The 72089-nt window shown below is 35.3% G+C and overlaps 4 protein-coding genes across 4 annotated transcripts; all 4 read right to left on the bottom strand.

Annotated features, from left to right (window-relative positions):
- Window positions 1-27340: 27340 nt before the first annotated feature.
- Window positions 27341-28174, bottom strand: LOC141717188 (UDP-rhamnose/UDP-galactose transporter 2-like). Its single transcript, XM_074519289.1, has 2 exons — window positions 27932-28174; window positions 27341-27821 (listed from the first exon to the last, which is right to left on the bottom strand). The coding sequence occupies exons 1-2, from the start codon at window positions 28097-28099 to the stop codon at window positions 27465-27467; spliced, it is 525 nt and encodes a 174-aa protein (XP_074375390.1). The 5' UTR covers window positions 28100-28174; the 3' UTR covers window positions 27341-27464.
- A 363-nt stretch (window positions 28175-28537) lies between these two features.
- Window positions 28538-29985, bottom strand: LOC141719745 (UDP-rhamnose/UDP-galactose transporter 3-like). The gene is made up of 3 exons (XM_074522120.1): window positions 29856-29985; window positions 29056-29240; window positions 28538-28777 (listed from the first exon to the last, which is right to left on the bottom strand). The coding sequence occupies exons 1-3, from the start codon at window positions 29983-29985 to the stop codon at window positions 28538-28540; spliced, it is 555 nt and encodes a 184-aa protein (XP_074378221.1).
- Window positions 29986-31177: 1192 nt separating this feature from the next.
- LOC141721100 (chaperone protein dnaJ 10-like) lies at window positions 31178-40465 on the bottom strand. Its single transcript, XM_074523846.1, has 10 exons — window positions 40238-40465; window positions 35763-35822; window positions 35467-35549; window positions 35159-35318; window positions 34902-35031; window positions 34020-34178; window positions 33124-33302; window positions 32945-33025; window positions 32696-32854; window positions 31178-31605 (listed from the first exon to the last, which is right to left on the bottom strand). Exons 1-10 carry the CDS (start codon window positions 40322-40324, stop codon window positions 31510-31512), a joined length of 1194 nt encoding a protein of 397 aa, XP_074379947.1. The 5' UTR covers window positions 40325-40465; the 3' UTR covers window positions 31178-31509.
- Window positions 40466-58894: 18429 nt separating this feature from the next.
- LOC141721099 (protein ACTIVITY OF BC1 COMPLEX KINASE 3, chloroplastic-like) lies at window positions 58895-62560 on the bottom strand. Its single transcript, XM_074523845.1, has 6 exons — window positions 61931-62560; window positions 61002-61337; window positions 60310-60865; window positions 59811-59997; window positions 59360-59726; window positions 58895-59178 (listed from the first exon to the last, which is right to left on the bottom strand). Exons 1-6 carry the CDS (start codon window positions 62504-62506, stop codon window positions 59047-59049), a joined length of 2154 nt encoding a protein of 717 aa, XP_074379946.1. The 5' UTR covers window positions 62507-62560; the 3' UTR covers window positions 58895-59046.
- Between the last annotated feature and the right edge of the window lie 9529 nt (window positions 62561-72089).

Genomic DNA, 72089 nt, shown 5'->3' with positions numbered 1-72089 from the left:
TGGGTAGACGATAGGATTTTGACGCGCAATTCGCCGAGTAATTATCGTTTAGACGATTAAAGCTATATCTTTTAATTATAGATACGGATCGTTCAAGTGATCAGGACAGGGTGTTGGATAAAGAATGAGATGGAATGGCATTGGATATCTGGCTTCCAGCAATCGCAGGAGCAGCATATCGGTGAAGTGTTGAAAAGAATAGATGCGTCTTTGCGAGTGTGACTAACTACTAAATCTCAAAGGCAAGTACTCCTGACTTCACTTATCATTCAAGTGATGTTTATTTCGAATTAATTATGCAAGTATTCCTATCATCACTTATTATTCAAGTGATATTTATTTTGAATCTTATCATGCAAGTATTGTTTTCCCTATTAAGTTCATAATAGATAAATGTTTTACATATCGCTGAATTAAATAATTCTGTTTATGCAAGTACTTATATGCTATTCTAGGTTCAGAATAGTCAAGTGTTTTACTTATCCCATTTATCGGATTTATAAATACTTTGGATTTTGAGAAAAGTAATTTGGTTGCGAATATTCCTACCCAAGAATTGGGGGAAATGAAATTATTTCGGGTGTCGATTATTATGACCCCATTTGCATAAAAGGTTTTAAGACTGGATCATAATTGCGTAAGTGATCGGGACGGACGGTCCAGCGGAGGGCTATTTCTAAGTGCCATATGGAATATTATGACACAATTTTTGCCTCAGGCAGGTATATTGCCTTTTGTTTGAGTACTCGTGTTTTTGGGGTCACGTTTCTATGAATCATGACCTTGTGCTATCACATGGGCTGATCAGCATGTGATAGTACATCCGTCGGAGGATGATCCCAATCTAAATTATCATATCGTTTTTGATATTCATAGAATAAATGATTTATCAACTGTTTGTGTTTTGGAATAATGGTAAAATGCGGTTTTGATTCAGATCTTGTTTTATGCTGATACTTACGTTATTGTTAAATATCAAAGGTGGTGTTAGTATAGATAATTGATGTTGACTTCCCTATTTTAGCGCGGGTAGGTTGTGAGCATCAAAGTTCATATTGATATCTAATTTGATATGACAGCAAAATAAGTATTAATTTGAAAAGTTCGGTTTTGAGTAAAGTTTATGATTCATCCCATAATCATTGCTTCTTGTTAGTATTATTTACGATATTTCCGTAAACACTGTTTTACGAGTTTTATTCTCGTCAAGATTCAAAGTATTGCTGAAGCACTTCGCTCAAAAATATCAAAATGGTTTTGAATACGATTAAGGAATCAATTATGGGGTTCCTCAACTAAAATTTTATGTTTCAGCAATTATGTTTTTTTTAAATGTTCTGCTCTAATGCAGATGTTGGTTTTATATCAAAACGACCCTATATTCACTTTAATAATCTTGCTGAGCATATCTTTCGCTCATACTTGCCTATTTTTAAATTTAACCTCCAGTGAGGACTAGCTTGCGCTACTTAGCTGCAAAATTTGAGGAAGTTAAGAAAAAGCTCTTGGAAGGTGGTTGGTCCAGGGTTTGCGGGCTAGTGTAAGTTTTATTGTGTAAAGTTGTTTGTTAGGTCACACACACTCTAGAGAGGGGTGAATACAGTGTATAGCACAATTAAATCGAACTCTAATAACTCACGTAACAGAAAACAAACTTTATTCAAAACAATAAACTCTGTTACAGTATGGAACTGTCCTCTCTAAGTGATGAACAAATATCACGAGAGCTGCTAGGGGTACAATGAATAATTATCTCGATAATGATAACATTTATAGTGTAAACCCTATGTCTATGTTTATATACTACACAATTACAAGATAATCGCTAATTAATATGGAATATAATTCTGCTTCCTAAAATATATCAATCAGATATCTTTTCTTCCAAGTACTCTATTCTTCATAGAATTCCTTCTTCATGCATATCTCTTCTTACGTTTGTCTTGATCGTCTTTTCCTTTCAATCAACCGCCTTCCTTATCTGAACGTTTCCTTTAAGTCCTGATATTATCTTCTGATAAATATCTCCTGAACCTTAAGTACTGATGACTTAAGTTCTGACTTCAGTATAAGTGTTGATTTCAGTTAAGTACTGATTTGTCCTGTTTAAGTAAGATCTGAAAACTAAACATAAATCACATTAGACATGACATTATCAAATATATCTAACAATCTCCCCCAACTTATAAATTAGCATAATATACAAGTTTAACAGATATTTGATGATGTCAAAAACATTAAGTACAAATGCATGAGAATTTGACTAGATAACTACAACTTACAGTCCTTAAAGCTTTACCAACTTTAACTTCTGATAACAACTTCAGTCTGTATTCATATCAGAATTTGAGCAGTTGTAGATCTTGATTTGGCTTCACTTTCTGATCTCTCTGATGTCAGGAGTTGTTCTGAGATAATTCTTTAACAAACATCTCTCAGCATATCTGAGTTCATCAATCATCCTCCTTTTAGCATCTTTAAGTTCTGCAGAATCTTCACCAGTTTGAAAGATTGCAGCCCTGAGATCATTAATTTTAGCTTTCCTTATGTCCTGATCCAGTCTGATCAAATACGCCTTGTCAGACTCAAGATTGAATTCCACAGCCTTGTAACCCAGAAAGGTAGTTATAATCTTAGCAGAGTTAGGCTTCATCTCAACAATATCACCCTTGTGATCTATGTACTTTGGAAGATATGTGATGTCAGACTTTACAGAATAAAACCTTTTTTGTCTCTGAATTTGACTCTTCAAATAGTTTGTAGCACTTTCTGTTATTTTGTCATTCACTTGAAGTAAGAATAATACATGTTCCCATTCTTCAAAATACTTTATTGGAATGGCATTTTCCCTTATATGATAAACCCTACCATCTGTCATGAAGTACAACAAGATGTGTTCTTTCAAGTAGGTATGGTAAACCATCTGTACAGATTCTAGTTGATTCAATCTTTCAGGAGTTGCTCCAATACCTGGTTCACTTAAGGAAGTTGGATCATTGGTTGTGTTCTGTATTCTTCTTTCATCAGCACTACCCAATCCAGATTTATCTCTTGCTTCTTTTCCAGTAACCATTCTTGCTTCAAAACCACTTATAGCAGTCTTCAAAGGTTGAGTCTGTTTGGCTTTGGTGAATCCTGGTAGGAGTAACTTTGAAGGTTTAACATGAGCAATGTCAGAGGTTTCCTTTGATTTATCTTCTGATATCAAGTTAACTTGAGTTATGTCAGAGGTTACTTGCTTCTTTGAGATATCAGAATTAACTATATCTTGACTCTGAACAACTTGAGCCATGTCAGAGGTTGTCTTAGAAATTTTTCTTGAAGTCAGAGCAAGATCAGCATCTTCAACAGTAATTTCTTCATCCATAGGAGGCACATAAACCTTGATAGGTTCACCAACTTTCTCTTTGCCCTTGGACCTTGGATCTATCTGCAATTGTGATTTAGCCTTGGTTGTTTCAGGATTTGTTCTTTCTTTTATCATAAAGCCTTTGGCCTTTGGAAGTTTCTTTTTACCAACAGAAGCTTCAGATTTAGATTTGACTTTTTCTGACTTAAGTCTAGCTTCTTCTTCCATCAGACTCTCAAAGTCCATTCCTGCATTTTCTTTCAGAAATAGCTGTCTTGATATTTCTTCATCAAGATCCAAAAGTTCATCAGAACTTATCCTTTTACCAGTAGCAGAAGTAATTCTTTTTCCAGCATCAGAACTTGTCCTGTGACTTGTAATTTCAGCTCTTCTTGATGAGAAACTTCTACCTTGACTATGACCTCCACCCATTCCAGAGTTTCCCTGGTCATCTTTTTCATCATCCTTCCCCTTCAGTGTCCAATCAGTTTTGTATTTTGACTTAATTACTTTCTCCCCCTTTTTGGCATCAGCAGGTAAGAGAAGAAAGACAAGCAATTCCACTGAGGATTGGATTTCATCGAGTTAAGATTGCTGAGAAGCTTGATTTTTCAAAATATCATCAATCTGAGACTGTTGCTTCTCTTGGGTCTTCTCAACGTAAGCAACTCTGTCAAAGGTAGGTTGGAAGAATTTTTTCTTATCAATTTTCTGAGTCGTTTCTTGCTTGAGCAATTCTTCCTGAATTTTATGTAACTCTACATGAGTTATTGAATGGAGACCTTGAAGATCTCTAGTACTCAATGCAGTGACTCGAAGCTGTGTCTTGAAATCATCATTAATTAACATTTCATCAGCTTTTGCCAAGTGCTCAGCAAGAATCTTTTCAGATGGAACAAAGGTAACTAAGTTCCATTCCTTATTCCACTCCTGTCCTCTAGGAGTTTCACTCCAAGGTACTGGTGCTTCTCTTCGAACAAACTTCTTGACTAACTCACTTTTGTGAATAGTTTATTGAGGTGAATGTCCTGATGGACCAGCTGCAATAGCATCTTCATTTATAGCAGCATCACCAGTAGTATCGGCATTTGAAGTATCAAAACTGACAGAATCAGCATCTTTTGATTAAACAATAGTATGAGAAGCAATTAAGGCTTTAGCATCATCCTCTAAGTACTGATATGTTTCCAAGTTCTGATCAACAGCCATATCTTGATGCTCACCTATATTCTGATCATCAACATCTAGATGCAGAGAAGGTGTTGTAGACAATTCTGGAGTTTCATTAGCATCAGTAAGTGGTGTTGTTGATGGATTAATTGCTGTTGGAGCTTTTAAGTAGAGAACCTTTGGCACAACCAGGTTGTGAATATCAATTTCAGCACTTATGCCTGGGTCTACAGGAGATACAGTTTCATGTACAGGAGACACAGATGGTGTGTTTGCCTTATCGGTAGCAGCTTCCTGAGTTGGGGACAATGGAGAGGGAGATGCAGTAGCTTCAGCAAATTCTGGTTCTTTTGAGATCAGAGATTCCTGATCTCCTTCCTTAGATACTGCTTCCTCATCATCTGCAACTGGCCTTTTAGCTCTCTGTTTCTTGTATCTCTTTGAAGGTGGGGATTCCTTGGGAGGTTCAGCATAAGTCATTCTTCTAAGCCTTTTGAGAAGCTTAGATCCCCCAATTACAGAATCCTTCTGAGAAGGGACCTTCTCAGCTTCTTTAACAACAGGTTCTGATGCAGAAACATGTTCCTCACTATCAGACTCATCTCTCAGAACAATCCTCCTTCTCTTCTGTGGTGTCTGAGGGACAGTCTTTGTCCTCTTGGGCTTGGAAAATGAAGGCTTCACAGTATGTGATGATGATGAAGGTTGAGCTATCTGTGAAGGTTTGAGATGTGTTCTGATAGAGGATTGAGGTATAGATGTATGAGTGGTATGTTCTGATGGTTGTTGTGGTGTTTGGGCTATGGTGGTAGGTTGAACATCAGGATAAACAGATCTATAGGTTTGAGGATCAGCATTTACCAGGATATGTTTTACAGACTGAGGAATCTGTAAAGGTTTAACCACCGTTTTCTTAAGGTCAACATTTACCAAGTCATTAAAAGCCCGTTTTACAAGTTTAAAGGGTGGAAATAAGTCAGCAGTAGGTTGGGGTTCATCAGCACAACAGAAATTATATATAAGCTAACAGAATCTAGCAAAGTAGACAACATTCCTATCCTCTGTCATCCTATACCCTATAAAACCTAGCACAGCACTTGCAAAATCAAAATGAGTTTGGTTAATAATAGCATACCCGATGTGCTGACTCATTATTGGAATGGCATCAAAGTTGAAACACTTATTCCCGAAGGCTTTAGTGATGCAGTCGAAGAAAAAGCTCCATTCCTTTCTGATATGTGCTCGTTTCAACTGTCCAAGCTTAGCCAAACTCTTCTCATACCACAAATTGGCCATGAGCTGCTGTAGAACTGGTTCCTCCGGTGTTGAGAAAATGCAGCCTTCTGGTAAACGTAGAGCCTTGCGAACTGTTCCAGGAGTTACCACATGTTCAAAATCATCCACTTCAAAAATAATGTTGGGAGTACCAGTAGCACCACCATTATCAAAATGCCCAGTCTGCCAAAATGTCAGAACTTGTTGGCTTGAAAAGACTGGTGGCTGGGTCAATGCATACCCAATTTCACTGTGTGCAAGAAGATCTTACACAAAGTGCAACTCAGATGGAGCTTCATCATGATTTAAGATTGCAGCACAGTTGTTGGGAACGAACTTGGCTCCATCTATAATCAAATCCTTAGGTGCCATGAGAAAAAAAAACATTGAGAATTAAGGTAGCCTGTAAGGTATTTGATAAAATATTTGTATGAAAACCGATGTCAGGAGATGAGAGAGAGTAAAAGTAAAGAAAGAGAGATAAAGTGTAAAAGTAAATAAAAGATTGTATAATCTTCTCTCTCTATTACTTATACAAGGTTAAAAAAATAACTGTTGGACACCTGTCAGACATGCAACAATAATGAATAGTTAATGGGCACGGGAAAACAGTAATCATTACTTATCACATGCTGTTTTTCAAGGAAAAACCGTTCCACTTACCAAGTAATCCCATTAATTGAGGTAAGTCAGTTTTAATTCAAAATTTAAACTGTTCCCACTTATTTAATCATTTTCACTGCAAAACCAATATTCTGTAAAAATATTCAAGTGTGAGAATGACCAAAAAAAATAAATCAAATAAACAAGTACTGATATTTTAAAATCAGAACTTAATTTATATCAGTAATTAAAATGGTCATCGGAATATGGATATATCAGGATTTAAAAATGCAGCAGAATTTAAAACATCTCAGAGATAAAATCTTGCAAAAATATAAAATTCCATTAATATAATAAGAGAATACATTCATGAAATTGAAATTTACATCAAAACATTACAAAACTGTCCTAAGCTACAAACTCCAACATCAACAGCTTTTGTCCTTGGCTAAGAAGCCGGACAAAGCTGACGATAAAGAAAAACAGGAAGAAGAAAACAAATTATTTCTTCTTCCGACTCTCTATAAAAAGAATAGCGAGTCGAATGATTCACTCTTGTTGGCGGAGAGCTTCCATCCTTTCTTCTTCCAATCGCTCCAGATGGCGATGGTAGTCCATGTAAAAGAACAGGAGGTGTGTTAGAACCTCCTGGGGAACCGAGTCCCAAATCTCATCAGGAATGACAGTTACGTGCCATTCCTGCTGCCAGTCCTCACAGCTCAACTCCATGTTGAAGGTCTCATAGTTTAAAAACATAGTGTAGTTGACCATGATTGTGTTGGTATGAAGGAAAAGAGAGTGAGTATGTGAGAAAAGAAATGATGTGTAGGCTGATTTGAGGTGTTGGTTTATATAGGCAATAGAATGCTAGGAGACGCAAGGAAATTTAATGCTGACAGGTAGAAATAATTCTACCTCGTCTCCCTAGACTGGGAAGAAGAAAAACAGTCATTGGAAGTGTAAAACAGGGTTTAATGCGCACAAGAAACAAGTAAATATTACTGTGCATGTACGTGTTCCACTAACCCTAATTGTATTGACTGTTAATATCTCACCCGTACATATTTTGATTTAAAATAAGACTGTTTCAGATTTTAACCACAAATAAGTCATATAGAGGATCAGAATTTAATATCAGCACTTAGACTTATATCAGAACTTAACAGTCATCAAAACATGATTTCTTAACTTGAAAAATGAATGCCTATCTCTGTGATTCTTCACACAAATTCTAATTTCGGTTCTTCAGAACTTATTTATCAGAACTTCCATCAGAACTTGTCCTCAGAATTTATGCAATCTGACACATAAATTGTTCATCTAAAACAACTTTGAACGCCACAGTAATTTTCATCATTCATATGGAGTGTAAGTGTGTGCATTAAGCAAAATATCGGACAAAGAGTAAAGTCTGATTCACTTCAGTACATCTTAGAAATAAGGCATAACTAAGAACTTTACTAAAAATCTGTCATTATTATGAAGTTTAATTTTGAATGAGTTCATGCACGAGTCCACCTCAACTGTTTTGCGCTTATTTTATGCATCTTTTGAAATTCCATTTTACAGTGGCTTCTCAGTGTAAGTGAGTCACGACTGCTTATCAGAATTTATGCTATTATCAGAGTATTTCTCCAGTAATCATAGAGTGTGAAAAATCACCAAGAAAAATAATTATTTGCTTTTCTGATGCATATTACTTAATACCAGCAATGCACTTGGGTCGTCCCTTCCACATTTTTACTCTAGATCTCAAAGGAGTACCTGATTTTTATTCCCTTTTCTTTTACTTTTTCTTTTGATGAGTGAGGTTTATCAGCACTTAGTACATCCATCAGATTTACTAACATCAGAACTTAATAGATGAGAAGCATTATTCTAGTTTTTGACTTAGTAATAAGATAGACAAAGTAAACGTGACTAAGCTCAATATCAGAATTTGCTTGTGTCAATAGATTTCCACATAAATAATTACTTCTAACATGGGATCTCTAGTATGTTAAAGACTACTAGGTCAGCATCTAGCACAGTTATCCTCATAGGATTGAATAGCCACAGAAACAGTCAGTTCACTATCAGAGTTTAGAAATTCACATCAAACAACAATCAATACTTAAGCAATTTTCAATTAAGCACAGAATACACAAAGAGAGTAATTTCTGTAAATACTGATCCTAAAGTCTGATACATCAGAACAAAACTAAGCAGATTTAGAGAAAGAACCTGAAACCATTCCAAGTTCATTTACCAATCTTGTAAAAGTAGCTTCACACAGTGGTTTTGTGAAGATATCTGCTAGTTGTTGATCTGTTGGAACAAAGTGCAATTCCACTGTACCTTCATCCACATGTTCCCTTATGAAGTGGTACTTAATGCTGATATGCTTTGTCATTGAGTGTTGAACTGGATTACCTGTCATAGCAATAGCACTTTGATTATCATAGTAAATAGGGATTTTAAAATATGTTAACCCATAATCCAGTAATTGATTCTTCATCCAAAGAATCTGTGCACAACAGCTTCCTGCAGCAATGTATTCTGCTTCTGCAGTTGATGTGGAAATTGACTTTTGTTTCTTGCTAAACCTAGAAACCAATCTGCCTCCAAGAAATTGGCAGCTTCCACTTGTGTTTTTCCTGTCAATTTTGCAACCTGCAAAATCTGCATCTGAGTAACCTATTAGTTTAAAATCTGATTATCTGGGATACCACAATCCCAGATCAGCTGTTCCTTTAAGATACTTGAAAATTCTTTTCACAGCTGTTAAGTGAGGTTCTCTTGGATCTGCCTGAAATCTTGCACAAAGACAGGTAGCATACATGATATCAGGTCTACTAGCAGTTAGATAGAGTAACGAGCCAATCATACCTCTGTAATCAGTAATATCTACTGATTTACCAGTATCCTTATCCAGTTTTGTTGCAGTGGCCATGGGAGTGGATGCACTTGAACAATCTTGCATTCCAAATTTCTTCAGCACATTTCTGGTGTACTTGGTTTGATAAATAAAAGTGCCTTCTTCATTCTGCTTGACTTGAAGGCCCAGAAAATAGCTAAGCTCCCCCATCATACTCATTTGATATCTTGACTGCATCAGTTTGGCAAACTTCTTGCAAAGTATGTCATTTGTAGAACCAAAGATGAAATCATCAACATATATCTGAACCAGAAGTAAGTCCTTTCCATGGTTGAGGTAGAACAGTGTTTTGTCTATAGTTCCTCTGTTAAATCCACTTTCCAGAAGAAACTGGGCTAAAGTCTCATACCATGCTCTTGGAGCTTGCTTAAGGCCATAAAGTGCTTTATCAAGCCTGTAGACATGATTAGGATATTTGGGATCTAAAAAGCCTGGAGGTTGTTCAACATATACTTCCTCCTCCAATTCTCCATTGAGAAAAGCACTTTTCACATCCATTTGAAAGACAGTAAACTTTTTATGAGCAGCATAAGCCAAAAATATCCTTATGGCTTCCAATCTAGCAACTGGTGCAAATGTTTCATCATAATCAATTCCCTCATGTTGAGAATATCCTTTTGCAACCAACCTTGCCTTATTCCTTGTAATTATGCCATCACTATCAGTTTTGTTTCTGAATACCCACTTTGTACCAACAACAGATCTGTTCTTTGGTCTTGGCACTAGGGTCCAGACTTTGTTTCTTTCAAATTCATTTAACTCTTCCTGCATTGCTTGCACCCAATCAGCATCTTGAAGAGCTTCTTCCACTTTCTTTGGTTCAGTCTGAGAAAGAAAAGAATTGTAAAGACATTCACTTGAAGTAGCTATTCTGGTTCTGACACCTGTATCAGGATTTCCAATTATTAAGTCAGGTGTATGTGATTTAGTCCACTTCCTTGCAGATGGAAGGTTTTCTCTAGAACTGGATGCTCCTCCATGATCCATGCTATCTTCATCAACATTTTCTGATGCTCCACCTGAAACTATGCTCTCTGAGTTAGATCCTTCAAAATTTAAGTTTTTAGAACTATCAGAACTTGATGAATCAGAACTTGAAGAGCCAGTTGTATGTTCTGATGCTTCTTGAGAGGTGGTTGTATCTTGAGTATGCTCCCCCTGCATAGGTGCATCTTCCTTTGGCGTAGTCACCACAGTTTCAATAACATCAGAGTTTAATCCATCAGAGTTTGCAGTATCAGGATTTAGACTGTCAGGATTTTCAGTATCAGAATTTAAGTCTTCATTTTCAAATCTCAGCTGATCATGATCATTGAAATCTTCAAGTCCAGTAATCTTCTTATCATCAAAAGAGACATTGATAGATTTCATGACCACTCTTATTCTCAAGTTATAGACTCTGAAGGCTTTTGTGGAAAGTGGATATCCAACAAAGATTCCTTCATCAGCTTTTAGATCAAATTTGGATAGCTGTTCAGGGTGAGTCTTAAGAATAAAACATTTGCATCTAAATACATGAAAATACTTCAGATTTGACTTCTTTTTCTTCACCATCTCATATGGTGTCTTTCCTTGCTTGTTAATGAGTGTTGCATTCTGAGTAAAACAAGCAGTCTGCGCAGCTTCAGCCCAGAAATAGGTTGGAAGCTTTGCTTCATCAAGCATTGTACGTGCAGCTTCAATGAGAGTTCTATTCTTTCTTTGAACAACTCCATTTTGCTGTGGAGTTCCAGGAGCAGAGAATTCCTGCTTGATTCCATGGTCTTTGCAGAACTCTTCTATTATCAAATTCTTGAACTCAGCACCATTATCACTTCTTATTATCTTCACTGAATCTTTGACCAATTTATCCAGTTGCTTGACATGATCAATCAAGAGAGATGCAGTTTCACTTTTTGTGTGCAAGAAATACACCCATGTGTATCTGGTGAACTCATCCACTATGACCATAGCATATTTCTTCTTTGAAATAGACATGACATTTACTGGACCAAATAGATCAACATGTAGTAGGTGATAAGGCTCAAGAATTGATGATTCAGTCTTGCTCTTGAATGAAGATTTCCTTTGTTTAGCCTTCTGACAAGAATCAAAAAGGCCATCAGGAGCAAATATGACTTTGGCAGTCCTCTCACAAGATCTTTCTTGACTAATTCATTTATATTGTTGAAATTTAAATGAGAGAGTTTCTTGTGCCAATTCCAGCTTTCTTCAATTAATGCTCTACTCATCAGACAGATTGCAGAACCATCATTACTTGTTAAAAGCTTGGCTTCATAGATGTTACCATGCATGTATCCTTTCAGAACAGCTTTGCCTGTAGATTTACTAGTAACTTCACAGTGTTCTTCAAAGAAATCCACATGATAACCTCTGTCACAGATTTGACTAACACTCAGCAGATTGTGTTTAAGTCCTGAGACCAGAGCTACTTCTTTAATGATGACATTCCCAAGATTGATATTGCCATATCCCAATGTTTTTCCAATGTTGCCATCTCCATAAGAAACACTTGGACCAACCTTCTCCACAAAGTCTGATAGCAGGGCTTTATTTCCAGTTATATGTCCTGAACATCCACTGTCCAAAACTAGGATGTTTTTCATGTTGCCCTGCAATCACAAAGACCACTAATGATTAGTTTTAAGGACCCTTGGATCCTTTGGCCTTATTAAGTTTGTTAACATTTGCAGCGGATTTAGCATCAGAGTTTATGTTAACATTTTTCGTATCAGAATTTACACTATCAGACTTTGAATCAGAACTTACACTAGAAGGAACAATGCTAACTTTATTTAAAGAAGGTTTTATTTGATAATTATCATAGTATAGACTATGATATTCCTTACAAGTATAAATGGAATGCCATAAACTACCATAATGAAAACAAGGATTTTGTGGCTTATATCTAACAGACTGACTCTTAACTCCTGATTTTGAAGGTAAGGAGTTTATGTTCTTATTTTTCCTGCAAAAAAAAGCCAGATGGTTAGAACTTCCACAGTTATGACACGTTTTTCTAGGAGCATCAGGTACAGGCTTATAATCATTGCTTTTATTCACACCTTCCTTTCCATTCCTATTTTTCCTAGGTGATTTTACCTTGTTTGCATTCTTAACATCTTTCGGCTTATGCTTAAGCTGCTTCTTTGTCATTAAGCCTACGTTTACTTCAGTTATCTTTTCCTGTTTTAGTTTGTCGGAAGTTAATTCCTTTTTAACTTCTGATTTCTCATTATCAGACTTTACAGCTACAAACTTAACAGGCTTTAACTTAGATTTTTGATTAACAACTATAGGCTTAATTTCTACAGTTCCTTTATCATTCTTATCATCTCCATAACCTAAGCCCTCTTTCCAGTTTCACTACTTAACAAATTATGAGTTGTTATGCCAGAGTTAGTCCAAGTCCTGATAATCTCTCTTTCCTTTTCTAACTCAGCTTTTAGAGATTCATTTATTTTAAGCACTTCATCCCTAACATCGAAAACATCATCTCTATCTTTCTGAGTTTGATGGAACATGACTAACTCTTTTTCTAAATAATCATTCCTCTTTTTGCAAGCAAGATTTTCAGAAGTTAATCTTTCACATGTTAAAGTTTGATCTCTATAGCTAATGAACATGGTTTTAAGATATCTTCTCAACTCATTAATATCATCAGTATGAAAGGCATAAGTAGTTTAAGGTACCTTTAACTCAGCAGCTTCAGAACTGCTTTCAGCACTTGCCATATCAGCATTTGCCATCAAGGCATAATTCTCCTCACTTTCAGAATCTGAGGTGTCTGTCCAGCTTTTGTTCTTTGTGACAAGAGCCTTGCTTTTGTCACTCTTCACTTTCTTGCAATCAGGAGATATGTGACCTTTCTCACCACAGTTGTAGCATTTGACATTTATATAATCTCCTCTGTCAGACTTTCCTCCTTTGCCCTCAGATTTTCTGAAATTCTTCTTATCAGAACTTGCACCTTTCCTGGAAAACTTCTTTCCATTCCTGAACTTCCTGTATGCAATCTTTGTGATTCCTTTCACCATAAGGGCACACAGCTTCATCATCTCTTCATCAGCATCCGTCTCAGGCAAGCTTTCAGATTCTGAGTCATCATCACTATCAGAACTTGATGACTCAGTATCAGACTTTGTGAAGAGCGCTTTACCCTTGCCTTTCCTTGAGGTGGCTGCCTTGGGGGATTCTCCTCCTTTCCTCTTAAGAGCAACTGTCCTTGACTTTCCTCCTTTCCTCTTGCTTCTTTGTTCCATCTCAAGTTCATGAGTCTTGAGCATCCCATAAATTTCATCAAGAGTTGTTTCATCAAGATTATAGTTGTCTCTTATTGTTGTTGCCTTCAAATCCCAGCTTTCAGGAAGATCCAACAGGAATTTAAGGTTTGAATCTTCAAGATCATACTCCTTATCAACCAGTGACAAATTATTCAAGAGTTTGACAAATCTATCATATAAATCAGTCAATGACTCATTAGCCTTTGAGTCAAAGTGTTCATACTCTTGAGTGAGTATGGTCTTCCTGTTCTTCTTAATCGTATCAGTTCCCTGACATCTTGTTTCCAAGACATCCCATATCTCCTTTACAGTCTTGCAGTTTATTACCCTGTTTGACATTACATTATCAATGGCACTATGCAGTAAGTGTCGTACCTTAGCATCCTTAGCAATTGATGCGATAACTTCAGCAGTGTAGTCACTCTTCTCCTTTGGTACTGACTTTGCTGCTTCACCTGCAACTGCAACAGCGAGCTTGGTTGGTTTGTGAGGCCCTTCCTTGATTCTATCAAGATATTCAGGATCTGTAGCTTCCAGAAACATAGTCATCCTCACCTTCCATATGGGATATTCGGATGGTCTCAATATGGGAACTCTAATAGCCTCATATCGGCTATGGATTTGTGTCTTTGGAGGTTCTTCAGTTTTGGTGGGCTTAGTTGGAGTTTCTACTTCAGACATGATTTTTTTGGATCTTAAACTGTTTGTGTGTTAACAGATAGGCTCTGATACCACTTGTTAGGTCACACACACTGTAGAGGGGGGTGAATACAGTGTATAGCACAATCAAATCAAACTCTAATAACTCAAGTAACAGAAAACAAACTTTATTCAAAACAATAAACTCTGTTACAGTATGGAACTGTCCTCTCTCAGTGATGAACAAATATCACGAGAGCTGCTAGGGTTACAATGAATAATCTTCTCGATAATTATAACACTTATAGTGTAAACCCTATCTCTGTGTTTATATACTACACAGTTACAAGATAATCGCTAATTGATATGGAATATAATTTTGCTTCCTAAAATATATCAATCAGATATCTTTTCTTCCAAGTATTCTATTCTTCATAGAATTCCTTCTTCATGCATATCTCTTCTTACGTTTGTCTTGATCTTCTTTTCCTTTCAATCAGCCGCATTCCTTATCTGAACGTTTCCTTTAAGTCCTGATATTATCTTCTGATAAATATCTCTAGAACCTTAAGTACTGATGACTTAAGTTCTGACTTCAGTATAAGTGTTGATTTCAGTTAAGTACTGATTTGTCCTGTTTAAGTAAGATCTGAAAACTAAACATAAATCACATTAGACATGACATTATCAAATATATCTAACATTGTTTATATTATATTATATTATAATTGTGTATTTTATTTGGGCCTAGTATACTTCATTTCGAAGTTATACTAGTGGGTTTAGTTTTGAGTTGGAATTTATTGAAAAGAGTTTTAAAAGAAAGTGAAAAATTTATTTGTGGAATTTGGATATCTTGTTTCTAGAACTGTAACCTTAAAAGATCTTGGATTAGTTTGGGGTCATAAATGATAAATATCTTCCGCTGGCATTTGTTTATTAATTAAACAGGTTAATTTGGGTTGAAGTTTTATAGTGACGACCAAATCCCTAGACCCCGGATTTGGGGGCGTTACATATACTCACTGACAGGAGCTCATTTATATGTTCAAGTGTCGGTGAAGAACAGTGAATGAAGTGTTCAAGATTATAGTAGCAATGAAGACGTTGTTTAAAGTACCAGAAAGGATTCCAGTAAAAGTACAGTTGTTTATTGACAGTTAGTGTTATAAGCAATGGATATTCAACCAATCTGTATCAACTTTGAAACACAAGACAAATTGAATTAGGTTCTCTCAATGCTAGTTGTTTGTGAACCAAACCAGTGCAACAAACATCAGTATACAAGAAGGGATTTTAATTCAATTACTGAAGAAGGTGTTGATACAGTGAAGAATGGCAAAACATAAGCAAAATATTCTAAGACAGAAGATTCTTCACTCTGGTCACCATAGAAGTGTAAGTATGGTCGCCATAGGGCTCCAGTGGTCTCCATAGAGCTCCAGTGGTCACCATAGAGCTCTAGTGGTCGCCATAGGGCTCCAGTGGTCGCCATAGGGCTCCATTGGTTGCCATAGGGCTCCAGTGGTGGCCATAGGGCTCTAATGGTCACCATAGAGCTCTAGTGGTCGCCATAGAGCTCAATTGGTCACCAGAGAGCTCAATTGGTCGCCATAGAGCCACACAGATGCTGGTCGCCATAGAAGAAAAGCCAAAGGATACTCCAGTCGCCATAAAATACTTAGTTGATTTTCCAGTGAATTATACAGCAGCGATTCAAGGATATTTGTGGACACAAAGATGCCACATGTCCAAATGAATCGAAAGTCTACACAGAGAAGCAGAATATATAACAATCAAAATTAATATTGTTAAGAAGTTTTGTTCATCTTCTCTCTCACGAGAGGTGATGAAAATAAGAAACAAAAAATATATAGAGAAGCTCAACACATTGATATCCATTTAACTTCTCACCGGAGTAACGTTATAATGTCTGATTTAACTCTTGTATATTCATAAGGGCATTATAAATTTTACCCGGTAATTAAATCCTTAGACAAACAAAAGTTAGATCATTGTATAGGATTTGAGTTATAAATCTTTGTAGAATCTATGAACTTTGTTGTTCTTAGATTGTAGCTGGTAAAGTTATTTACTGGAGTGTAGCAACACCCACATGGATTTATATATGAATATATACTTCCCCGAATATCTTGTGTTCCTCGTTTTATATTCCCAAACACTATTCTCCTCAAGAACACGAAACCACTAACCGAGCACTAAATCTTATATCCGCTAAAGATTCGAAAGAATTTTTAATTGAGTGATTATCGTATTCAACCCCCCCTTCTACGATAATTCGGGACCTAACAAGTGAGTTTTGAAAATACTGTGTTTGTTGTGCATGTTTTATTAATTATGTTAAACATAATATCTCTATAAATTAAACTGTTTTATTCACCATATCCAACTTGTTTGAAAAAGCCTAAAAATCAAGATAACACATTCACCCCCCTGTGTTGCACTCAAAATCTAACAGAAACTGACTTATCTAGAAAGGTTGAGGCATTGGATTCAAGACCGACTCAAGTGGAGAATTCAATTACCAAGATACTTGTCAATCAAGTAACTCAGACACATCTTCTTCAACAACTGGTGGCTGCTCAAACTTCCAACCCTATTTTACTTGATGATAATAAAAGGGGGAGAAGAATGTGCATGTACAAGTCAGCAAGGTACTAGTTCCAGATATTACCTTCACAAAGCCACCAATGTTAGACATCATTGATTTGATCAACTTAGTAGCAGTTGAACTAAAGATGAAAGAACAAAGACAAAAGATAGATCAAAGAATTTCAGAGGTTTTTGGCTCAACTACATATCAAGTCAAATTTGTGAAACACTTCACACAATTGAAGCCAATTACCCTAGAAGAAATGCAGCTGGGAAAAGGAGTTAAGGGTGAAACCTCAACAAAGAATGAGTTCAACAACTTTGTGGTGCTGAAGCCTAAACAAGCAACTGTCACAATATCAACAAAGCACCCAAAGTTGGTTGATTATTGTCCTCCAAGGCCAAATGAAGACAAGCTATTGGGTGCATCTATTGAAAGCTTCAAAACCATCAAAGATGTCATGCTTAAAACAAGAATTGCAAGAATCTACAAATATGGCAAGATGATTTGTGTGATGACTGGGCACCCTCAATTTAGAGAAGCTAAATATGAGGAAAGTGGAAGATTAAGAGCTTAGAAAAGAAAGAAGAATCAGGCCACTAAAGAAGTGAAAAAAAATTAGAAATGCCTGCAACTCCAACTGAAACTGAGAAAACCTCATATATAGAGAAGCAAGAACCAAAGAAGTCAGGAAAAGGGTATTGGAAGGTTAGAGCAAGAAGGAAGACTATTGAAGATGAAGGAGAGGAAGCTGAAATAATCCAGTCTAACACTACAAGTCAAACAACTGTGCCTACAATGGAGCAAGTTAAGTTCAAGGTCCATCCTGATGTGAATTTTCATGGTGAGCCAATCATTCCCAAGGATGAACCAATAGACTGGGGCATCTTACCTATTCCTAAGCTAAATATTCCAATTACAACTACATCAAAAAGGAAGAATCAATCAGCAAGAAAGCAAATCAAGCATGTCTTATCCCAATCAAAAGCCTTATCCAAACCCAAGCCAACAGTCAACAAAGGAGATCAACTCTTTATCTGTGACACAGAAGAATTCTCATACATCAACCTTTAACTGGATGAGCTAGATGAAGTAAGAGCAATTGATACCCACAACAAGCTCCCAGAAAGATTAGTGTTCAAGTACAGGGGTGGAAAGTGAAAGTGTTTGTCCTAAATCCAATCATGTATGATGAGTTAGGAAGAACTTTCTTGTATTTCTATTTGATTTCATTGATATTAATAAAAGACTTGTTTTGGTTTTATTATGGGCTTTATCTATTTAAAGTGTTTTAAATAAGATGCTCCATAGTTTAAAGTAAAGCTTCTAGAATTATAATGAGATTATAATAGTGCGATCTAGAAGATGATAACTCTAGACTTAAACAGTTTCTGATCATAGGATAACTAATCGGATATTAGTGGATCCGCAAAGATTGGTACATACTATGCTTGCTCCCTTCAGGAGGATGTCTTCTCTCATAGGCATTTGTGTGGTGACACTATAGCTAGTATGTAGGTGCTTATTAGGGAATAAGTTCACTGAACATGACTCGATAAGTTGAACAACTAATGAAGATTACTCACGTGTTAATAGTTATTCACTGAGTGATAGTTGTACAAGTGTCATTAGACTTGAGATCGTTAATGTTATCTTATATATAATGAACTGTGCTTTGGTTTAGTCCTTAGTCTCAAGGACATCCATTAGGTCTATTCTGGGCATAGGGATTTGTGTATAGAGATAGTTAACATCAATAGAGGATCTACCCCTTCCAGTATAGGAAGAGAATATCCTATGTTATTCTTAGTATGCGAGTTCTGGAATCTCTGGCCAGAGTGTATGAAATTAGAAAGGAGTTTCTAATTTGCATTAATATGAACTTTGCATTATGAATAAGAAATCATATGATTAAATTTGATAGGCCTGACACGAGATCCATGCCTTGTATTTAATCGGGATATTGTAAGGGTAGAAGGAATTCATTGTACGGTAACTAGTCACTGACAGGTTATTGGTATTCTAAGCAGTGAATTCATATTATCCGGATAGTCGCGATATGTTGAGAAGCATCACTCACGATGTAGAATAAATATAATTAATCAGTTAATTATATTTAGTGAATTTTAGTATTCATGTAAATAATTAATAAAAGTTTATTAATATTTATTTCTACTACCGACATAATATTGAACCTACAGGGTCACACCATAAAAGAATATTTTCTTTGATGAAATAATGAGAGAGAGAATTATTTTCTAAATAGTTTAGAAAAAGAAATAATGATTAAAATAGTTTTAATTATTATTAAAGCATTTTATAAAGATAAAATGTGGGGGTTAATATATATATATATATAAAGATATATTATAAGACCCTAGGAGAGCCCTATAAATAGAATTAGATGGCTCATTCTATTCACATACTTGGTTTTGTGAAAACCTTAGCCTCCATCTTCTTCCTCTCTCTCTCTCTCTCCCAAAAACTCCATTTTTTTAAAAGCTTGGTTTTATAAAAAGCTTCATCGAAGTGGATCATTCTTGGTGGATATCGGTAGAGTGCTTCACACGCTGAGGAGCAACTGCTAGCAACCATATTATAAAGCTTCGATTTTCAAGATATGGTTACGATTTCTCCATTTTTCTGATTTATACGTTTTTCTATATGTGCGATACATGGTTTTTACGGAATAATTGTTATATCACGCTTCCGCTCATCCGTAAATTCCTTCAGAAAGGAAATCACATGGCCTCTACATAGGATTCTCAATAAAGGCTACAGTATCTTGGTGAAAGTATTCTATACAATGAAGAAAGATTTTGGATTCACCAAGGTGGCCAAAATAGAGGTACTCAAAAAAATTCAACAAATAAGACAAAGCTGGAGAGATCCAAATGCACTACCAAGAATCTTATCTATTCCTAACACTGGAAGTAGAGTGCATTTGAGACCATATTGGCTGATGGAGTTCAAGGATGAAAGAAATACCAGAAGATTCTTTAGACTTGAAGACCAGCTGAAAATATCAAGTAATGATACTCTCAAGGAAATGTAGGAGATGCTGGATCTCAATAATGAAGATGAATCTGAGTTCTACAGACAATTCCAACACCAAGTAGAAGAAGAAAATGAGAAACTGGGAAAGAAGGCTAGAAAATCAAGGAAAAAGAATTTATTTGCTCAGTCTAGAGGAGCACCTTGAAAATGGCTTGTGAGATTTCTGTGAACTTTCTTTTGTGCAATTTTTAATATTATGCAGCACTTATCATTTTTATCTGTTATTGATTGTTTATTTTGTGTAAGGTGTTTTGTTATCATCAAGTCCTCCTAAATTTATACCTATAATTCTAGTAGACATAAATTGGGGGAGATTGTTAGGAATATATTGTAGGTTTGATGATAATTTACCAAAACATCTTAGTAGATTTGATTAAGTGATTTTGTAACTATCAACGGATAATCATACTTGTTCATCCGTTGATATAGTAACTTATGTTTGAATAAATTTTTGTAGAACATTCCTGTATACTGTAATATCTTAGAAGTTGTAGAAAATTCCAAGTCATGTTAACTACTAAAAAGATATACAAAATAGGTTGGCTAATTGTAAATATTAGATGCCTTGTAATTTTGCATAAGTGAAACAATATTAACTGCTAATAAGATACTTTCAACGGATAAACCACAAAGCTTCGACGGATGACTCAAAACACTTTCAACGGGTGATCCATTAGAGACTCAACGGATAACTCATGTGGAGTATCGACGGATAACATTGAAGTCTCACCGGATAACCAATTCAAATAGCAGTTGAAAGTGACTTGAGAGTCACATGGGTTGATTGTATACAAAAGGAATGTGACAGCCTATTTACAGGTTTGAGAGAACAAAGGAGCATTTTCATTTTCATGTTTACTTGAAGAAATACAAAGATGCTGGACAGAGAGATGAAACAACATGTGAATAGACTTAGATATTTATTTTATCTGTTTGTCTTTTTCATGTGTAACTTGGTAATATATAAATCAAGTGTAGCAAGTAAAATAACAATCGATAAAACTGAGAAATAGAAAAAACTACATCTGTTAGAAATTTCTCTATTCTTTTGTAAACACTTGTAAGCAGTTGTGTGCATTCTTACATCAGAGAGTTCTCATTCAAATATATATATCTAGTGGAAAGACAATCCACCAGAAAGTTTTTAAACCATTGTTACTTACTTTGTGTCTTGGATACTTAAATCGTTTATTCCGCACTTTTGCTTATTCAAACACAAATATAGTTTGCATAGAGAATTTATTATTCCAAAAAAAAAACCAGAATACATTTAACCCTTTTTCTCTAATTCTATTATTAGATTGTTAGGGCTTAACAAGTTCTCAAAGTTCCTAGATCATGATAGCATTGTTAATCAATGAACCATTTTCAATGAAGCTTTTCTTAACATATACAAGTTCTATGGAGACCTTAGATTTTTTGGAGACTTGGAGACCCAATCTAGGTCATCCCTCTCCATCTAATCCAATGGTCCATAATTTTTTGGATTTATGTATTCTCAAATGGCTAATTAAAATATGTCAGGAGTTTCTATAATTTAGACACGTATTAACTACTACAGTTACACACAACCATAGTTATAGCCTAGCGGTTACAGGCATTACATGTTTACAGTAATGACACTTTGCCATTGACATCACATGAGGCATGCTAATATTCCAACTAGCCAGATGTTTTGCAATTCATAAAGTTGTTTTGCAACTCAAAATCGTACATCCAATGCATTTATATACATGCAGTACTAATACATAGAACATGTACTGCACACAATATACCATGTTCTGCATTTGCTTCATTTCCCTTTCAAAATATTATCCGTTTACTAAAAAGCCATATCAAAAAACTAGAAAACAATTTGACCATGTCCGTCCCCCAAAAAATAAGAAGCACAACTGTAAACCTTGAATCAACCATGTACTGCACTCTTTTTTCTTCTTTTTTTAGTGTAACCATGTACTGCATTTCTTTTTCTTTTTTTGTCATTTTTTTTGCCAGGACCATGAACTGCACTCTTAATCTAGCGTATATGTGGGGATCGGATTATGAGACCCATTTACAAAATATTTTATACGTAAAACAGTCGCACATACGTTAAAGGGAGTGGCATTGGTGTATTTTAATATTTATTAAAAAAATATTTGAAAATGTTTAAATCTCAGCCACAGGATAGAATTTGATCTAATGGTCACAAGAGTGGTCTCCATAGTCTCCAAATTAGATGGGTCTCCATAGAACCCAACTCATATAGATATATATAGAGTCCTATTCCACTAGTAATCTCACTCTAATGAAAACTAGAAATTGATGGCATTTTTGTAATTATTTATAATTTTAATACCTAAATATTATTATAAACACTTATACACACCCCGATTTCCCCCACCCCACCCCACCCCCTCCCCTCATTTCTTTCGACCACGCCTCAACACCACCAACTCCATTCCCGCTGCCTCCGCCCCACCGTCAGTAAGCACAAGATCGATCTCTCTCCCTCTCTCCCTCTCTCTCTCTCTCGCTCATCTCCCCCAAAAACCCAACCTACGCCTCATATTCCCACTGTCGCCGCGACACAGCCCCACCCTGCCTCCTTTCGTCGTCATCATTTTCTTAGAGTCGTCGTGATATTTTTGTTTAATCATTGATGCACTTATCCCTTCATCTCACTACAACTTTAACTCTTTATTTTTCGTTCTTTCTTATCGATCATCCTCAACATTGCACTTCAGATCTGTAATACCAGCGATTTTGTTTTGTTTTTTGGACGTATGAACATCAAATCCGGTGATTGTCAACATATGTCTATGGTGATTTTATTGTAATTCCGGTGATGGATTGTGGTAGTGATGATAGTTGAAATCGTTGTGGTGGTGATAGTTGTAGTCCGTGTGGTAGTTTAGTGATTTATGGGTGGTTGGAAAATATGATCGGAAATGGTGACCGGAATATGTGGTGATTTTTTCTTTTTCAGATGTGATTACAATTTTTCAGTGATGATTTTCATTTTTCGGTAGTGATTTATCATTTTGATGGTGATTTTCCGGTGATGGCGTGGCACTGGTCCCACTACTAACGTGGCGATGACGTGGTAGTGGGGTCCCCGCACTATTGATCTAGGGGCTAAAATACAAAATTAGGGAAATTATTGTGTGAATTAGGGGGGCATATTATAAGTTTTAAAAATAAAGAAATTATAATGTAAATTTAAAAAGTTATTTCTAGTTTTCATTTTAAGAGTTATTTTTATTTGAATAATTGTCTATATATATATATATATATATATTATGATGACTTAAGTTCATAAGTTTCTTGATTGTTTCTAAGGTCATGTTTATGATATAGCCTTTATCTTTTCTAAGAAAAAAACTGATTCTACAATTATTATTATTAAAAATTATATATTTTAAAATCAATGCATTGGCCTTCAACTTTACAAAATCATCGCTTGAAGAATAATCGATATTTTTACGTTTTGGATAGATGAAATGAGAAATCGTTAAAAAAAGTTAACTTGGCAGCTTAAAATTTATTATTTGGTAAAAGTATTACAGCCAGACTCAATATGATTACATTTAAGAAACAATTAACCTATTCAAAAATGTGACTTGATCGTACCAAATGAACTAATCTTAAAATTATCAACAATGATTTTCTATAATTTTCTTTGCCGAAAAAAATATGTGTACAAAATTGTTTGCATTTTATTTTTTTTTATAAAATAATTTTTTAATAAGTCATGATCCAAAGATTCTTTTTTATTATATTTTAATAAAGCTACTATTAGCCATCCCATTAACCGAATTTTACCTATTAAGAATAAATTGAAATTAAAATATTTTAAAAACGATACTTAACAAGATAAATAAAACTTGTAATTTACATTACATATTGCGAAAAAATATGTTAAAATTCATTGTGTTTCTCTGTCTAATTTGTATTTTAATTAATTTTAATGGTCTAAATAACAATAACAATTACAACCTCAGTCCCTAATTTTATCAAAACTCAAAAAGTTCGATATATTTTGTTTACCAACTTTAGAAGGAGACTATCAAGGTATTGTCCAGATATACAACATGACATACATTGATCAACTTGTCCTAACTGATTCAATTATACAATGTATAACTTCAAAGTTCAAATTCATAAAAAATATATCTATTGAAAAGTCAGTATATACAACACAAATATAATTGTAACTTGTAACATAAATAGCGGATTGACTTTGTATTATATATTTGTATGACCCTCCTTGACTGTATTGGGTATTGATCTTAACAGTAGTTCTTGATCCAAAGCCTCTGCCTCCACCTCCAGAAAATGCATAGTCCAGGTTAAAATTTACATACAAAATTACAAATTATTATATGATGGTATAAAACAAGACTCTCGTTCGACTAGAGTTTTAAAAATCGGAAATCGGCATCACTATCACTTGATAAAACGATCTATCAAAATTAATCAGCATGCATATTCTTGAAGGGGAAGAGGTTGCAATAAAACATATAAATATGTTTGTTGATGATTGTTATTAATACTATAGTTTATGCATGCTAATTAATAATTGCATGTACTTTCTCCGTAACACGCGGTTCTTCTAGCTGGCTTCATGATTTGCTTACCAGGCTTGGCTCCTTAATCTTATAATTTTTCCATTCTCATGATCAAGGTTAGGATAGTCCACACTCATCATCATTTAAATTTGGTTCCGCGGTTCCACCTTTCCAGTACTAGTGGAGCTATATAAAAATCATATTCTTTTTTTTAGTTAACTAACTTACAACCTGGACCTGGACTATATACTTTTAACTTTCCCATTCCTTTATTTTTATTTACCAAGGATATCTGCAGGCTGGCTACCACTCTCCTCAAATCATTACCAAACCATACTTGACAACATTATATATATCCTCTCAAACTAACAGTGGACTTCATGTTCTATCCTTCTTCTCTGTAGTATTTGTCGTTTCCATTATCCATATAGTTTAGGGCATTGTGACAGGAAGCCACATTGTGGAAGTAAATGAAGGGGAAAGCATTTAATTCAAGAAAAATGGGGCGTGGCCGCGGAAGTGGGCTTATGAGGAAGCTTGTGTGGTGTGGGAAGAGTAGCGTGAGCCATGGATCATCAAAATCTGAATCAGTTCGAGAAGGCCATATTCGAGTTGTGGTGGGGAAGGTGGAAACTGAAGTGGTGTTTTTAGAGATGGAAGCTAACTATTTAAATCATCCTTTGTTGGAAAAACTGTTGAGTTTAACAGGGGAAGAGTATGGATATTCATATCAAGGGGCTCTGAGAATAGCTTGCGACATTCATTTGTTTCGATATCTTCTTCAACTTCTCAGTACTGGGAATCCTTGTGCGCATTACATGGATCTTCCTGATCTTATTTCTCATTTCAATTTCCAGTGCAGTAACTAGTGCCATGATATTAGATGGGGCTGTGTTATGAACTGATAGTGATTAGTTATGTAACTAGAAATCAAATATATACACTGTTGTTTGGAGTTGAGCTAGCATTATTAACACCAGGCTCTCAACTCCCTGCTTGCCTTTTTATTCCGGACTAGACAAAACAATTGTTTTGATCAATTTGATTTTGTTTATAGTTCCTTGTATGTAATACTGTTAAATCTTATATCCAAATAGAATCAATTAAGATAAGTTTGTTCATTTCTTTTCTCTCCAGATGTAAATCTTTAGTATCATTGAACTAATTTTATAGTATCCTTTACCTCATCATATAGAGCAGCAAGCATACAACAAACTATACCTCAGAATCAGCTGATATAAGATTTATTACTTTTAGCTGATATCATAGTGGACAAATATACTATCCTGCAAATATTATAAAATGCAGTTCAATCAAAAATGTAATGAAAGCAGAGAGTGGAGAAACACATCCTCTTTGAATGATGACAATGTGAAATAATCAAAGAACAAAACCAAAATTTATAGTGATTTGTCAAAAGTAGTGAGAGTAAAAAATCTAAAATACCTGTTAAACTATAAAATTATGAAACGAAGTATAATCTCATGAGAAAGGATCGACAGTCTCAGTCTCTCAGATATCAAACTTGTATCGAATCAAACACCTGCTACGACTTGCTCTGCATTTCTTAATTGTTTATGCAAATTGTAGTCAAGTATAAATGTGAGATCAGAAACTGGAATCTTTGTACTTAATAATCCCTCTCCACCATCTCAACCAGGTATCAGATATCGTGCTAATTATAAATTGGATGTACTTTTTAATAGCTAAAAATGAAATTAAAAAATGCATGTACTTTCTCCCCTTGATATGCGCTTCTTTTAGCTGGCTTCGCTTCCTAACCAAGCACCTTGATAAACACACATCATCCATGACTTTATTTAACAATTCCATCAGTAGTTGAACTCGATTGTGTTGTAGTAATTGTACTGCATAAAGATTTCATATGCAGGAGCATATAATAATAGCATTGTTGGCGGAGTAGCTGGTATAGTTTAGTGGTATAACCGTGATTCGTTCATTATCTTTAAATTTACACAAGGCAAGAATGCAGCAGGTATTTTTTAAGGAGGCATCAGTTGTATTTTCATTTGTATCGCCACTAAAATTTCTCTTAATCTTATAAATTATCACTTTTGCATGATAAATCTCTATCTCTCAGAGCAAGTCCAATACAATGATATAAGTGGTGTCATTTCTATAATTTGAAATCAAATATCAAAAATTTCAACTCCAAAAGAGTTCTATATTTGTATGCAAATATGCATATATGCATCATTCATTCTAAATTTGAAACCAATGATGCATTTATGCATCTGGTGACCTCATCAAATTACTATAAATGAGATGCATGTAGTTGTACTTTAAATGAAACTTAGGGGAAAGTGACAAAATTTAGGTAAATTAGGAAATATTTTGTTTCAAAATGCAATTAGTATTGGAGTTGAAATTTTGTTTAGCATCAAAGTACATTTTTTATGCCAAATTATAGCTATAGTTATTTTGCATTTTGCATTAGACTTACTCTCACACAATAGGAGGGGGAGATGGAGAGAGATTTAGTGAAAAAAAGTGATTTTATCTATTTGAAAAACAAAGTTTAATTCTAGAAGATCATCAATTTGAGGCGCATCTCAAATAGGGGTTGCCATGAATTTGCTAATGTTTACGTGGCACGGTAATTTTGGTTGTCAACCTATTGGAATTATGGGGTTGCCAAGATATTATCAACCAAGATTGTCAAAACTTGGCAAGTTCATCATTTAGTTAAATGTAACTTTTGTCCAAAAAACATATCCCACTCTTTTTCATTTTCAAATTTGCAATTTATTTTTTTTGTACTATTGCAGAGACCATATTAGCAACTATTCGGGATGCCAACTATTGGAGTGTTTATTTAAAAAAAGTGGCCAAAGATGATATGTAGGAGAGATAAGATAAAAAACTAACGTATATAGTGACTTAACAAAATTTGACAATTTTTTGGGTAACTGCTATGGGAAATGCTCTGATGATAAAACTAATGACAGACTATAATTAGACTCCAATAGAGATGAAAGATAAATACTTACACCTTACACTGCTCAATTTCAATAGCCTTTAGAGGACTGTGTTCAACTTCGTCTTTCAGTAGTCTAACATCATCATCTGTCAACCCCTTTTCTATGTCATGGGATGCAATCTTGGCCTGCTTCTCAAGCTCATCTGCCCAACTATATATCACCATTCCGCCAATAGCAATTACCATGCCTATTATGTTCTTAAAAGTCATCTTCGAATCAAATAATAGCCATCCCAATGTGAGAACACATATTGTTTTCATGTGACCTAGGACCTGGAAGGAAACCGCTGAGAAGCGCCTGATGCAGAGGTACTGACTTATGTTGGCGAAGACTGCTAAGAAGCAGGAAAAAAGTAGAAACAACTGCATAATTTGTTGACAAAAGCATGTCATTATACATATAATGTTCATCTTGAAGCGATAACCTTAAATATATTTCAGAGTGTAATATTGATAGGTATAAGAGTGCTTACGATAACAATATACGAGAATCTGTAGTTCAGAATATTGTTTTTACTAATATAGTAGTCAACAAAGGGGCCTAAGATCAACAGAGAGATTGCTTGAATTGGAGCTGTCTTGCTCAACAGTTCAAAAGATCCGATTGTGTATTTCTTCTGCAAGGAGCCAATAAACTGCATCAAAGAGAACAAAATCGTCAATCTTTAAGGGAACGAAACAACGAAATGCAATCTTAGCTAAATTAAAAACCAACAGAAAACAATAGATGATATAGATATTAACCAAAATCGAGCAGTTTGATGTTTAGCATTATCTGAACTTCAAGGTACTATTAGGCCTAAACTAGTCTTATTTTCAAAACAAAAATAAATGGGAGTTGTAATTTAAATGCGATAACTAGTTAGCCCTATGGATAACTAAATTTATGTATTCAGGCAAAACATACTACAGATTTAACTTTTTAGTAGATAGAAAAGAAATTTGCAATTTTATGTATCCAAAATGTGGTGTGATCTGTGAATAGGCGTGTGTAATTACTATCTGAAAGCAATCAATCAACTAAATAATAACATGCAGCGAGCATGCAAGGTCTCAATGCTTCTATGATACTAACATAACTACAATATAGTTTGAGTACGATTACAGTATGACCTCACAATTTGTTGAAAGGATGTTGACAGAACTGCTATACAAGCACATAGAAAGCCTTTGGCATTAACCTTGACATCCGTCACAGTGCAAACACCCACACCTATTATAACAACAATAACAGCTATTTTAACTTCCCTTGTGTACTTCCTATCATGAAGAATCCATTCCATCACACAGATAACAGGAATCATGCTCACTTTTGATATCTACAACAAAATTGTCATGATCAGTTGACTATGAAGATCAAAGGAACATAAAATGTGTATCATAAACAGAGAAAAGAACTCATGAAAATCCATGATATTATCTCAAATTAACAAGTAAAATATATAAGTATGTTCGTCAAACACGAGGGGGGGGGGGACTCCCAAGTATTAACTTCAATAGTGATTCGTCTAATACTGCCTTCTGTTTGCCTTGTGCAGCAGTTGTGCAGCAACATTAAGAGCAAACATGCAAAGAATTTCAACTGAGTATAACGTACTTGGTAGAAGCCAACAGAGTTTAGCATGAGACTTAAGTTCAACCCAGTGACAGACATGTTTGCAACAATCGAGAACCGGAGGAGCTCCCAAAGAGGAACATGCTTCGAGGTAGTGTAACCAGCAGCATTTGACACAGCCCCAACAAGTGCAGTTACCAAGAAGTGACACCCGGTTAGTGTTGTTGCTGAAAAAGTGAAACGAGTGGAAAACATGAGTATGGAACTTCTTTTTAATATCAGAAGATGCAGACACTGCTGCAAAAAACAAAAGCACGATTAAGAAAATGAGGTGTGGCAGGTTATTTATAGATCAAAGCAAATGCAATGCACTATATCAAAACTGCAGCCAAAAATATAGACATCTATCACTACCATTATATGAAATCTACTTCCAATACTTCAAAATTGTAGCATAGACCATGACATTTACTGAAAAGGCATTTCATGCAAATGAACTTTTATTTTTTGAAGGTAGTCAACTTTTATAAAACATATATCATCAACGATCTCTGTTTCAAGATATCTCCATCAAAAGCAACACGTTTAATAACCAAATGTGTAATTAAAATTAGTCTTTACAAAAATCACACAAATAAAAACCATCACTAATAATCACCCCTAGCAGTCCTACGACTCCTCACTGTCAGTCTGTCACCTTACCTTAATTTGTCAGTTTGTAGTTTGCATGCTAGATTAGTTTGTATAACTGTAGCTAACCATCACTTAAATGTATATAGCAGACAATATGATCAAGAAAGCGAGTAAATTGAGAAATGCAGGGGGGGGGGGGGGGGGCAAACCAAAGCTGAAAGCATAGCCATGTGAAGACATGAGTTTCTTATTAGCCATTATAACTCCCACAGAACTAATGACATTCAGAGCCCATGCACCTGCATCAGACAACCCTGATTGTTCCTTTTCAACCTCCATCTTCTAGATTGTCGACTTTCAAATCATCATACATAATTTTAAAAATAAATAAATTTGAATCTCTTTCTATTGTCTTGTAGAGATGTATAGATTAGATGACATATGGACTTTCCTATTTTTGCAAGACTGCAAATGAAACACATACAGTGATGAATGTGAAGGGATCTTCTCAGTGGCTTATGAATTTGATACCAGGCATTCACGATCTGTTCCTTTGTTTCATTTCTATATCCCAAGGCTTTCTTCTCCTGATTACCAGATAATTATCATTTTGATATTCGATCATTCTATTAGGATTAGGGTGATAATTTATTTCACGTTTACTTGTAAATTTATTGATAATTTATTTAAATTTTCTTTTTTAAGTTTATTGATAATTATTAAAATTTTCTTTTCCAACTCCAGGAAGAGAATAATGCAATGCTGAAGCACTTAATCTTATTAACTTTTTAAAAATTCAACATCTGTGGTGGAAAACTAGAAATAGAATTCAAGTCACATTTTTTTGGTTTTGGTATTTGAAGTCTGAATAATAGAGATCGAATTTTGAGATAGATATTGGTCCATTACTTGTGATCAAATAATTTGTTCAGCGCTTGTAAAAAAAGCTGATCAAATGACGGTAGAAACATCTACTTTCTCTGCCATTCTAAAATTTATGCACAGAACATACATATGTAACATATCTATTCTTTTACAAAAACAATTATCTTTGAAAGAGAGATTAAAAAATTATCCTTCAAATGGAGCTAATCATCAGGCATTCGGATGTAACAATTTCTTTAATCTACCCAGAGGATCTACTCTTTCATTACCTGTCCTCACTAACATCTTATGCTGGATTTGTTCATAATTTCACTCCAGTCTCACTGTCCAGTGTCCCCTAGATAACAATCTTTCACTAATTCTACTACCCAAAGCCTGACTTTCTGAACAAGATTATTTCACTGCTGCCTTAAAAAAGTTCAGTACTTGCTCTATAACTAGCGCAATTTCCTTAAAAACGTGTATCAAAACCAATGAACCCTATAACATATTCATTTTTTGCAACATCACCTACTCCCCTAACAACGTAAGACAAGACACATCCCCGGCTTTGTTCTTTACTGTTTAGTAGTTCAGCATTATATATCTAATTTGTTACGACCAATGACCATTACTGAAACAAAAATGAGACTTTGGAAAAAAGAAGGGCAAAGAAATGTCTTGAGGTATAAACATGGGCATTCTAATGACAAGTATAAACATGGGCATTCTAATGACAATGTACATAACACACGAAAAAGAATTAAAAATTAAAATACAAAGCAGCCACCTCAAACCCTACAATCATCACTAATCTTCACCCTTATACTGGATATCTTCTGTCATCTGTATATTACACAATCCTTTACCAGCTCTAGCAGCCTGAAACTTCCCCGCACAAACACATTAAACAATATGATCCCCCTAGCTGCAGCAATAGAATGATTGCTTAAATAGGCAATATACTTAAACTCTTTATGTTGTAGCAGAGCACCAAGTTCATGAATGTCTCTGTGCACCAGGCGGTGCTGTTGGAACTGGGAAGTCAAAATTATTTTGTGCGCCTGCAAACTTGGGAGCCTCCACATAGGGGCTCTTTAATCCAATAGTATAAAAGTTAATGAACAGAAATAAGAAGACGGCTAAGAAAGAAATAGATATAAGTTTTTTGCAATTGAAGGATGTTGGACAAATATTTTTTCTCTTTCTAATGGAAAATATCCATCGAGTGATCCATAAAGAATGATGTATATTGTTAGCTAACATGTTGCAACTTATGAAAAGCATATTGATTAGTTGACATTTGACAATCACTGAAGCCCCATTCATTTTGCCTATTTGCCTCAGAATACAAATACATTAGAGAACAAACTTGAACAAGTCATCTTACCATTGAATTACTCTCTCCTTTTAAACCAAAAATAAAATAAAAGGAAATTCCAAAACCAATCCTTCTAATCTCCGAATATTTAATTTAGTAATTTATTGATACAGTAATAGTAAATATTTTCTTTTCGAGATTTGGGATTATTTAGAATATGAGTACTATTTAATCCCTTTTCTCATCTTTATTTTGTCGTTTGCTATTTTCATTGCAGGTTCCGGTACCTCGAGGAGGGGTGGGGGAGATAGGGAAAAAAGGCCATCCAATAATGACATCTTATTTCATTATGATTTTCAGATGAGGTTTTTATACTAGTCGCATCTTGTAAAAGTTAGATACATGGTTCTTCAAGCTCAATTATTACTAGAAATTGCAAATCCATATCAGGAAGATCACCTGACATTTTAGCAGCCAACAGCTACTAAATTCGTACAATTTTGTTTATGTTCCAAATAACGACCGGTTTGTAAGAGTAACACTATACTCCAAATATAGAGAACAAGGACAAGCATAATAATTTTATTTTCAACAGGATGTATGACAACATACAAAGAGGAATGACTGATGCTTCTTGCTCCCATAAATTAATAGTTGATATGAAATGAAGTTCATAATTTATATGATAAACACATAATGATAATAACTATATTAAATTTTGTCACTAATGTAAAACATAACGGTATGCTTATATGTCTCTAGTCCTAATATGAAGCATGCACACTTTCTAAACAAGATGAGATTCTGAGAAGCAACACAAGCAACAAGGATTTAAGCCTTTTAGGAAAAAATTAACATTGGTACCTGTGAAGCATATGCAGTATTATTTCCCCCCCTCATGGTTGATGATCTGGGAGACCTATTTGGTGAATCAGTATCGAACTTTGATACACTTCCATCCAATTTATAGGTGTTGCTACTTGTCGCCTTTTTACTTTCACTGCCATTAGATGATTTGTCCCTCTACACAAATCATTGCAAGTGTATCAGTTACTAGATTTGGAAAAGCTAAGAAATGACCAGAAGATAACGATATTGAGCTATGAAGAATACCTGAAATATTTTACCAAGGGTTTTTAACCCCTTAGCTCTTGCACGGAGCTCCTCCTTTTTCACGTTACTATCTTGTAGAACCTGAAGAAGGCCAAGAAAACAGAACCATAACGAGACTTTAGATGCCAATTAAGCAGACTTGGATCACAACCAAAATAAAGTGAAGAGTGCAAGACAACCATTTGACAAACACGAGAAAGAGTGGCTTCAATATCAGCTACATTAAGCTTCCAAAGGGAATCAACCATCAACTTCTTGTGAGACTGCATGTATGCCTCAAGCTCTTCCTCAGTGTAATTCCCTTCTTCGGAGAGCTGCCTTTTCAAGTCCTGTTGAAGCTGTATCAACGCAATTGCACCTACAAAGACCACCAAAAGGATGAAGATCTTCGAGCACAGCACCTCCCAGAACCATTTAACATAATCCAGATATAATTGTTGTAAACTTAGTTCATTTATTGAAATATAAATGAGCAACTATCAATTCTGGTATTGCATGCTAATCAAGTCTTAAATAGAGCAATATCGCTTCAGAAATGTTTTATTTAATTTGGCAGGGTTCTATAAATTCGCGTAGCTTCAGTTGTTTACAAGCAGAGAGGAATAAAAGATTATTGTGCAAAACTCAGTTTACCGACAACCATACTAAGCGCTAAACTGACAAACACAAGAAGCACCAGCAATACCAAAATATTGATGTCAATGACTTAATATAATTGGCAACGAGGTTGATGACTTAATTGACTCTGTTACCATATGGGAACAATTGCAAAAGGACATTAAAACAATCTTATTTCAAGAGTGGATTATCACGTTAATAAATTAAAAAAGGTTGAGTAGGTACTGAAATGGCTCTTTCAGAATCAAAACTAATATCATGAAAGGTTTATATCTTTCTTTGTATTAGAGTGCCCAAGAGTACAGGTCAGTGGGTGTCATAACTTTTAACAGAGACTTGAACATTATAAATGCTTGAAAATAGCTGAGATGGGCACATGCACACATATTCGGTTTAAGATGCAAATATTGCAAATTAAAGAACACGGACTTTGACTGAATCCAGTATATCAACTAACCTGTTGCTGCCGTGACTTGGGATTTAATGAAGTGTCCCTTATCTCTAAACCACTCGGCAACAAATGGCATACCCAAATATATAGCTTTCTTACCAAGCTCTTTAGCTGACTGTCTTGCGTATATATAACCAATTGTGTTCAACATATCAACGCCATATGCTGTAGAAGTAGATAAGACATTAGTCCACAACTGAAAACTTATATTTTTAGCAACAAGTATAGCAAAATACTATACAGTTGTAAAAAGGTGTCCAAAAATCTGGAGTTCCTGATCTAAAGACCCGCCCACTTATCTCTATCACAGTGTCACTATTAATGTCAACATAGGATCTAATATTGCTCAAACCATTTGTTTACACTATTTTCCCAGAAAAGAAATCTGTGGAAGAGTCCCCAAATTTCATAATACGCGCACACAGACGCACGCGCGCACATATATATGTTAATGTGTAATTTCTACGAAACAGAAACAATATATTCTAAAAACCGACTCCAAACATTAAAAACTGTAGATCTCCTTTAAAAGCTCTCAAAGGTAGAACTGCTTGCGTGGGTAAAATCAGACATAAGAACACACAATTGACTAATTTTGAGGCATTTGAATCAAGCTTCAACATGTAACTTAACAACTACTCTAACTATCTTATCAAATATCTCTTTTCCTTCTCTTCCTTTATCACCAATTATCATAATTTAAGACCTGTTAGAGTTATTTGTTATGCCATCTGGTAAAGTTCACGTGAGTAATTGGGAAAGAGCACTTAAGACTTTAGAAATAGGAGCTTTTTATAATTAAATTGGCTGTTGCTGAAAACTGCAGACAACATTATATACGACAGTAAGATAATAATTTATATATTCAAGAAGAATTTAATTTCTCACCAGCACCGGAGAGTCTTGATGCTTCCTCTTCAGCATTCTTAACGAAATCTACTTTTTTTCCTTGAACATAAAGGTTCAGACGATCCTTAAGTTTTTGAACCAGCTTCTCTTCTCTTTCCTTTTGGACAACCTGTGATTAAATGGAAATACTATAAGTTTTTATTGAGTGCTGTTTCACAGGCTTAATTCTCTATTTCAAAAGGTGATCCGGGCAATACAAAATTGGATAATCAGAAGTATTTAAAAAAAACGTCTACCCTCATTTTCTCTTGCAACGTTTTGACATCAAACTGCTCGTTTTCTGCGAAGATATCCATTGAAGCCATTGATGCCATTGCCAACTGTCCAATGTAATCCTCAAAGAGCTCACTCCCAAAAAGCATTGCAAAAATAGCAGCAGGGTCAATGATTGCATCGCTGAAATAAGAAGAATGAGACATCCTTATCTGATTATACTGTAATTAACAATCAGAAGTGTGCGATGCCAAAAGAAATAATTATACTACTCAGGAACTTTAGAATTTTACAATATACATATAGACATATAAAATGGACATAAACTGACGTTGAGATTCCTGATTTCCCATATGTGTCATAAGCCTGTCTTTGGCTAGGATCACTTAGCACTTGATAAGCCTCTCCTAACACCTGTGTCAGAGGTGTAATGCTTTATTAAGCACAAATATATAGAATCAAAGAACAGAAACTTCGTATAATTTTGACGAAAATGTGCTCCTGCGCAAAGCATCGCAACACACCTTCGTGTGACAGGGATTTTAAGCCTTGTGAAACAAAAAAACACCGTTGCAAGAGAGAGATAATGATTCAGATAATTCCTATAGAAGTAAATAGTAAGCTTGCCTGGAAATTTTGTGCTGCAAGAGGATCATTTGGGTTTTTATCTGGATGGACCTGACGCGCCTGCAAGACATTGTATGTCAGAAAAATACAAATATTACTCATTTAGATGTCCTAAATGCTAACGGAAAAAAAAGAGCTGCATAAGATAAAAAGCAAGATGTTTAAGGTATAACTGGGGGAATACATTATGGGTCAACAGTAGGGCTGAGCAAAATCGAACCGAAACCGAAAAACCGAACCGAACCGTGCTAATTCGGTTCGGTTCAGTCCTAATTTTTCAAAAATTCGGTCTATTCGGTACCGAATAGACCGAAATAAAATTCGGTTCGGTCCGGTTCTTTTAAAAATATTTCGGTCCGGACTGAATAGACCGAATAGACCAAATTATAATTACTATAAATTATATTATATACATTTTACATATATCTTAAAAATTATAATCATAATTTTAAATTTTTAATTATATTTATACACACGTAGTACTCCATATATCACATTACTTCAATTATATTTTATATTTTATAGTTTTTGGTTTAAAATTTCAATACAATTTTATTTTTAAAAAAAAATCGGTCTGTTCGATCCTAAACCGGACCGAACCGAATTATTTCGGTTCGGTTCGGTCCGGTCCATATTACAATTTCGGTCCGGTCCGGTCCAAGAAAAAATGGTAATTCGGTTTTTCGGTTCGGTCCGGATGCTCAGCCCTAGTCAACAGTCCGGACCGAACCGACTGAATGCTCAGCCCTAAGCCCTAATCAACAGTAACGACTAATGAGCTTGTAATAGGCATAAATTAGTACAAGCTTTACATTCAAAAAAAAATTTAAATGTATGTCAACACGTTCAATTGCCTACAGAGTTACGGATCACATCATGTTGTGCTGAATGTACATATTAAAAGGATGTTGAACTTTTTTAGACGTTTTAAGCCGTATTTACAAAATGTATAATTTCTTTTGTATAAAGCATTAGGGTAAAGTTATGCACATGGCGCACATCATACAGTGCTTTGTTAATCATAAGACGAAAACACATTCCCAAAACGAGTCATTGCTTTAGTGATGAGGAACGGGAATTTATATATTATTAATTAGTTTGTTTTTATTTAGTTCAAAGATAAATAATGTATTTACCTATATGCTTTATATGTGGGGCTAGTAGTTTATTAATTAAGTTGGTTATTTATAATAAAGCCCACTTGTTACGGGCCTTAGTCCATTAGATTATTTATTAGGGTTTCTATTCCTATATAAGCATTGTAATCCCCACATTATTACTTAGCTTTAATTATACACTTTCTTGGGAATAATATTGATTAATTATTCTTGGGATTCGTATAATTCATTGCTTTAATCTCTTGTTCTTGTTCTTATATTATATAATCATTACTTCTTTAATTTTGTCCTGCATTAATTGGCATCAGAGCCGAACCTTAAGTTTTCCTGTTCTTAATCACCGTTCAGAGTCATCACAGCCGTTCTTACTGTTCACAACCGTTTTTACTGTTCACATGTACCCTAATCAGCCTCCGGCTACAGCCTATGTTACTCTGACTCGGGTACGGAGTGTCGGATACGACACATATACGAGTGTCGGACTTTAGAAGTCTAAAAATTGGGGACACGGGGACACTGACCTATTTTTGGACACGGGTACACTGTCCTATTTTTGGACACGGGTACAGGGACACGACATATTTTACTAATAAACAGGTATGTTAAGTTAGACATTTAAGAATAAAGTAACACAGAACTTAGATTAAAGATAATTTTCTAAAGAACATTACGAATTTGGCATCTTCCCTACGTTATCTCATTTCACTTTTTTCATTCTTCTCACATATTTATTTTGAATAATAAGTGTGAATAATATTTGCTCAATAAATTGGTCAAAGTGTCCATGTTTCAGTCAAACAATCTGACACGGAATAAGTGTCGTGTCCAAATGTTCGACACGGGTACGGCAACCTAAACAGAAGAGTCGGAGTAAAGCAGGCTACAGCACTGTAAGCACAACCCCAGACCACCACGTTACCACTGCCGCACATCCATCATACCACCGATGCAAGCCTAATTACTAAGTACTTAGTTAGAACCCTAATTACATAACCAATCCGACCCGACTACAAACCCTAATTCTGAACTCGTTAACCCTAATTGCATACCAATACAACACCACAAATCAGAAAATATCACTGCTGATTGGAGTTTCAATCTGCAACGAGAAGAAACAAGAAGAATCAGATTGAGGAAGGGAAAAAACGCATCTGAACAGGCGTGAGTTTAGATACCTGTAGCTAACTGCCGGAGTTAACGCAGCTGCCAGAGTCACTGCTGCTGTTGCTTGCCGGAAACCACATCTGTTTGCTAGAAATTAGTTCCTGTTCGCCGTTGTAAAAGGTCACAACATCTCCTTTGAACATCAGCTGCTTTCCTACTAGTTTGTCATTTGTGTGAGAAACAAAGGGTTATTCAGCTTCCAGAATACTACAAACCAGTCCCTGATGTTCCAGGAATTTGAAATCTAGTTTCTGCAGTTTGCACATAATAAAAATCAGTCGCTGTACTTTCCAGAAAGTGCAGATCAGCCCCTGAAATTTCAAAATCTGCTCATTCTGAGTTCTGATTTGTTCTTCAATTCCAACTATTTTTCCATGTTTAAAACATGTCTGCTTACATCAAGCGCCAAATTGATATTGTGGAAGATAACATCTATTTTCTAGAGCGTGAACATGATGAGTTCTATTACGAAGTCTATGTTTGTCAACGTGACCGTTGGTTACTTCAATATAAACTTACGGTGAAGGAGTTAAATAATCAATTTGATGAGCTTGAAAGGTTGGAAAAGAAGTGCCATATTGAGTTGAGGAAAGAAAGGGATTGACGTGCAAATGAGAAACGCGAGAAACGAAAAAGATTTTACGAAAATCTAACACCTAAGCTTCAACATCTTACACATTTGGAGAATGACAACAAGATCAAGGGAGATAAGGATACTGAAGAAACTGTTGTAGAAGATTCAATTGAGGTAACAAAAGATCCAATTAACGAGGTTAACCAAGTTGAGCATATAGAGGTTACTAATAAGGAGCAAGTGGAAGAAACCAAGCCACAAACTGATTGCTTTCTAATTGTTGAGGATCATAAAGTGGTTAATGATATTATTGAGGTTGAGCACATCGACTTCATTATTCCGGAGTACTTGCCTGAACTCCGTTCTCTTGCTTGTCAATTTTCTGAGTTCTTTGCAACTCAACCGTTTTTCCAGAAGAGCATGAAGTTCATCTTGGTTCCATCTCATCCTTGTGTGATTTTTGATTTTTTCAAAACTCGTGGTCGAGTTTTCTCTAACAAGGGGAGAATGATGAGGAACGAGACAAAAGAAATAATATGTATATATATTATTAATTAGTTTATATTTATTTAATTTAAAGATAAATATTGTATCTACCTATATGCTTTATATGTGGGGCTAGTAGTTTATTAATTAAGATGGTTATTTATAATAAAGTCCACTTGTTACAGGCCTTAGTCCATTAGGTTATTTATTATGGTTTCTATTCCTATATAAGCATTGTAATCCCCACATTATTACCTAGCTTTGATTATACACTTTCTTGGGAATAATATTGATTAATTATTCTTGGGAATAATATTGATTAATTATTCTTGGGATTCGTATAATTCATTGCTTTAATCTCTTGTTCTGGTTCTTATATTAAATAACCGTTACTTCTTTAATTCTGTCCTGCATCATTCAGTTTCCTTGCACTGTCGGTTCTACAGGTCGAATCTTGTAAACTTAGGCAAAACACATGGAACCAACAATGAAGCTAAGAACGTAAAACTAAATGGCGGAAAGTTTGAACCTTGAATAAGTAAACAGATATATCTACGCTACAAAGATGCATATACGAGGGCGAAAAGGCCGGCGTTCAATGACAACAAGAGATTCCCCATATCCTACTTAATTACCTCCTACTAAAGTCTCTGACTCTTCTCAAAACACTCCGCAGATCAAAACCCTCACACCTCTCTGCAACCTCAACATTAATATTAAAGTAATACGCATTTACACACCTACACAATTACTTAATTACCAACAAAAAGTATAGCATAATATTTAATCCTTTTCTCGAAACATACAATTGGATTCCATCTATACATATTATATCTTGCCAAGTAAACCCTAACAAACACAAATTATAATAAAAATACTGTATGTACACGACTAATTAGCTACCACTCACATAATGAATTTATTGCACAAACTATATGCAATTAAAAGTTAAAAAAAACACCTAATCAAATTAACAAAACAAAAAAAAAAGAGAAACTAAACCTCATCATGTCACTGCTTAAGTTTAATTAAGCTCGCAGGCAGCAAATTAAAGGGAAAGAACACTTAGATTGAATAATTGATGATTATGATTATAATTGGTGAAGCGAATTGAAAAATAAACGATATTATACCTTGATGTAATAAGCTTTTTTAATCTGAGATTCAGTAGCGGTGGGGTCAACTCCAAGAACATCGTAATAATCAGTCTCCTTCACCATTATTTTTACCGCAGGTTAGGTATCAGGGAAAGGGCTTCAATTTTCTTACAACTTCGAATATATAAAATACCTAATTTCAAAATTGCAAATTTGTAAATATTCAAAATTGGTTCCCTAGTTCCCAAAAAAACAGAAATCGGTTCCCTAGTTCCTCAATCCTCAGTCACCACCAAATTAAAATAATTTTGAAATATATCGATAATAGCAATTGAATTAAAATAAAAAATATTCTATATTTTTATAATTAAAATTAAAGTTTAGTAGATATCCTATATTAAATAAAATATTTAATATTTTTTTCATATTTTAAATAAAAATTTAATAAATATCCACATAATGCAAGATTCGTTTTTGTCTTTTGTTTCCAATTTTCGGATAATTCTAGTGAGATAATATTTTATTTTCACGGTCATATTAAAAGTATCATTATGACCAGAGGATCAATATATTTATAAATAATAAAGAATTTCACGAGAGCTAAATTTCAAAAATTAAAAACAAAAATTGGTGCTTATGAGCTGGTCTTAAATGTTATAGGTTAATTAAATCATCTTCTATCAATGATGTTTAAATGACATATATTTTACACAATTCAAGTGTCAAAATCATACTACTCAAAAAATCAACTTTACTCCTCACGAAACCAACCTCGAAACCAACCCCAGCCTATTCACTATACAATATATTAAATATTCAAAACATTTACAATAGCAAATATATTATCGATGAGAATAAATTTATTTTTGTTAACAAATTATTATAGATATAGCTCAGGTAAAGTACCAAACATAAAGAAGGCATAACATTCAAATAACAAGTTATGGCGCCAAAATCTGTTATACAGCTGAGCAACAACTCAGCAACTAATAGACACAAATTTTTTATGCAATTACTTGTAGATTAAGATAGCAAAGTTGTATATATACTCAATCTTAGTTATACAGAAACATTAAGATAAATAAAAATAATTTACATTTCTTGCAGCTTCCTCTTCTTCTAACTTTTGCTTCATTCTCTGATTCTCGGAATTATGACATGGTATCAGAGCCTTACGTTCTCGATCTACATCTCTCTGTTATAGATTAATCATTGTTGTGTGTATACATATGCTTCCGATGTTCTCTCTAATCCAACGTCTCCAAGGTCACCTACAATGACTGCTAACACATAAACCTCTGCAACTACTGTACTTGATATCAATCATCCTTACTATCTGAGTTCTACTGATCATCCAGGTCGATCTCTTGTTAGTGAATTGTTAAACAATCAAAATTATCATCATTGGAGCCGTTCAATCAAAATTGTTTTATCTGCAAAGCTAAAACTAGGGTTTATAGATGGATCTCAAGTCAAACCTGCAGAAAACACATATCTTTGTACTCTCTGGATGCAAAGCAATGATCTCGTGATTTCATGACTTCTCAACTCAATTTTATCTGAAATTCGCAAAAGTGTTGTTTATCTCTCAACTACCAAACAAATATGGGATGATCTTACTGCTCGATACTCGCAAAGTAATGTTCCTTGTTTATTTCATCTCAAGAAGAACCTTGCTTCTCTATCTTAAGGGACAAACTCTGTGACTATATACTTTACAATATTTTGTAGTCTTACTGATGAATTAGACAATCTTTCTCCGATTCCAAAATGTACCTATGCTAATAGCAATTGTGCTTGCGGTAATCGTCAAAATCTTGAGAAGTATGAACAATGAAACAAATTAAGTCAGTTTTTAATGGGATTAAATGAAAAATTCACAAACATTAGAGGCCAGATCTTGCTTATGAATCCTCTACCTGACATTAGTCAAGCCTATTCTATGCTGCTTCAAGAAGAGAATCAAAGAGAGTTGTCACTCATTCATCTCTTACACCTGAAAATGTTGCCATGGCTGTCAAGTATACTCCAACCTCTAATTCAAAAAATTTGAAGTCTAAACCTGTGAGAAAGGTCTCAGATCCTACTCCTCATTATGAATATTGCAATTTGTCTGGGCATATCAAGGAAAAATGCTTTTCTCTTCATGGTTATCTAGACTGGCACAGACTTCATGGTCAACCAAAACCAAAAGTAAAGGCTGCTGGCAAGAAATTCACTGTAAATGTCACGACTGTTACCAACTCCAGTCAAACTCATTGTTAGGAAATGAATAACACACAGAGGGAGGGGGTGAATGTGTTTTACTGTGTTTGAGTTTTTCTTGCTATGTTTTTGGTTGAACAAAGTAAATTAAATCTTGTAGTAAAATGTGTTCATGCAGAAATTAAGCTTGCAGAAAATAAAGAACACAAATCTTCAAAACTCACTTAATTTTATATTAATATTAAGAATGTGTTGCTACAAAATTTCTAGGCTCTTTGTTGATAAAGAGCTTAGCTCCTTTCTTGAGAGTGTTACAAGATTTCTATCTAAATTGTTACAACTGACTGAAGGACCAGTGTTAACTTTATAATTCAGTTAACTGTTGGTTTACACAGTGTACAATAAGACATGCTATTAGTTTTTCTAAACCGTCACTTGTCATTTCTATTTATAGAAAAGTATATCTTCCATTTCTAACTTAGCATATCTTTAGCATCCTGTGATAATTTTAATCTTCCTCTGTCAGTTAATCTTCACCATTGATCTTGCACATTCTTCAAGCTGCTTTTTGTAGAATTGTCAATCCAGCTGGTTGGATTGTTTGTTGATTGTTTATCTTGAATATTGAACTGATCTGCAACTTTATACTTTGAGATTTTACCTCGAGATCTCCAGTTTAGATCTATAGAAAACTTGATATCCCGATAAGTATATTGGCTTATTGAGATCTCTATTACTCTATATTTAGTTTGGCTTTAAGAGGTCTTCAATTCTCTATAAGAGACTTTAGGCTTGTCTGAGATCTCTAGTCTTCACATCTTCACTTTGACTTATCGATAACTCTTAGTTCTCTAGTGGCTTCTTGACTTGTCGATATCTCAGAGTTCTCTATTCAAATTTAACTTGTCGATATCTCAGAGTTCTCTAGTGAATTTTAACTTGTCGATATCTCTGAGTTCTCTAGTGAATTTTGACTTATCGATATCTCTGAGTTCTCTAGTGGAACTTGACATATCGATAACTCGGAGTTCTCTAATGAATGTTGACTTGTCGATAACTTTGAGTTCTCTAGTGCAAAACTGACTTGTCGATATCTCCAATCTTCATGTCTTCAATTTGGCTTGTCGATATCTATGAGTTCTCTATAAGCTTTCTAAGTTCTATATAAGCCATTCTAGAGTTCTCGAATGACTTCTCTATAACATTAAATCTGTGACTTGTAGAGATCTTGACTTAGAGTATTTTTCCTAAAAAAGACTTATTCAACTCCAAACTTCTTCATAATTCTTCTGAGGCATGATCTTCTTGATCTTCTTCCAGATAAAATTTTTAGGCTTGACACTGTTTATAGAAAAAGGCTACAGTCTGCTCCTTTGACATTTTTACAGACTTTAAGTGTTACAAGTACAAAATACAAATTAAGATAACAATACAACTTACTTAGGGTTGAAAAAATGTCTTAGTCTTGTTAAGGTACATGCATGTCTTATACAACAATCTCCCCCAATTTGTGAGAAGATTGCTTAACACAAATTCATCATGTTAACAAGACTAACCCCAAGTTTAAAATGATTATGAAATGTAACAGTTAATTATTCTCCTTAGATCAGATGTCCATTTAGCTTTTTTTTTACATTTTGATCAGGAACACTAATGATATTGTCATCTTCAGTACTCTTTGACATTATCACTCATATATTACACTGATGATAAAAACTCATATGTACTTGTGTTTTCTGCAACTCAATACCAGCAACTATTGAACCTACTTCAGCAAAATCAAACATCTGCTGCTTCTGGACAACATCACAATGTAAATGCTACCTGGATCAGTCCATATGGCTAGCACAACATCTACTTCACAGTGTGCAGGTATTTATTCTAGTGCTAACACTAGTTTATTCACACACAACTCTGCCTTCACCTGGATCATTGATTCAGGAGCTACTCACCATATCACTTCTCAATTTCATTTACTCTCTAATGTCAATACTATTCAGTCAGAACTGAATTTACCCTATCGTAATGTGACTCATATTAGATGTCAATCTTACTTCTAATCTGATTCTTAAACATATCATTTTTGTGCCTAATTTTCAGTGCAACTTGTTGTCTATTCCAAAATTAACCATTAATAACAATTGTCATGTATTCTTTTCTTCAACTAATGTTTTTTAGAGGACCATACTCAGCAGAAGATGACAGAGATTGGTAAACTAGATGCTAGCCTATATAAACTGAACCCCGTCTCCTCTATTAATTCAGCTATTTGCTCAACTATCATTCCTAAGATTTCATATCTGCATACATGGCACAAAAGGTTAGGTCACCCATCTTTCTCTGTATTACAGAAAATATCTAGTATTAGTGTTCAATGACAATGTATTGGAATCCTGTGATGTATGTCGGTTCTCTAAACAGTCAAGAGTTCCTTTTCCAGTTAAAACTCATGCTAGTACTACTTGTTTTGATCTTATTCATTGTGATATTTGGGGTCCTAACAGACATTGTACTCATGGAAAATGCAAGTATTTCCTTATCATTGTTGATGATTTCTATAAATGCACATGGTTGTACTTATTTTCAGATAAATCACAAGTTTTCTCCTTAACATCAAATTTTCTGATATGTGTCACCAACCAGTTTCATACTACAGTTAAAACACTAAGATCTGACAATGGTACATAATTTGTGAATTATGTATTAACTTCTATTCTATAAAAATTAGGCATCATTCATCAAACTAGTTGTGCTTATTCTCCTCAGCAAAATGGTATTGCTGAGAGAAAACATCAACACCTTCTTAATGTAGCCAGAGCATTAAAGTTTCAATCTCAGGTTCCTATTTCTTTATGGGGAGACTGTGTTTTAACAACTGCCCATATTATCAATCTGCTTCCTTCCATAATTCTGGGATATAAATTGTTAGGTCACACAACACTGTAGAAGGGGGTTGAATACAATGTTATTACAATTAAATCGATTTTGAACACAAGTAACAGTAAAAAATATATTCAATATGATAAACTCTGTTACAACGGAACTGTTCTCTCTCAGTGATGAGCAAATATCACTAAGAGCTATTAGGTTATAATGTATAATCTTCTCGATAATGATAACACATATAGTGTAAACCCTAAGTCTGTGTTTATATAGTACACAGTTACAAGATAACTTCTTATTGATATGGAATATAATTCTGTCTCCTAAAATATATCAATCATATATCTTCTACAAGTCTTCCAGTCTTCTAACTCTTTCCATGCATATCTTCATTTGTTTTATTCTCGATCTTCTACTGTAAATCAGCTTCCTTCCTTAACTGTAAGTCTTTCTGCACTTAAGTTCTAATATGACCTTAAGTTCTGATATTAAGTTCTCACTTCCAGTAAGTCCTGATTCCAGTAAGTCCTGATATGTCTTGTTTGTTAAGATCTGAAAACTAAACATGAATCATATTAGACATGATATCTCAAATATATCTAACAATCTCCCCCAACTTGTAAATTAAGCAAAATATACAAGTTAATAGATTTGATGATGTCAAAAATATTTAAGTACAAATGCAATAAGAGTTTAACTAGATAATCAACTACAACTTATAGTCCTTGTAGCTTTTACCAATCTTACTGAGTCAATGTGAATCCATAATGATTCTTGAAAAAGCTTGATATCAGCTTTTCTTCTTTAATCCTCAAGACTTGAGATATTGTAGTCTTGACTTGCTTCATCTCTTCATTCTGACTTCCAATCTGGTAGATTGCAGTCCTTAGAGCAGAGATATGGTTTCTTTCTAAACCATCATTCAGTCTTATTACCCTAGGATGAGAAGAATCTTCATTATAGCACATACATTTCTCTTTCAGTATCTCTTCAAGCTTAGCAGAATTCTTCTTCATTGGAATTTCACTTCCATCATTTTCAAAAATACTAGGAATGAATTCTGTAACTCTTGAACCAGAAATTCTTACTTTATCTCTGATGGTCTTCAATATAAAATTTGACCATCTCCTGGTAATATCAGACTTTACCTCTAAAAGGTAATGAAAGAATTGAAGTTCTTTCAATGATTTGTTCAGCACATCTGATTCTGACATTTAATATGTCCTTCCATCTTCAAGAAATAGAATCATATTTTCCTTAACAGTGTGCTTGTTATGAGCATCCAGTACCACTTGAACAGATATAATTTTATCAAGGTATTTCTGTGTAATATCTTCAAGAGGTCTGTCAGTCAATAGAAATGGATCTCTAGTAGCAACTTCATGTCCTGTCATGATCTTAGCTTCATCAGAACCTAGTCCAACCCTGTCTCTTGATTCTCTAGCATTTAACCCGAAAGTCATGAAAGTAGACAGTAATTGACTTTTCTTTGGATCTGATGGTTTGACATTTTTCCACAGAAGTTTCTTTTTATCAGCTACTTCCATTTTGTCTAAATCAACTTGAGCACTGTCAGAGGTTGACTTGATGACTTTATCAGAACTTGTTATTTCTGTTATATCTTGTTGTTCTTCACCCTGAACAACTTGAGTTTTATCAGAGGTTGTCTTTGATTCTTCAGAAATCTTCTTTCTTTTCAGAGTTTGAACATCTGTATCTTCAGCAAGAATATCATCAGTAACTTGAACCATTTTGCACACAGGTTTTATCAGAATTTGAGGAATTTTCATCTCCTGTGGCTTGATTGGTTCATCAACTTTTCCCTTTCCTTTGTCTTTGGGATCAATCTCAATATGTGATCTTGTTTTGGGCTTTGATGCCTCCGTTTGTAACTTCTCCTTGATCACAATGCCTTTTTCCTTAGGCCTTGGAGGTTTCTTTGCAACAGAAGCTTTTGGCTTTAGATTTTTCTTTTCAGCTTTAAATCTAGCTTCTTCCTCCTTGAGATTTTCTAAATCCATTCCTGGATTATGCTTTAGAAATAATCTTCTAGCAATTTCCTCATCAAGTGTCTGAATCTTGGGATCCTTGTAGTAGATAATAGTATGTTTTCCCTTGAGCTTCAGAGTTTGCATGAGCTTTTGAGAATCTTAACTTCCACCTTATATCAGAACATCAGGCTTTGTCAGACTTTGCTCATCAGAACTTGATATCAGATTTTGAGTTTCAGTACTTGCTATCAGATTTTGAGTTTGAGCAGCTTCAGAACTTGTCTTCTTTTGAGTAGAAGATTTGCTTGCATCCGTAATTAGTTTCCTCGAAGAAACCTTGCTGCTATGCGCTTTACTTTGAACTTGACCTCTACCCTTGCTAGGATTTCCCTGGTCATCAGCTTCATCATCTTTCTTCTTCAGTATTTGATCATTAGAGCATTTGGACTTAACTATCTTCTCCCCCTTTTTGGCATCATCTGATAGTAGGAGTGAAAGAAGAAGTTCCACTGAAGATTGAATATCATTCAATTGAACCTGTTGAAAAGCTTGATTTGCCAGAACCTCAGAGATTTGGGCCTGTTGCTTCTCTTGAGCTTTCTCAATTGCTTCTACCTTTTCAAGTGTAGGTCAGAATATGTCGATTCAAATTCAATATTTGTTTGTCAAATCATCACAAATTATTAGTAACCATAATTTTAATCAAAACATTCATCAAGAAATACAGTTCAAGTAGATGAAGTAAAGATTAACAGGCTGCAATGAGAACATTCACATAATACGAGATAAACAAAGACTAAATCTTGCAATCAAAAGAAATTTCATTAAAATATCCAAATAGTACATCTTATGAAATTTGTAGATTACATGCAAAAGATTACAAGATAATCCTAGTCTAAGATTGTGAACATTAACAACCTTGGTCTAAGAAGGAAAGCTATCGATTAGTTCCTCGTGCTGCTAACAAATAGCACTACAAGATGGATGATCCGTTCTTGCTGAAGAAGAGCCTCTCTCCGTTCTTCTTCCAAGCGATCAAGATGGAGTTGATAGTCCATCTTAAAGAACAAGAGATTTGTCTGAATCTCTTGTGGAACCAAGTTCCATATCTCATCAGGAATAGCAGTGACGTGCCATTCCTGTTCCCAGTCACCACAACTGAACTCGACGTTGAATTTTTCATATTCATAAACATGTTTACAAGAACCATTTTGATGAAGAATGAAAATGGTGAGAATTAAAAGAGAGAGAATGATTTTGTGTGAGAATAGAAGATGATATGTCTGAGATGAAATATCGGTTAAATAGCCAATGGAATATCAAGGGACTAGAGGACTAATTAATGATTAAGTTTAGAGTTAATGATGCCTCGTCTCCCTAGACCGATGTGTAATAATAACAGACAGTAAAAAGTTAAAGAATGAGTTAATGGGCACGAGAAATAAGTAACAATTACTGTGCACGTGCAGTTTTTCAAGACAAACACGTTTACCACTAACCCAAATAATTATGACTGTTTTTATCTCACCTAAATATATTCTGATTAAATATGACCGTTTCAGTATTTACCATAAATAAGTCAAGTAAAGAATAATGTCACGTAAGCATCAGAGTTCCCACAGAATTTAATATCAGAACTTGACTATTATCAGATTTTAACATTCATCAGAACATGGCTTCTATACTCAAAAAGTGAATGTTTGTTACTGTGATTCTTCATACAAAGACTGACTTGTTTCTTCAGAGTTTAATCATCAGAACTTCCATCAAAACTTGTCCTCCCAATTTATGCAAATGACACTTAACTGTCTGTCAAAAACAACTTAATCACCACAGTAATTTTCATCATTCATATGGAGTGAGAGTGTGTGCATTTAGCAAAATATCAGATAAAGATTAAAGTCTGATATACTTCAGTACATCTTAGAAATAAGGCATAACTAAGAAAAGTGCTTAAAATCTGTCATTAATAATGAAGTCTACTATAGGATAAATTTGTGCATGAGTCCACCTCAACTGTTTGTGCTCATTTTATGCATCTTTTAGAATTCTTTTTCACAGTGGCTTCTCAGTGTAAGTGAGTCACAACTGCTTATCAGAATTTATATTATTATCAGAGTATTTCTCCAGTAATCAGAGAATGTGAAAAGACACCAAGAAAAATTTATTTGCTTTTCTAATGCATATTACTTAATACCAGCAATGCACTTGGGTCTTCCCTTCCACATATTTACTTTTGATCTCAAATGAGTATCTGACTTTAATTTTCTTTTCTTTATTTCAGATAAAGTGAGGTTTATCAGCATTTAGTTCATCCTTAAGATTTATTGACATCAGATTTGATAGATAAGAAGCAAGAATCTAGTTTGTTACTTAGTAATAAGATACACAAAGTAAATTTGACCAAGCTCAATATTAGAATTTTCTTGTGTTAATGAGTTTCCATATAAATAACTAATTCAAACATGGAATTTCTAGTATGTTAAAGACTACTAGGTCAGCATCTAGCACATGTATCCTCATTGGATTGAATAGTCACGGAATATTCAAATCACTATCAGAGTATATAGAATCACATCAAATAACAATCAGCATTTAATGTATTATAATTTAAGCACAGATTACATGAAGATAAGACAACCTGTAAACACTGATCATAAAGTCTGATGCATGAGAACAAAAACTAAGCAGATTTAGAGAAAGAACCTGAAACCATTCCAAGTTCATTTACCAGTCTTGTAAAAGTAGCTTCACATAGTGGTTTTGTGAAGATATCTGCTAGTTGTTGATCTGTTGGAACAAAATGCAATTCCACTGTACCTTTCATCACATGTTCCCTTATGAAATGGTACCTAATGCTGATGTGCTTCGTCATTGAGTGTTGAACTGGATTACCTGTCATAGCAATAGCACTTTGATTATCACAGTAAATAGGTATTTTAGAAAATTCTAACCCATAATCCAGTAACTGATTCTTCATCCAAAGAATATGTGCACAACAGCTTCCTACAGCAATATATTCTGCTTCTGCAGTTGATGTGGAAATTGATTTTTGTTTCTAGCTAAACCAAGAAACTAATCTGCCTCCAAGAAATTGGCAGCTTCCACTTGTGCTTTTCCTGTCTATTTTGCATCCTGCAAAATCTGCATCTAAGTAACCTATTAGCTTAAAATCTGATTCTCTAGGATACCACAATCCTAGATCAGCTGTACCCTTGAGGTACTTGAAAATTCTTTTCACAGCTATTAGATGAGGTTCTCTTAGATCAACCTGAAATTTTGCACAAAGACAGGTAACATACATGATATCAGGTCTACTAGCAGTTAAATAGAGTAAAGAGTCAATCATACCTCTGTAGTTAGTAATATCTACTGATGAACCAGTATCTTTATCTAACTTGGTTGCAGTGGCCATGGGAGTGGATATAGTTGAATTGTCTTGCATTCCAAATTTATTGAGTAAATTTCTAGTGTACTTGGATTGACAGATAAAAATACCTTCTTCATATTGTTTGACTTGAAGTCCCAAAAAATAATTATGTTCTCCCATCATACTCATTTGATATCTTGATTGTATTATGTTTGCAAACCTTTCACAGAATTTGGCATTTGTAGAACCAAATATGATATCATCAACATATATCTGAACCAAAAGTAAGTCCTTTCCATGGTTGAGGTAGAACATTGTTTTATCAATTGTACCTCTGTGAAATCCACTTTCTAGAAGGAATTGAGTTAAAGTCTCATACCATGCTCTTGGAGCTTGCTTAAGGCCATAAAGTGCTTTATCAAGCCTGTAGACATGATTTGAAAATTTTGAATCTACAAAGCCTGGAGGTTGTTCAACATACACCTCTTCTTCCAATTCTCCATTTAGAAAAGCACTTTTTACATCCATTTGAAAGATTTTAAACTTTTTGTGAGCAGCATAAGCCAAAAAGATTCTTATGGCTTCCAATCTAGCAACTGGTGCAAATGTTTTACCATAATCAATACCCTCATGTTGAGAGTAGCCTTTAGCAACTAGCCTTGCTTTGTTCCTTGTAATTATGTCATCATTGTCAGTTTTGTTTCTGAACAATCACTTTGTGCCAACAACTGATCTGTTCTTTGGTCTTGGCACTAGGGTCCAGTCTTTATTTCTTTCAAATTCATTTAACTATTCCTGCATTGCTTGCACCAATCAGCATCTTGAAGAGCTTCTTCCACTTTCTTTGGTTCATACTGAGATAGAAAAGAATGATAGAGACATTCATTTGATGTTGCAGTTCTAGTTCTGATACTTGCTTCAGGATCTCCAATTATTAAGTCAGGTGTATGTGATTTGGTCCACTTTCTTACAGATGGAAGTTGATTTCTAGAACTGGATCCTCCCCCATGATCCATGCTCTCTCCATCAACATTTTTTGATGTTCCCCCTGTAGTTATGCTCTCTGAGACTTCAGAATTTGAGTTAGATCCTTCAGGATTTGAAGAATCAGAGTTTTCAGAATTATCAGAATTTGGCTTATCAGAACTTGATGAATCAGAACCTGAAGAGCCAGTGACAGGTTCTGATGCTTCTTGAGAGTCTTGAGTTGTAGTAGTTTCTTCAGCTTGCTCCCCCGGGACAGGTGCATTTTCCTTTGGAGTTGTTACCACAGTTTCAATGACATCAGAACTTAACCCGTCAGAACTTACAGGATTAGAGTTTAAGTCATCAGAATTTACAGAATCAGAATCTAAATCTTTATTTTCAAATCTCAGTTGATCATGATCATTGAAATCTTCAAGTCCAGTAATCTTCTTATCATCAAAAGATACATTGATAGATTCTATGACAACCCTTGTTCTTAAATTGTAGACTCTGAAGGCTTTTGTGGAAAGTGGATATCCAACAAAAATTCCTTCATCAGCTTTTAGATCAAATTTTGACAGCTGTTCAGGATGAGTCTTAAGAACAAAATACTTACATCCAAATACATGAAAGTATTTCAGATTTGGCTTCTTTTTCTTCACCATCTCATATGTTGTTTTTCCATGCTTGTTTATGAGTGTAGCATTCTGTGTAAAACAAGCAGTCTGCACAGCTTCAGCCCAAAAGTAGGTGGTAGCTTTGCTTCATCAAGCATAGTTTGTGCAGCTTCAATGAGAGTCCTATTCTTTCTTTCTACAACTCCATTTTGTTGTGGAGTTCCTGGTGCAGAAAATTCCTGTTTGATTCCATGTTTTTTGCAGAACTCTTCCATAATTGAATTCTTGAACTCAGTGTCATTATCACTTCTTATAATTTTAACAGAATCTTTGACCAACTTATCCATCTGTCTCACATGATCAATTAGAGTAGATGCGGTTTCATTCTTCTTGTGCAAGAAATACACCTAAGTGTAACTGGTGAACTCATCCACTATAACCATAGCATATTTCTTCTTTGCAATAGACATGACATTGACTGGACCAAATAGATCAACATACAGTAGGTGATAAGGCTCAAGAATTAAGGATTCAGTTTTGCTCTTGAAAGAAGATTTTCTTTGTTCTGCCTTTTGACAGGAATCACAAAGGCCATCAGGAGAAAATACTGATTTTGGCAGTCCTCTCACAAGATCTTTCCTTACAAGCTCATTTATGTTGTTGAAATTTAAATGAGAGAGTCTTTTGTGCCAATTCCAGCTTGATTGATGCTCTACACAACAGACATATTGCAGAACCATCAGTACTTGTTGAAAGTCTGGCTTCATAAATGTTACCATTCCTGTAACCTTTCAGAACCACTTTTCCTGTAGAATTGCTTACAACTTCACAGTGTTCTTCAAAGAAATCCACATGATAACCTCTGTCACATATTTGACTCACACTTAGCAGATTGTGTTTAAGTCCTGAAACAAGAGCTACTGTTTCAATGATGACATTCCCAAGATTGATATTGCCATATCCCAGAGTTTTTCCCATGTTGACATCTCCATAAGAAACTCCTGGGCCAGCTTTCTCCATAAAGTCTGATAGTAGGGCTTTATTTCCAGTTATATGTCCTGAACATCCATTGTCCAACACCAGGATATCTTTTCTGTTGCCCTGCAATCACAAAAACCACTATTGGTTAGTTTTAAGGACCCAGACTTGCTTGGATCCTTTGGCCTTTTTAAGTTTGTTAGCATTTGCAGCGAATTTAATTTCAGAGTTTATGCTAACATGCTGTTTATCAAAATTTATATCAGACTTTGCATCAGACTTTACACTAGAAGGAATAATATTAACTTTCTTCAAAGAAGGTTTTATTTGATAATAATCATAGTATAAACTATGATATTCCTTATAAGTATAAATGGAATGCCATAAACTACCACAATGAAAACAAGGATTTTGTGGCTTAAACCTAACAGACTGACTCTTAACTCCTGATCTAGGAGGTAAAGATTTTATATCTTTATTCTTCCTGCAAAAAGAAGCAAGATGGTTAGAGTTCCCACAGTTATAACATTTCTTTCTAGGAGCATTAGGAACAAGCATATAATTATTGCTTTTATTCACACCTTTCTTTCCATTCCTATTTTTCCTAGCTTCCTTTACCTTGTTGACATTCCTAATCTCTTTCAGCTTATGCTTAAGCTTCTTCTTTGTCATTAAGCCTATGTTGACTTCAGCTGGTTTATCCTATTTTAATTTGTCAGAAGTTGACTTATCTTTGACTTCTGTCACAGACTCTTTCATCTTTTCAGAATCAGACTTTACAGTTTTTGCTACAAACTTAACATGATTTACTTTTGACTTAGCATTCTGTTTAACAACAATTGGCTCAATTTGTTCAGTTCCTTTTTCACTTTTATCATCTCCATAATATAAGCCCTCTTTCCAGTTTCCACTACTTAATAAATTCTGAGTCGATCTGCCAGAGTTAGTCCAAATTCTGATAATCTCTCATTCCTTTTCTAAGTCAGCTTTTAGAGATTCATTCAATTTTAACACTTCATCTCTAACATATAAAGCATCATCTTTTTCTTTCTTAGTTTGATAAAGAACAACTAACTCCTTTTCTAAATAATCATTTCTCTTTTTATAAGCAGAATTTTCAGATGTTAATCTTTCACATGTTAAAGTCTGATCTCTATAACTAATAAACATGATTTTAAGATATAATCTCAACTCAGTAATATCATCAGTATGAAAAGCATAAGTTGTTTGAGGTACCTTCAATTCAGCAGTTTCAGGACTGCTATTAGCATTTGCCATCAGGGCATAGTTCACCTCACTTTCAGAATCTGAAGTATCTGTCCAGCTTTTCTTCTTTGTGACAAGTGCCTTGCCTTTGTCACTTTTTCCTTTCTTGCAGTCAGGAGATATGTGGTCTCTTTCACCACAATTGTAGCATTTGACATTTGAGTTGTCTCCTCTGTGAGACTTTGCACCTTTGCCTTCAGACTTTCTGAACCCTTTCTTATCAGAACTTACACATTTCCTGGAAAACTTCTTTCCTTTTATGAATTTCCTGTAGGCTATCTTTGTGATACCCTTTACCATAAGAGCACACAATTTCATCATCACTTCATCAACATCTATCTCAGGTAAACTTTCAGTTTCTGAATCATCATCATCAGAATATGATGACTCTGAATCAGACTTTATGATGAGAGCCTTTCCTTTGCCCCTCTTTGAGGCAACAACTTTAGGAGATTCCTCCTCAGCCTTAAGAGCAATTGTTCTTGACTTTCTTTCATGCCTCTTGCTCCTTTGATCCATCTCAAGTTCATAAGTCTTAAGCAAACCATAAATTTCATCAAGAGTAGTTTCAGTAAGGTCATAATTGTCTCTTATTGTTGTATACTTCAAATCCCAATTATCCGGAAGAGCTAAAAGGAATTTTAGATTTGAATCTTCAAGATCATATTCCTTGTCCACCAGTGACAGATCATTCAAGAGTTTGACAAACCTGTCATATAAGTCAGTTAAAGAATCATCAGCTTTTGAGTCAAGGTGCTCATACTCTTGAGTGAGTATAGTCCTCATGTTCTTCTTGATTGTATCAGTTCCCTGACATGTTGTCTCCTTTGAAGTCTTGTAATGAATTACCCTGTTTGACATCACATTATCAATGGTACTATGCAGCAAATGCCTTATCTTTGCATTCTTGGAAATAGATGAGATGTCTTCAGCTGTGTACTCGCCTTTCTCCTTTGGTATGGTATTTGCTGGTTGATCAGCAACTACAACAGAGAGCTTGGTAGGCTTATGTGGTCCTTCATTAATTCTGTTAAGATATTCTGGATCTGTAGCTTCCAGAAGTATAGCCATCTTCACTTTCCATATGGGATACTCAGAAGGTCTCAGTATGGGAACCCTAATAGTCTCATATCGACTGTGGGTTTGAGTCTTTTGAGTTTTTTCAGTTTTGGTGGGCTTGGTTGGAGTTTGTACTTCTTCAGACATGATTGTTTGGATCTTTACTGTATGTGTGTTAACAGAAAAGTTCTGATACCAATTGTTAGGTCACACAACACTGTAGAAGGGGGTTGAATACAGTGTTATTACAATCAAATCGATTTTGAACACAGATAACAGTAAACAAATATATTCAATATGATAAACTCTGTTACAATGGAACTGTTCTCTCTCAGTGATGAGCAAATATCACTAAGAGCTGTTAGGTTACAATGTATAATCTTCTCGATAATGATAACACATATAGTGTAAACCCTAAGTCTGTGTTTATATAGTACACAGTTACAAGGTAACTTCTAATTGATATGGAATATAATTATGTCTCCTAAAATATATCAATCAGATATCTTCTACAAGTCTTCCAGTCTTCTAACTCTTTCCATGCATATCTTCATTTGTTTTATTCTCGATCTTCTACTGTAAATCAGCTTCCTTCCTTAACTGTAAGTCTTTCCACACTTAAGTTCTGATATGACCTTAAGTTCTGATATTAAGTTCTGACTTCTAGTAAGTCCTGATTCCAGTAAGTCCTGATATGTCATGTTTGTTAAGATCTGAAAACTAAATATGAATCATATTAGACATGACATCTCAAATATATCTAACATAAATCTCTATATGAATTACTCTTCAAGCAAGCACCAGATTATAGTCGCCTTAAAATATTTGGCTGTCTGCGTTACATTACAAATTTTCATTCTAATGGTGACAAATTTGCCCCAAAATCTTTAAAATGTGCATTTATTGGTTATCCTTTTAACAAAAAAGGATACAAAGTTGTGGATCTTATCACAAAAAAATGCTATATCTCTAGAGATGTTATTTTTAAGGAACATATATTTCCTTTTCATGATATTCTGACAAATACTTTACCTAGTGATGATTCACTGTTTCCAGTCTCTCCTCTTCACTATCTGTCAGAGAACAGTTCTGTATCTGTTTCTTTAGACCTCTTCACTTCCCATAATGATTCTAATCACACCACTCAACCTGATCATAATGATCATTCTGAATCGCACACTTCTGATTCTCATATCACTATGATAGATACTCCTGCTACTCTTCCTTTTGCTCTAACTAAACCTACCAGAACTAGAAATATTCCCTCTAAACTCAATAGACACAAATTATGTATGCAATTACATGTAGATTAAGATAGCAAAGTTGTATATATACTCAAACTGAGTTGTACATAAACATTAAGATAAATAAAAACAATTTACATTTCTTGTAGCTTGTTCTTCTTCTAGCTTTTGCTTCATTCCCTGATTCTCAGAATTATAACACAAATATAAAAATATAGTAATAATTATAAATCATATCATATTACTATAAAAATTATATCAAATATATTTTTGATAAACTAATCAGTTGGGATAACTTTAACCAACATACAGAGATATACATAATTTTTCGAAGTGCAACTGCCGTTTTTCGTATTTTCTTTATTTGTAGATAGGGGTGTTCAAAGAATCTGTTAAACCGTTAATTCGGACCGAGCCACGACAATCCAAATAAAAAAAACGAAACCATTAAAATCGTTGTTGATGGTTCGGTTAACCAGACCGTTTAGACATAAATAATTTAATTGTGATTTCTAATATTTTAAAACCGTTTAAACTAAACTGGACAGTTATGTAATAATATATATATATATATATATAATATTCTAGTATATAATTATAGAGAAAAATTCTATGGATACCATATTTTTTTCGGAGACCTCGGAGATCCCATATGTTCTGCAATCAAAACACTATCAAATATATTATTTTGTAAAATATGTTTTATAAATATCACTAATTCATTAAAATTGTTGAAGATTATATAAGTTTAATAAATATAATGTGTATGTTCTGCAATTTGAACAAATGTTCTACAAACTAAACATGTTTTGTGGAATAAAAAATTTTGTAATGTTCTACGGCAATACATGTATGATGTTTAATATTTTTAATAAAACAATAGTATTTGTAGAACATAATTCACAAAATAATACTTTTTGCAATGTTTTTATGCAAGATTTTAGTTGCTAAACATAAGTGGCATCCGTGGTCTCCAACAAAAATGTGGTCTTCATATAACTTGACTCAATAATTATAAATTAAGATTATAAATTATGATTACGTGTTTGTGTGTGTGTATATTATTTGAAAAGCATCATATTACTTTATAAATATATAAAAACTTGAGTTAAGTATTAATATGTCGTAATTTTATTAACATGTGTATTTTTATTTGAATTAAATTTAGCTATATGGACGTCTAATATAAACTAAATAATAGTACTTATGTGGAATATATGATACTAATACATTATAAATTTTATGTTACATTTTTTAAATAAGCAATCCGTTTTAAGTTTAACAGAAACGAAATAAAAATAAATGATTGAGTTTAAATCGGGATTTGAAACCAAATCAATCTATTTTTCTATGATCCGATTTGATTTGGTCTTCACATTTAACTGGTCTGATTTGGTTTTGTGTTTTAAAAAATCGTTCATACTGATTCAATTTTAAAAAAGGAAAATCAGAAACAAACCAAACCAATTCTTGAATACCCGCCGCTTTCCTATCCGTTTATAGGATCATAGTCACCATATCCCATTTATACGATCGAATTACGTTCACATATACGTAAATTAAATGAATAAAAATTGGTCGGGCTTGACACATGTAGAATTTGAGGTATAAGAGATTTTATTACGCTTGAAAGATTCAACGATGAGATAGTTGAATGCCTTCGGCCGTCGTGGTGGTGGAGTCGAAGCATATTGGTCTCTGATGCGTAAGTTTAGAGCCTTGGTGGTGGAATATGTTCCTTTTTGTAATGTTTGAGTTTGACACATAATTAGCAGAAAGTCTAAATATTGATCTCCTGCACGTATTTGTTACATAACGATACCTTACAGTCTTGCATATCCTCGGAGTCGCAGATAATTAGAATCAATCGTATTTATTTGGTGAAATCGTAATGCATATTTAATTAGTTTTCTAAAAATCAGTCTTTCGGATGAGTATTTGATGAGTAGGGGAATTAAATTTAAATGAGTATTTAGCCGATTATTTGGATATTAAAAATGAGTACTCAAAAAATTGATCGATTAATTGAATTTTGAAAATGTAACCGAAAAATTGATCGATTAATTAAACTTTTGTACAATACGTGCGTATGTAATTAATTATGAAAAAACTGGTGGGCCCAATGTTTAATATTTTAGGATTCATATGAGTGAGCACAATGTTATCATATACTACTGCTATAGTTTTCTTTTTCCCTTTTCTATATCATGTATCCAACTTTCTAAAATGAATTTGCTTTGTTGTTCGAGAGTTGAATTACAAAATGTTACGTATTTGACGGAGCCTGGACTACGGTTGGAGTACGGAGAAGTTGCTGCAGAAAACGAGCTGCAAGACGCTGTGTTATTCCACCAAATACACGCCCGCCGAGACTACGTGCCTCAGGTTCTTGAAGAACCTGCATTGACACATTGGTTGTTAGTTTAGAAGAGCAAAGAACCTGACCAAGTACAACTATCCTGCTTAGGTTCTCAGTAACTTCGCTACATAAACACCACCAAGTATACTATAGCAAATAATTAAACAATTGACTCAATAAAACAGTTCAGATGACAAAAGTACTAATCAGAACTTCTTACCAGTAAAATGGGCTGCAAAATATTAGGATCAAAATTATCTGAGGACTGTAGAAGCTTCCAAATTCTAGATACTTGTTGTCGGAGTTCCATCAAGGATTCTTGTTCAGAAGTGCTCAATGCGGAAGGTCCAGCAGTATTATTATTGACAATTAAGTTCTTCAAGGGACCAGGAATTGAGTTATATCCATCAATCATTGATCCCAACATAAAAGCTTCAGTAACGCGGGTAGATTCTCTGATAACTAAAACCCTAAGCTCTTCGCCATCCGGACCTAACAATAGCTTCAGGACAGGTTTTAATGCATCTTCTGCAGAAAAATCCCTGTCCATTTTCCCCTGGACAAGCAAGTCCTCAAGTCTATTCCACCTACGCAAAAGCAAGAGGGCAAAATTATTCTCAAACCATCATCATAAAACAATTGAATATTGGACATAAATACTGAATACATGCCTGAACCTCCCATTTTTGAATAGCAATTCAATTAGAGCGTCTCTGAGATATGGATTTGGATCTGTGAGTAGCCTCTTGGCAAAATATGGATATGAAGCAGCGAGTACTTTGAAATTAGGATCAGCGTAGAGGGCTAGACCTTCCAAAACAGTCAGCGATCTCAAAATCAACGCATAGTAAGCTGGAACTGTAAAAAACAACCAATTTTTAAAGAAGCAATGTTAGCATCACTATAGAGTATAGACTATTGAGGTAGAGCATGTCTATGCAACTGTCTTTTTTCTGGTTTAGCAGAAGTGATTACTGGATTTCTTTTGAAAGATTTATCTTGCATTTTCCTTATGGCCAAGACTGAGATAGCCATGTTATTTTAAAAAGTTTAACCAATTTAATGAAATTGAATACTAAGAGGAACCTAACAGGTTTTAGAATTTCTCCAGGAACAAAAATTTAAGAACATTAACATTATACACCAAGGAGTAGTACAGAAGAATCTCACCGGTAAATGGAAACTGATAGAGCACATTACCCAGACCATCCACTAGCGTTTTGAAGTTGAGCTCACTCACTGTTGCACTAAGTGCATCATCAAAGAAGTTTCTAAGTGCTGGTACAATTGGAGAAACATCAACTTCTGGGGCCAAAAAGTTTAGTGCATAGTAATCACGGGCCATTGCTTCATAGTCCCGGTTAACCAGGTGTACAACATGACCGATTATGGCGGATCTTGCTTCTTCAGGAGTCTCACTCATCATTCCAAAATCAAGAAAAGCAAGCTTTCCGTCAGCTGTTGCCAAGAGATTTCCAGGATGAGGGTCGGCATGGAAATATCCATACTCAAGTAGCTGCCTGAGACTACACTGAATACCAGCGTTAACCAGATCCAAGACATTCAAACCTTGGCTCTCAATAGCTTCTTTCTCATTTAATTTGACACCTTCAACCCATTCCATTGTCAAAACCTTGGCACTAGTGTAGTCCCAGAAGATATCTGGTACAAATACATCTGCTTTATCGGCATACAACTTCCGAAACCTCCTCGCATTCTGCCCTTCCTGCATAGGCCTGTAAAAATTAACATTCAAACCAAGGAATCTTGTACTAATTATCAAAGATTTACCTTTTTCCTAGTTCAGTTGAGAAAACTAATACCACCGAATATCATTAACACAAGTCATGATGGAAACTAACCTGCACATAGTTGAGCTCTTGATAAACTCTACGAGCAAATTCATCTATAAGAGCCACAACATCACTAGTAATTATGTCAACATATTTGTTGATCAGGTGTCCAAGACCCCTTATCAGGTAGAAGTCGAGCCCTATAGCTTCTTCAATTCCAGGGCGTTGCACCTTTACAGCAACGGTCTGCCCAGAGTACTTCATCTGAGCCTTATAAACTTGGCCAAGACTAGCTGCAGCAATTGGAGTTGCAGATATTGAAGAGTATATAGATTCAAGAGGAATGCCCAACTCCTTTTCAATACAAGCTAGTGCCTCAGCATCAGGAAATGTCGGCAAATCATCCTGCTCAATCATCAAAAAACAAGGAAATGTATTCAAAAATATCCTCTACATCTGGTATGTACTACATTTATTATAAGCATAAACCTATATGCCTAAATGTATTTCAACTTTCAAATAGTTGTCATTATAGACGGAATACGATCCATAGCGGAATTGAACCCAATTCAACTTAGTTTCAAAAACATAACTCATAAATAATGCGAGAAATGACCTTGTCATTAAAAAAATTAGAATCCCTTTAAGGTTGTATACCCACACTTCCATTAAATTATACTAATAAGTTCCCATTTGTACAGAATTGGATGTGACGGGAAGTAATAAGTTCTGGAACCAATTGACACATTCAGTGACACGAACTTATAAAACCGGTCCAACCGGACACCTTTAGTTTCAAATTAACATCATTAAATTATACTAATAAGTTCCTATTTGTAACGAATTGGGTGGGACGGAGGAAGTAATAAGTTCTAGAACTAATCGACATATTCACAAACATGAACTCATAAAATCGGACACCCTTAATATCATCAAGTTAAACTAAGTTAACCTAAATAATTATAATCACAAACAAAAAAAAAGAGTTCTCAACAAACCTGCAGTTCAGAAAGTTCTTCAAGATACTCAGAAGGACACAAATCCGGTCTCGTCGACAATCCTTGTCCAATCTTAACAAAAGTGGGACCAAGTCGAGTCAAAATATCCCTCAACTCAACAGCCCTCGATCTCTTCCTTTGATCAAGCTTACCTTGCAACTTATCCACCCATAAACTAGCCCCAAACAACCCAATCCCAGTCAAAATCTGAAGTGTCCGTCCCACAACCTTAAACGGACGAGACTTATACTTATCATATATAACTTGAGGATCATAAACCGAAACGTAAGCTGCACGTGCCATTGCTTTTCCTTCAGCTCGCATATCATCACTCCTGGCTCTTGAAGCAGAAGGCAGCGAGGAAGCTTCTAGAAGCTTCATGCCTGCTGCACTAATACGTGGGCTTGAAGTAACTGGTGGAGTTTCCACTGCAGCTGCCTTTAGCGGTGGCGTCGTTCTTCGTCTTTTTCTTCGTAATTTTACATTTCTTTCTAGAAATAAGGATGAAACTGAAGAAAGTGAGATGGAGGAGAGATTACCGGTGCCGGAAAATGTACGGAATTTTAGTTCGGCCATTTCTGGCGGGGATTTTTTGTGTTATTAATTATTTGAGCGATACTATATTATTAGATTTTTTTTTAAATTTTGGCACGTTAAATATATATGGCTGGTATTATCCTTGGCGTGTACGCGACAAGTGTTCTTGTCGTGTCAAGTATATCTCCTCAAGATTATGATTGGCTGAACTGTTACTCACAACTTGTTCAATTTTAGTTTAAATAATTAAATTTGCTTATTATCCATTCTATTTCTTGCTATAAAAATTGACAACTACTAGTGTATTTTAGTTTAAATTTCCCTATTATCCATTCTAGTTCTTGCTATAAAAAAACTGGTCGATTAAGGGTGGCAGATTATTTAAGTCAACTATATATATATAACTGATTATTAATTATTTTAAATTAAATTTTGTAGAAGTTTGGTTGAGCATCAACTGTTTTATTCTAAATGCCGTCCGATTTGTCATAATCTTGAAATTTATCATTATATCAATCTCGAAAATATATATAAAAATTGTAACACCTTTGTATTGATAATACAAAATATGTTATTAATACTTTTTTGTTCACTTTTTGTGAACAATACAGTTTTAAAATATGCATTTGTCTGGATTTTTCTTATGAAATTTCGTATTATACTAATAAGCTCAAAATATTTTCTTCTTGCTATTAATTAACAGTCATCTCTAAAATTCTTTTAAATTTACAGACTTATTTCTTAATTAAGAGTACCATCTTTGTAACGTACTGGTTTATTTGAAAGTAAAACCAAAATCGCACACAAATTAACTATTCGATTTCAATTTTCAATATTTTCGGATCGATTTTGCTTACAAAACCACGTTACATAAATTCAAAGCCAAGTTTGATAAGTACAATTAACAGAAAAATTAAAAAAACTTATTGTTAGTTGTAGGCCCATCAAGACCCACCAGACGAAACTCCAAAGAATGAAGGTCCAAAAGGATGAAGGCCCACCAACAATTAACTTTACCGTTGGAACACACAGCATAAAAATGCCCAGGATTTCCGCCTCCAACGTTCGTCCGTGCTTTTAGCATAACGGACGAACCTTAAATACACGGGTTTGGCCTATATAAAGAAAAAAAAAGTAAGAAACCAAGGACACATGATATACACTCTCAAAAACTCTCTCTACTTTCTTATATTATTAAACCTGTTTCTACATCCAGATTACCGATTCTCACACCGGAGGTGAATCGGGGGGGGGGGCATTCCCTCACATTCTCTTCTTTTTCAGGTCTAAACCGAAGACTGTTATTGAACAACCGAAGGGCGTTCTTGCACCCGAAGGAATATGGGCGTAACATTTGGCGCCGTCTGTGGGAAATACGAGAATTGTTACGAGATATTGGGGGAATGACGACCACAAGCAATGATCAAACACCACACAGTTTCGCTTCTCATGATGGAGGACAAACATCAAAACAGTCGTTAGTTGACGCTGATGGGGTGTTCAAATTGACTCCAGAAGTAGAGGCTTTGCTGTTATAGATCTGGGCTCACAAAATGGTCGCAGATAAGGGCAAGGTTAAACAAAATGAACAAGCAGAAAAGGAGGCAGAGGCCAGGCCGAAACGAAGAGAGGTCGGCGCACTTCGATTGAAAGCTCTATAGCTCCCGAGAGAAAAAATCGAGCTACTAGAGAAGGCGCTTCATGAAGCATTAGAGGCCGATAATACAGTGGTAGTTACCAAACAGAGAAAAGATCGAAGGGGGTATACCGAAGACGATGAGTCTGACTCTGATTCAAACCCCAAAAGGAAGCGAACGAAGACCTATTATTTTTATGATTCGGATGAAGAACCCGACGGATCCTGAATTGGGTTGAGTACGCTGGAGAAAGCTACGTTATGCAACAGAAAGGTCGACCGAGAGCTGATTGTGGCAGAGGAGATTGAGCAATACCGACCTTCCCTAGGCGAGCAGATGCAGTTCCCGAAGATGAGCGAGTTCAATACAAAGGGCGACCCGCAAGACCGCTGTGAGAAGTATGAATTATTGATGATAGGGATGGGCCATAACGACATCATGCTCAGTAAGATGTTCAAAACTTACTTGAAGGGATCATCTTTGATGTGGTACAAGTCCCTCAAACCAAGGTCAATCGGTTCATACGAACAGTTGAAGAGAAAATTTCTTAAGTACTATTCCCATCTGTGTCGGAAGGTGAAGGATACCGAAGCATTGGTTCATTGCAGGCATAGGTCGAACGAAGAACTGGGAGATTATCTGGCTCGATTTAAGGAAGAAGCTAAAATAATCACCAACTTGGACAAAGTCAAAGCAATGGGCTTTCTCACGGTGGGGCTAGACCCTACAAAGGTAAAAAGCTTCGTTCTTCTTTTTATGATTTCCCCCAAAGCCCCTCAATGATATTTATGTGAGGGAAGCAAATATCCGGAGAAAAATGGAAAACATTGAGGGTTACAAAGACTCCCGAAGGGATGATCGTTCTAAGTGAACAGAAAAGTATGACTACTCGAGGTCTCCCAGTGACCGAAGATATATTAGAAAAGAGGGGAAGACAGAGACAGACCGTGGTGCCGAACGATGTCGAGATAGAGATTCGGTTGTGTTTACTCCCTTGACCAATCTCCAAAATTCTCCACGAGATCAAAGGGAAGCTAGGGTTCGTTCGGCCAACCAAAATGAAGGTCCTAAATTACAGGAAGAATCCTGATAAGTACTGTGATTACCACAGAGACAAAGGGCATAATATTGATGAGTGCTACCACCTCAACATGTTTATCGAACGAATGATCAAAGAAGGCGAACTAAATCAGTTCGTCTGGGATCTGACGGACAGACTAGGGCCAAAGGACAACCAGGAATAACCTGAGGCCGAAGAGTCCGAAAGGAGGGACATAATAAGGGGCGAAGTGAAGACCATTTCGGGGGTAGCATATTAGATCGTGACAGCAAGACAACAAAGAAAAAGTATGTCATGCAAGTGTACAACCTCTACCAATTCAACCCGGTGAATCCCCACATGCCGATGACATTCAGTACAGAAGATTATAAAGATGTCATATGTCCACACGAAGACCCCCTCATCATTAATTCTCTCATTGGGCAAAACAAAATTTAGAAAGAAGGGGTACTTTCGAAGGGAGACCTTTCCTGGCTACTTTCGAAGCAGTGGAATATATACGCCACCTCAAACTGAAGTTCCCAACAAAGAAGGGGGTAGGAGAAATGTGGGGTGACCAAAAGACCTCCAGAATAATCATGTTGAAAGACTTGGAGAAAGATCAGTCTTATGAAGGACTAGACAAAATTGGGAAGAGGAAAATGGCCGAAACCAAACTAAGTGGTAGCTGACAGACCCTTAATATTGAACTAGAAAAATTTGGGGCAGACCTTTCGAGTTCGATAACCGAACCGGCAGCGAAAGTGGAAGAGGTCGAATTATATGTTGGTCATTCGGGTAAAATGATGCGCATCAGGAAGAACACGGAGAAAGATCTAAAAGAGAAGGTCAATGCAGTTATCCGGTAATACCATAATATGTTCGCATGGGGGCCAGAGGACATGCCCGATTTGGTACCCACAACGGGTAAACATTGTCTTAATGTGCAGCTCGAGGCCAAACCTGTTAAGCAAAAGAAAAGAACTTTTGTAGTCGAACGACAAGAGGTTATAGAGGTCGAAGTGGAGAAGTTACTAGAGGCTAAATTTATAGAGGAAGTCGAGTATCCCGACTGGCTGGCTAATGTGGTGGTGGTCAAAAAACCCAACGAGAAATGAAGAATGTGCGTGGACTACACGAATCTCAACAAGGCTTATCCGAAAGACCATTACCCTCTTCACAGTATTGACCAACTGATAGATGTCACAACTGTATACCAGGTACTTAGTTTTCTTGATGCATTTTATGGATATCATTAAATTTCTATGAACAGTAAATATGCGCCATAGACAACGTTCATAACTCTGAAGGGAACCTATGCATACATCAAAATGTCCTTCGGAATTAAGAATGCTGGAGCCACATTTTAGTGGATGATGAACAAAGTGTTCGAGGAGCAAATTGGCCAAAATATGGAAGCCTATGTGGACGACATGATTGTGAAGCCCATATTCAGAGATTATGTCGAATATCTGAGAGAGTGCTTCGAGACCCTCCGAAGAAAAATATGAGAATCAAACCGAATACGTGTACATTCGGAATAGCAAGTGGGAAATTTCTGGGTTACGTGATCAGTGCCCGAGGGATAGAGGTGAATCCGGAAGAAATCCAAGTTGTCATCGATATGGAAGCTCCGAGGTGTATCCGAGATATCCAGAAATTGACAGGGCGATTGGCAGCCCTTCGACGCTTCATCTCAAGGTTGGCCGATAAAGCACTACCTTTCTTCGTCGGGCTCAGGGGGTCCAAGAATTTTGAGTGATGGCCCGAATGCCAGAAGGAATTAGAAGAAGTAAAAAAATATCTCACCAAGGCCCCAATTCTAATGAGACGTGATCCGAAGGAAACCCTTCAGCTCATTCTAGCCGTGTCCGACCAAACTCTTGGAGTTGTACTGGTCAAGAATCACGAAGGAAATCAGCATCCTATCTTTTATGTCTCCCACGTGATGAAGGACACAGAGACAAGATAACCCAACACCGAGAAGTTCGCATATGGGTTAATCATGGCCTCCCGAAAATTGTGACATTACTTTCAAGGCCGAACGATACAAATAGTCACAGATCAATCGCTGAAGAAAATTTTGACAAGGCCGAAAGCTTCGGGAAGGGTCGTAGCTTGGTCTATCGAGCTTGGCGGATATGACCTCGAATGCGTCCCTCAAACAACGATAAAGGCTCAAGCATTGGCAGACTTTATGGTCGAATGCACTTTTTCAGGACCAAATGACCTTTACACCTGAGGAACAACTGATCCGGATTCCTGGGAAATGGGAGCTTTTTTGTGGATGGTTCGGTCGCTGGGAAGAAGTGTGGAGCAGGACTGATCCTTTCCAGTCCCGATGGGTTTAAAATCTGCCAAGTCATTCGGTTCAACTTTCCACTCACCAACAATGAGGCAGAATATGAAGCTCTTTTGGCCGGAATGGAACTAGCCCGAAGCCTTGTGGTGAAGCACTTGATGGTATTCAGTGACTCCATACTGGTGGTCAAGCACTTCTCGGGTGAGTATAAATAAGGGATCCCCGAACGAAGGCTTATGCTACGAAGGTAAGAGAAACCTCTCTAGAATTTGAAACTTTTAAATTAAGTCAGATAGGAAGATAGAACAACAGTCGGGCAGATGCCTTATCCAGGCTAGCTTCGGCGAAAACAGAGAGCTTAACTGGCTCAATCTATCTAACCGAATCCAAGACGCCTTCAATTGAGAGAAAATATTGCCTAGAAATACACCAAGGGTCCAACTGGATGACCTTCATTCAGACTTATCTGGAAAAGGGAATCCTCCCCATCAACCAAAGGGAAGCCCTAAAAATCAAATATAGAGCGGCAAACTACACAATTGTCAGTGGGAAGCTATATCGCCGATCCATCACTCAACCCCTATTAAGGTGTTTGAGTCCTGAAGAGCAAAAACAGGTTGTAGAAGCGGTGCACGAGGGTATTTACGGAGAACACCTGGCTGGTCGGTCTTTAGCATTTAAGATCCTTCAGCAAGGATTCTTTTGGCAGATGTTACGAGTCGATGCGAGCGAATATGATAAGAAGTGCAAATAGTGCCAACCGTTTCCGACAGTTCTGAAGCAGCCCCCAAAAGAAATGGCTTCAGTTCTCAGCCCCATATCTTTTGTAATGTGGGCCATTAACATTGTTGAAATTCTACCTACCAGCACGAGACATGCAAAATACTGCATCATGAAAACTATGGCCTAGGATATGGCGATGCATATAAATGTCCATGACTTAAAAATTTATATTTGAATAAAACATATGAAATAAACATGAAAATATGATTTTTAAACGCACGAGTATGTGTTAAATACACAATTTCTGTGCACTTGACAAACATTAAGCTCTGGAGCTAGCTAACGCATAGTTGCATAAACTTATATCTCTACGAAATTCATCACTGGCTATTATCAAGTTAGGTAAAAGTTAGAGAATATTTTGTAATATCAGAATTTTATATGTAACAAAGATCGGATATGTTCAGATTGTTGTTGACAACTTTGATGTTGATAAGCCTAGAGAGAATATGGTATATTTTCTTGATTCTGGAAAAAGGCTGATAGTGTCAGAGGAAAAAATGCTGAAAAAATCCTAGCAAGAACTTGAATACCTTGTATGCATGCTCACCGTAAAGAATGTAAATACTGAAAGATGGTCTAAATTTCTGAAAGGCCTAGTTCATGAGAAACATAGGGGTATGGCCAAATCTATGTTTATTCTCAAATACATAATGAAGGATGATATAGTAGTTGACATGCCTAAGGGAGTAGCACAACTAGTGGAACGGCTTGGTTCAAAGATGATTTCTTTTAGTCCTAATGCTAAAGACTATAATCTGATTCAGCTGGATGACCTAAATCTGAGTAGAAATTAGATTTCTGATTTAAAAGTAGGGGTGTGCATTCAGTTCAGTTAACCAAAAACCGAACCGAATAACTGAAAAAATTTCGGTTCGATTAACCAAATTATAAAATTCAGTTCGGTTTTTTGTAGTAAAATTTCTGGAATTCGATTTTTCGGTAATTCGATTTTTAACCGTGGTTAACCGAAAACCGAATGCAGTAACGGAAGTTTAATATAATATATAAATATAAATTATTAATACTTTAATATACATATATTATTAGACATTACTTTAGTCTTTAGGACATCTTTGGTCTCCCAATTCTTATCTCAGTTTCTCTGAGTCTCTGTCCATCTAATTCAAAATCCATCTAATTCTCAACACTCCAGAGTCTAAGCGGTAAACACTAAACACCCAGAGGCATATTCGATTTAGAGGTCAACACTCCAGACAGAGTCCATCGATTCAGAGATTGTTTCAAGGTATAATCGATTCAATTTGAGATATTGTAAATTGATAATCATTCCATACGATTTTGTAAACTTATTCTCTGATTGTTTTTTGGATAAATTTAGTCTTTTCTTTTGAAATTTGGTTGTATATTTCGGTTTCGGTAATAACCGAATTATTTATTTCGGTTTTGGTTTCAAACGAATAAATTTCGGTTCGGTTTTTGGTAGTGATTTTTCTGGTAATTCGGTTTCGGTTAACCGAAAAAAATTCAATTTGGTTCGGTTTTAACCGAATGCACAACCCTATTTAAAAGCTATTATCTTCTAGATTGATGAATCTTCTGAAAAGCTCAAGGATGTCAAGCAAAGATTAGATATGTATTTGAGTATAGCTGAAGAAAATATGCTCAGACAATTCTTTAATGAAGCTGCATGATTTCTTAGAATTCAAGACTGCAGATAAAGTCTGATGTTGAGAAACTCACTAACAAGTATAGCAACATAGAGGAAAGTGTATAAAGAATTTAACAAGTTTAAGCCAAGACCACAGTTAACAAAACAAAACATGCAGGTAAACAAAATCAGTAACTGAAATAACGAAGAGAGAAAGAAAGATGTACCCGAAACCATAGCTTTCAACAGTGACTGAAATAAAGGTTTACAGATACAAAATGCCAAGAAAATAATCACAGCTGAGTCACCAGGCCTTGCTCGAAGTCCTGGCTGCTCTTGAAGAGATTATTGCCCCCTACCTGCTGCGTTTGGGATGTGCGCAATATCTCCACCAGGATAAAACAGCTCGGAGTTTATGTTAACAGCAGCAACAAAACCTCCACTTCGACCAGCACCTCAGTCGCCGGAAAATATCAGCACTTCAGGACTTATGGGAGAGAAATGCAGAGAGGTTGAAGAGAAGAGATGAGAATGTAGTGTGTTGTATATATTTATTCATTCAGTTTAGCCTCTATTTATAGGAGAGGAAAAATGAAACTGTCAACACACTTAATGTCTGAATTAAACTGCTTCATTAATAAAAAATAAAAACTGATCAGATTTTGAATTCATTAATGAAAAAAAAATCAAAACTGATCAGCTTTTAAATTTAAATTATTTGTAACAGCTTTTCACATTAACACCCACATTATTATCAGAACTTAAGTTAAGTTCTGATTTAACTCATCAGTACTTAAGTTCTGATTCTGATATCAGAACTTGTTAAGTTCTGATTTTATTCATCAGTTCTTAAGTTCTGATTTTAATATCAGAACTTGTTACAGATCAGATTATTTGCAGGTTCAATATATTTAGACTACTTAGCCTATTTCAGAACCCAGCACAATAATCCAATCATCGATAAATAAATTCGAATTAAAATAATTCTCAAATAAATAAAATCCTCGCTCAGGTCGCCTCGCGTACGCGAGACGCCGAGACATTCGCCCAAATCGCCCTTCGACCCGACCCGGTCCGGTCCGGTCCGGTGCGGTACGTGGCGGGGCGGGCGCGCGCGTGTGTGTGTGTGTGAAGCACACAACAACACAATGGACCATCACACACCTTAGTAGTTGTATACTACTCATGTGGGTAATACCATATAAAGCACACAACCCCCTTTATTTATTTCAATGTGGGACAAATATTCTCAAATTTTCCAAGTTTTTCCAAGCTACTTTCAACTCTCATTTCATATGGATTTCATTAAGAAAATTCTTAAAACCATACATGAAAATTTAAGTTCAAATATCATTGAACAATTTCCAATCATTAGATTTTAGGATTAACATCAAGAACATAATTAAATTAAGCTCTAAAATCCTAATTTTCTAACAATCCACCACAAATCCATACAGAAATGTGATCAATTTCCCATCATGACTTGTTTTTCAGAGTCGGTACCCTTCCGGGTTTGAACCCTCCTAATTCCTCTACTTCAATGGCTATCGGACTCAGATGGAATGTTTCACCTTGAATCTTAATCCGTTTAGTATAACCATATTCCATAGACGACGACAAGTCAAAGGTTATGGTGCCAATCTACGGCTTTGAGACATTAATGGTCATGTCTCGATCCTGTTCGTCGAATGCTTCAAGGATTAACCCTATCCTCTAATTGCGACCACACAATTACATTCGCTTAGCTGGGCATCTCCAGAGATATACTGTCTCTATCTCGTCAAATGACTTGATCCCATTCAGAGTTTTAACACTCTTGCTTTTCTGGCAGTGTCAGTACCTTCTAGGTTTACAGGGGATAGACTCAGATACTATAGTATCATCTATGTAGCAAAGGTACTACCAACTCATCCTTACATCTTGTTATTACCCATTGAATACACTTCGAGGGATCTCCTCTCATATGTATTGGGTTCCCACTGTTGATGAATTATGATGGGTTGACAATCCCATCCCCAACCTTGACTTAAGGACCACTGCAGGTTCCAGTCCTTTAGTAAGAGGATCAGCTATATTATTCTGAGTTCCTATGAACTCTATAGCTATGATCCTATCAGTCACTAAACCCCTTATAGACTTGATTCTAACTTGGATGTGTCTCTTAGTTTTAGCATTATGCTTTTTACTGCTAATCTTGTCGATAGTTGTTCGACTATCACAGTGAATAGCAATAGCAGGGAGCGGTCTGC

The sequence above is a fragment of the Apium graveolens genome, chromosome 4 (genome assembly GCF_009905375.1).
Source record: "Apium graveolens cultivar Ventura chromosome 4, ASM990537v1, whole genome shotgun sequence".
NCBI lineage: Eukaryota > Viridiplantae > Streptophyta > Magnoliopsida > Apiales > Apiaceae > Apium > Apium graveolens.
The sequence above is the reverse complement of the archived record's forward strand: the minus strand, read 5'-3'. Positions and strand labels throughout refer to the sequence as shown.

Excerpts from the sequence above, each read along its gene's own strand:
- LOC141721099 (XM_074523845.1), bottom strand. The coding sequence starts at position 62,506 with ATGGCCGAACTAAAATTCCGTACATTTTCCGGCACCGGTAATCTCTCC. Across the intron at positions 60,866-61,001 it reads AAGAGCTCAACTATGTGCAG|GAAGGGCAGAATGCGAGGAG; the intron begins GTTAGTTTCCAT and ends AGGCCTATGCAG. Across the intron at positions 59,998-60,309 it reads CTATCAGTTTCCATTTACCG|TTCCAGCTTACTATGCGTTG; the intron begins GTGAGATTCTTC and ends TGTTTTTTACAG.
- LOC141717188 (XM_074519289.1), bottom strand. The coding sequence starts at position 28,099 with ATGCAGTTTATTGGCTCCTTGCAGAAGAAATACACAATCGGATCTTTT. Across the intron at positions 27,822-27,931 it reads GATTCTCGTATATTGTTATC|TTGTTTCTACTTTTTTCCTG; the intron begins GTAAGCACTCTT and ends CAAATTATGCAG.
- LOC141721100 (XM_074523846.1), bottom strand. The coding sequence starts at position 40,324 with ATGGTGAAGGAGACTGATTATTACGATGTTCTTGGAGTTGACCCCACC. Across the intron at positions 35,319-35,466 it reads GGGAAATCAGGAATCTCAAC|CGATGCAATCATTGACCCTG; the intron begins GTCAGTTTATGT and ends TTCTTATTTCAG. Across the intron at positions 35,032-35,158 it reads CGTTGCAAGAGAAAATGAGG|GTTGTCCAAAAGGAAAGAGA; the intron begins GTAGACGTTTTT and ends ATTTAATCACAG.
- LOC141719745 (XM_074522120.1), bottom strand. The coding sequence starts at position 29,985 with ATGGAGGTTGAAAAGGAACAATCAGGGTTGTCTGATGCAGGTGCATGG. Across the intron at positions 29,241-29,855 it reads TGGCTATGCTTTCAGCTTTG|CAACAACACTAACCGGGTGT; the intron begins GTTTGCCCCCCC and ends TCACTTTTTCAG. Across the intron at positions 28,778-29,055 it reads ACTCTGTTGGCTTCTACCAA|ATATCAAAAGTGAGCATGAT; the intron begins GTACGTTATACT and ends ATTTTGTTGTAG.